Source organism: Benincasa hispida, chromosome 3 (genome assembly GCF_027475165.1).
Source record: "Benincasa hispida cultivar pf3 chromosome 3, pf3_genome.v1.1, whole genome shotgun sequence".
NCBI lineage: Eukaryota > Viridiplantae > Streptophyta > Magnoliopsida > Cucurbitales > Cucurbitaceae > Benincasa > Benincasa hispida.
Window position 1 is genome coordinate 6,259,160 of NC_143480.1, and position 70,921 is coordinate 6,330,080.

The following is a 70,921-nucleotide window of genomic DNA, read 5'->3' on the forward strand; positions in this document are numbered from 1 at the left end:
CGTGAGGAAGAAAAGGGGGTGGGGTTTGAATTTTTATATAAAAAAACAATAATAATAATAATAATAATAACAAAAAAGGAAATAAATATAATTACATTTAATTCCTTTCTGTTTTATACTATTAAATTCTTTTTTATTTCAAAAGAAGATTAATTTCTGCCATTAATTTCCAATTTGAATAATTTCACGCCAACAATTAAATTCCTGTACTTACACTTGAAATCCAAAATTTCAAAAATGCCCTCTAACTAATAACAATTACTGAAATTCCAAATAATAAAGTTACTGAAATTACATTATTACTAAAAAAATGTGCAAGGTGTTACAGTAACATTTGCAGCTGGTATATATGATTTAGTTACTTTCTTTGCATCTATAAATGCATCTGGTAACTGATTTGCTATATTTTACAAATAAATTATCTTCTGAACTTCAAGTTCATATTGATTTATACGATGATCTAAATGAGACAATGACGATGCATTTCATGTAATTTCTTTTTCTAACTTCTTAATTTCTCCCCAAAATTTGTCTCATAAAATGACAATCAGAAAATCGTGTAGTAAATACATCACCCCTCAGGGGTTCAAGATTTTTCATAATTGATGAGAATCATATCCAATATATATTTCTAACCTTCTTTGAGGACCCATTTTAGTACTGGAGCAATTGGAACATATACTGCACATCCAAAAATTCTCAGATGAGAAATATTTGGCTCATGGTCATAAGCTAATTGTAATGGCAAATACTTATGATAAGATACTGTCATAATGCATACAAGTGACGTTGCATGCAAAATAGCATGTACCCATATAGGTATAGATAACTTAGCTCTCATAAGCAATGATCTAACAATTAACTGCAAACGTTTATGAATGATTCTGCTAAACCATTTTGTGTATGAACATGAGCTACAGGATGTTCAACACTTATCTCAATTGACATACAATAATTATCAAAAGCTTGGGATGTAAATTCACCAACATTATCAAGATGAATAGTCTTAATTTATAATAAAAAAAATTATTTTCTTAACTTAATTATTTGAGCATGTAATCTTGTAAATATCTTGCAAATCTGCTGGATGCGCTTATTAATACCATAAAATATCACCATGAATTCATTTTAAAATGCAGGTGATTCAGCCCTCACTTTGACTAGTGATGGTCTAATGATTAATTTGTCTTGAGAGTAAGCATCACATGATAATTCATTAGATTGAAGAATCTTATGGCTCTTCAATGGATATGTCAATTTGAATTCTTAATAATTCTTCTCATCATTATAGATCCCAAATGACCCAATCGGTCATGTTAAATTGTAAATATGTTTGGATTCATGAACTTTAGGTTCATTGTTACATATGTTTCAATTACTCGTATATGAGTATAATATAATCCAGAAGATAAAGTAGACAACTCTTCCAGTATACGTTTTTCATATGAGACAGTAGATATGATATAAAGATACTTCATATTATTCTTTCTATCAGTCTTAGTATGATAACCATTGTAATGTATATCTTTAAAAGTAAGTAGATTTATCTTTGATTAACTAGAGAACAATGCATTGTCAATTGTAGACTTTGTTCCTCTACACAAAATAATATTTGCTTTTCCAACCATTCAATTAGGATTGCAGAACCTGATATTGTATTGACTTTTGCTTTTAGCATTGTCAGTTTGGGAAAATATTTTCTCCTTATAAGTATTGTAGGTGTAGTTGCACTATCTGCCAAACATAAATCTTCTTTACTCATTTTTTAGTCACCCTATATATGAAAATGATCTAGGATTCTTCATTAAAAGAAAATAATTACAAAAAGAAAAACAACATTTAGAATATACAAAGGTTAACATCTACTAAGAGGAAAAAAAACACGTAGATGAATAAAAAAAACAATAACATTAAGGCTAGATATTTTCAAAGTCAAAGGAAACACTTGATATTCCATCAATTTTGCCGATTTTCTCGTTGGGAGATTCAAAGAAGTCCACCACATCCAAATTTGTCATATAGGATGGGTCAAATATGTCATTAACCTGGTATGCAAAATTTGCTTCCACATTTTTTTTCTTTTTCCTTTAAGGATGCTTGATAGAGATCAACTAAGTATTTTGACGTACGACAGGTACGTGATCAATGACTAATCATTTCGCAGAAGCATTTATTTTCAACATTTTTTTAACTCTTATCTTGTGGAGCTTTTCCTTTGTAATCATCATTTTGTGTGGTTTTTTTTTAAAGTTGAATGATTAGAACGACCATCATGAAAATAATAATTATTTCTTCTTCTGCCACGGTCACGACCTCGATCACAACCACGACCTCGACCATGATTATTATTAAAATTCATAGCATTCACTTCAGGGAATGGTATCGTTCCGATTGGTCAAGATTCATGACTTTTCATCAAATAACTCGTTATTTTGTTCAACCACGAGAAGACATGAAATTAGCTTAGAATATTGTTTAAAACTTTTCTCTTGATATCGTTATTGCAGGAGCATATTTGAGACATGAAATGTAGAAAATGTCTTCTCTAACATATCAACATCAGTAATTTTCTCTCCGTATAACACCAACTTTGAACTAATATTAAATAATGCAGAATTGTAATCACTTAGGGGGTGTTTGATAAATGGGTATGAGTTGAGTTGAGTTGGGTGGGTATTTATTACCCATGTTTGTTAAGCCCATAAAGAAAACCTATGGGTTATTAAAATCCCTTTTTTACCCACTCAAAACTCTCCTTTTTTATCCCCTCAAAACTAGGACCTTTTATATTAATATGATTGTTTTCAAAACTTATTATATTAGAGAAATATTAGACCTTTTATATTAGAGAAATATTGTTGTTTTGCTAGAAGTCGAGGGTTGGGGATTGGATTAATGTAGAGGTAGAACGTTGAGAACTCGATAAACAAAGAAAAACTTGGAAACAATGTATATTAAGGTTGTCATAGGTTGAAGTTTCGACATAAATAACTCGACAAACAAAAAAAAAACTTGGAAACAATATGTATAAAGGGTTATACATAAGTCGAAACTTCAACCCTGTACAAGTGAAATCTCGTTAATTTTGTGATGAGGATCTCGCTCTAGAAGGAAATCTCGCTAGAAATGTCGACTGTTGAAATGTAGAGCACACACATGGGTAGACTTGCATTGTGGCAAAATGAGAAGTATGAGCTAAGAGTGAGATCATTGAGATCGAGACCAACGAGATCATTGAGAGTAAGATTTTGAGTGAGAAAGTAGGAGAGAGCGAGATTGGAGAGAGCAAAACCAACGAGAAAGTTGGAGAGAGCAAGACCAACGAGAAAGTTGGAGAGAGCGAGAGTGGAGAGAGCGAGATTTTCAGTGAGAAAGTGGGAGAGAGCGAGAGTAGCCTCATGAGCGAGATCCTCCTCATGAGTGAATCTCGCTAATTTTGTGATGAGGATCTCGCTTTAGAAGAAAATCTCGCTAGAAATGAGGATCTCGATCATGAAGATCCTCATGAGCGAGATCCTCATTGTTTTTTTTTTTTTTTATGGAAATATGTTATTTCTATTTACTTGACTTTACTATTTGTATTAACTTGGCTTTACTACCAACGTGTCTGCTACTTACTTTCAACTAACACTCAAATTAATTTCACTCTTTAATTAATGAGGTTAAATTAATTCCACTCTTTAATAAATGCACCCAACTCTCTCCAACAACCACTTCTTTCTCCCTCTTCTATTTATAGATGACTTCCCACTCATACATTTTATATTTCCACTGTCTTTCTCCACTATATTTCCACTGTCTTTTTCCACGTTTCATATTTCCACTGTCTTTCTCCACTAAAAAAGGTATGCTTTTGTTGGTTACTTTTTAGTTCAATTTATTTTTTTGTTGTTGGTTACTTCTTAGTTCAATTTATTTTATTCTATTTTTAATCTAACTATATTATTTTGTGTTTCTTGTGGGGTCTAAACTAATTGCACAAATCATTCCTAATTAGTTTGAGGAGGTTTGTTATTTTGAGGTTCAGAGTATCTCCCTTTTTTTAGGACTTATTTTTTTTATGGAAATATGTTATTTGTTAATTGTTTGTCACATTTTTTTGAAATACTAGTTCACAATTTTTTTTTTATTAATGGTTGGCGACATTATATTTTTTAATCTGATACTTCTCAATTTTTTTATGAATTATGGGTAAAATAGTACTATTGTGTAATTTTTTTTTATCTAATAATAAGTTCATTTCAATGGGTGAAAAACAATAAGGATCTCGCTAATGATGAGGATCTCGCTCATGAGGGGGATCTCGCTTATGAAGAGCGAGATCCTTCTCATGAGCGAGATCCTCATTAGGAAATAACACTATAAATCTAAATTATAACCCAATATGCCCAATACCGACGCTTGACATCGTTTGCTATTCTTTCTTAAGCATGAAACATAATCTGCCAAATACCTTACCCTTTCAGGAATAACTTGTGTATCCCTTTCCCTATAAAGATGGATACTGTTGAAGACCTCTTTTCGATCATGAGAATTATTTCGCATTCTCAAATACAATTGTTCATAACACTAACCACGTTATTGGACAACTACCGAAGGATAGAGAGACAACCGACATATGCTAGGCACTACATTAGGCAGTTGACCTTCTTTCGCCTAATTTACGAGAGTGACTTGGCATGTCGTGAAAGCACCCGAATGGATAGATGTACCTTTACGATTCTATGTAATATGCTACGGTCGACTGGTTGTTTGGAACGAACAAGATGTATGGACGTCGAAGAGATGGTTGTGATATTCCTATACATTCTTGCACACGATGTCAAGAATCAAGTGGTACGCATAAACTTTTCGAGGTCTGATGAGACAGTTTCGAGATATTTCAACACAGTTCTTAGGGCAGTCTTACAACTTCACACTGTTTTGTTAAGAAAACTAGAACCGATCACAAATACATGCACCGATGGAAGATGGAAGTGGTTTCAGGTACAAAAAGTACTCAGTTTTTTATATGAATACGCCATAAATATGCATGCAACGATAGATTTTTTTTTTTTTAATTCATTATGATCACTTGAGAGAAACATAATTGTCTAGGTGCGTTAGAGGGCACATACATTAAAGTGAATGTTAGTGTCGTCGATCACCTCGATATAGGATGAGAAAGGGAGAGATTGCCACAAACGTTCTTGCGGTGTGTGATCAAAGTGGGGAGTTCGTCTTCGTTTTGCCAGGGTGGGAAGGGTTCTGCAGCCGATTCAAGGGTTCTTAGGGATACGGTTTCGCGACCGTACGGATTAAGGGTTCTAAAGGGTATTATAATAGCCGTATACATTATTTAAACATGCGTACCTGCCACAACACATGTGAATGACATTTCGAAACGTGTACAGGATACTATTACCTATGTGATGTTGGATACCCCAACGCTGAAGGATTCTTGGTGTCGTACAGAGGGGAACGATACCATCTCTCTGATTGGCGTGGAGTAGGAAACGCACCGACAATTGCAAGAGAATTTTTCAACATGAAACATTTTTCAGCAAAGAACGTTATCGAGCGAGCGTTTGGGTTGCTAAAGGGGCGGTGGGCTATTCTTAGGGGAAAATCATTCTACCCAATACAAGTCCAATGTCGAATAATAACTGCATGTTGCCTTATTCACAACTTGATCACAAGGGAGATGGGAATCGGTGCAATGCTTGACGTGCTCGATGAGGAGAATTCTGCATCAGTTGGTCTTGATAGGGATCATATTGAATTTGTTGAATCATCAGAGGAATGGACCAAGTTCAGGGATGACTTAGCAGTTGAAATGTTTACTCAATGGCAAAGAGCCTGATTATTCAATGTTCATTGCTTACTTTTCTTTTACTACTGAATGGAATTTAATTATGGAACATTCCAAGTATGGCGTGAAAATTTTTTGTGCCAAGACTCTGTGTGAACAAGTTAAATTGGAACATATAATTTCAACAGTTTATCCTTTGTTTGTGCATTTGTTTAATTTATAGCATCTTTTCATTCAACAAACGTATGCATGCAGCATAATGGCAGGTAATGGTAAGAGGTCTAAACACATATGGTCGAAGGTGGAGGACGCTAAGTTGGTGGAAGCTCTATTGTATTTGGTGGAGACCAGTTTGAGGTCCGATAATGGGACGTTTCGACCAGGTTGCCTACAACACTTAGAGCGAATTCTGCATGAGAAAGTGCCTAGGTGCGCACTAAATCAAAACACCATTGAGTGCAAGGTGAGGAGTCTGAAGAAACAATACAACGCAGTATCAAAGATGTTAAGTCAGTCGGGGTTCGGCTGGAACGAGGAGTTCAAATGTGTCCAGGTCGAGAGGGAGATTTTCGATCTTTGGGTTCGGGTAAGATTCTAGAAAAAAAAATGTACGGATACGTGTTATAATATAAATATTAATAATGTATATGTGTATCAATGCAGAGTCATCTCAATGCGAAGGGGATGTGGAACAAGCCATTCCCACATTACGATGACCTCTCCACCATATTTGGGAAAAACAGAGCAGTAGGGCAATCAAGTGAGGACCCATACGTGATGGCGACAAATGCATTCAGAGAGTTTGAAGATGAGATTCGATTTGGATCACAGGACTGTCACATCCCTGAGGTTTGCCATACAGAATCACCATTAAATCAAGATGAAATAGATGAAGAGTCAGCAGAGCAATCTACAGGTAGAGCAAGTGTACCTACAAAGTCATCTCGAGGCAGTAAGAGGAAGAGGTCATCATTCCAAGCTGAAATGATCGACATCATGAGATCGACTGTTGAAATACAAAGCACACGCATGGGTAGACTTGCATCGTGGCAAAAGGAGAAGTATGAGCTGGAGTTCGGGCGTTGGAAGGAAGTAGTAAATGCCATATACAACATTGATGGCCTGGATAAGGATGATCAGGTCACCCTTATTGACCTCGTTGTCACAGACATTCAGAAGACAGATTGCTTCCTTGCAGTACCAGAACACGCACGGAAGAGGTACTGCCTCCGTCTACTAGGAAGAAACATGTAGACTGACCACACCCCTATATTTTATTTATAGTTCTTTTGGATAACAGCAAATGGACAATGGACTGTCATGTCGAAAAGAGTGATAACTTTTGCATACTTGAAAATATGTAATTTTTGTATTTGTAAATATAACTAATATTATAAGTATCGAAAAGAACATATATTTTGTGAATTTTTTTGGATATATATACATACAAACATTCAATATGAAGTATATATACCTTCAATATATATACATACAATATACCAATTAATTGAGCAGCAATATGAAATATATTTTGTTGGTATGTTTTATCGATTGAAGAGAATTAGAATTATTACAGTTTTTGAAAAGAATATATGAAAAATAATCTATTATGTTCTACAAATTGAGAAAAAAAATTGAGATCGTCCAGTTTTTGTCATAAATGATTTAAGAAAATACGTGTATATTTGAAAATTAATCAACAATAGCAAAGCATAAAACTAAAAAAATAAAAGAATGAAATAAAAAACAAACAGAAAAAAATAGAACTAATCTCATTCACAAAAAAACTGCATCAGATCCTCCAACTCAACTCAACTCAACTCTGCACAACAAACACAGACAATAATTACTACTCAACTCAACTCTGCATAACAAACATAGACAATTTAATTCCCCAAATAATTTAACTCTCCATATAATAATTACCAACTCAACTCAACTCAACTCTCTACTTTTATCACATACCAAACACACCCTTACTGATTTAAAATCTTGTAACCTTAAATGCATCCACTCATAACGAGCTTTAGAAAAAATAATTTTTTTTTTTTTATGATCATCTCTTTCTTTCAAATTTTTCTACAAGACAAATGGATTTTTTATTGTAAGATACTCCATTTTCAATCTCTCTTGGAGATGATGACGAAGGAAAATCACAGTTTTTGCTTGTTCTGATTGAATGTCGTATTTCCTTCTCTAATAGTCTCTCCAAGATTCATAGTATCCAAGTTGATTTCGGCATCAAACACCCATGACAAATAATTATTGTGGTCAATATCAAGGGCGACAAATTCTAATTTTGTGAGATTTATCATGACAACACTATCATAAAATATTGTATTTATATTAGAAATTTAATAGATATTAAATATGCAAAATAACATTAAATTTATTAATTATAACGAAGAGGGAAAAACCAACATGCCTTTAGGACTTACCTTTAGCGGGAAAAACAATAGGAGCTTATGCTGATAACGTGTTGTAAAATTGAGGAGCACAATGGTAATATGGATATGGAGATAATATAATATAATAAAATATAAATATAATAATAAATAAATAAACATATAAAATAAAATAAAACAACTAAAATTATGAAAATTGGATAATATAAAAACTGAGTGGAATTTTGAAGTGGATTTCTCACCACTTGTGTTATTTCAATATCCACCAAATGTTATTATTTATAGACAAAGTGACAAGTAGGATATGGTACACTTTGGACACTATGCATAACTGGTTGAATGACATATGGAAAAATGACATTTGGCATTGGACACTAAGCATAGGCATCTAACACTTATTTATAATAAATTATGAATTGTGTATCCATTTTAATTCAATATCTGCTAATTCACCTATTGATTCTAGCAGAAATTTAATTCAATGCCATTTTTCCAAAATTTTATCAATTTGGCATTAAAAACCATTGTTTTAGTTCCTAAAAGTATTTAGCAAAATAAAGGTGAAGTAAAATGCCAACAACCAGCCAAAATACTAAACAACCGAAATCTTGAATGCAAAATGACTTTTGAGTTTTATAGAAAATTGTTTTACCATCTAATTCAAAATTGAAACCCTACATTTTTTAGCGTGACTACTTATTTGGCAACTTAATCATCTAAAATTTCAAGTCATCTCATCATTTTGTTTAAGAGTTAACAAAATTTTAATAATATGGACCAAAGTATTAAAAGTTCAGTAACTAGAATAGACATTTTAAAAAGTTTAATAACCAAAATAGAATAAACTTCAAAGTTTAGAGACCAAAATAAGATTTAAACTTTTTATGACATTTGAAACGAGAACTAATTAGAGTGTTATAAGGGTACTTTCATTCTCAGAGCTCAAACTGACCATTGAAATTGCTCATTTTCTATAACAATAAGCTCCAATTGCATTATAGGTAAAAAGTAAAACTATCACGGACATATTTCAGCGGAACGTGTTTTATTCGATTAAAGTAGATAACTTTTAGATCTCTCTCTAAAGTTCTGTTTGGTGACTATTTGATTTTTCATTTTTTATTTTTAAAAATTAAGTCTATTTCCTCTCAATTTCTCCCAATTTTCATCTATTTTGTGTTAAAAGAGTTGAATTTTGAGTCAAATTCTAAAAACTAAAACAAGTTTTTTAAAATTAACTTTTAGTTTTCAAAATTTAGCTTGTTTTTTTAAAAACATTAGTAAAAAGTAGATAATAAAGCAAAAAAATTTAGAGGTAGAATTGATATTTATAAGATTACTTTTTTAAAAATTACAAACTAAAAATCAAATGGTTATCAAATGAGTAAAACTTCAAGTGATAATAACTTCTTATAAAATTATATGGAAATTGATGATGAAGTTTAGGAGTTAAAACCTTCAGTTAATACATTGGGTAGATTAAATATTGAGAGATCAATGAAATTGGCAAAGAATATAACTCCCTGCAAGGAAAAGCAAAAAATGAAAATAACTTTTATATGTGAAAAAGATGCATCAAATTTCCTCTGAAAGATGAGCCAAGCAAGAATGATTCACTTCCTCTTTCCAACCAATTCTGACCCCTTTTGGCAAGCAAAGAACCTGACATCTTCCATTAAAATGCTTTCAACAAAATCCCAACTCTCCACAGGATGAACATTAAACTCTAAAAACTCATTCTCCTCGAATTTCATCATCATCTCAAAAACCTTCTTCCATATAGACATGAAGGCGATTGCAGCACCGATTTTGTTCTTTAATTTCTGCATATGCATCGTCATTTTTGGAATCGGTGGCTGGGTGATGAATCACACTATGGATAATGGATTTGTTATTGGTTTGAACTTTAAATTCTCTCTCTGTTTTCTCATCTTTCTGCTGATCTTCTTTCAACTTTAGTGGTAATGGTAATGTTGTGCAAACTTTTCATTTATCAGGTGCAGGATTTGAAGTTCCTCAGTATTTTTCTCCAATTTTCTTCCAAATTGGGAACTCTGCCACTGGGTTCTTTGTTATTTTTGCTTTGATTGCTGCTGTTGCTGTTGTTGCATCTGCCATCTCTGGAAGCTTTTATTTTCGTTTTTCGGACTCCAGCAACCTGCCCCCCGCCGCTTCAACAGCACTCATCGCCTGCTTTCTAACTTTTCTCGCTATGGGGTATGCAAGTTTAAATCTTATTTTGACTCTAGAACTTGTGTATTTATTTCATCTTCATCGAAACTTGCATCTCTAGTCAATAATAAACTTCACATAACAAGCTATAAGTCGTACTCCTCAACATGGTACGAACAGTTGAAATACAGTTGTGTCAAAGGGGACATGGTCCAAACATCTGGGAACTGAAAACCTATATAAAAGTTTGAATCTTTTCAAAATGGATTATAACTAGAATGAATGTCACTGATGCAGGTTCGCTTGGAAAGAGATTGCCCTGACTGTCACCAGTGGCCATCTGGTGAGGAACCTAAAAGCTTCTGTTGTTTTCCTCTCTTTTCTTTTCCCTTTTAGCAAACCATGTTTCAGTTCTCCAAAGTGCTTCACAGAGTAATGGAAGCTACGAAGCCAATGTTGAGTATTTTTTGTGTTTTTCTTATGCAGATTGCGTTGGAGGCTTTCCTGATTATCCTTTCAGTTACGCAATTTGTTTATACCGCAATCATCGTGTGGACCTCAACCGGCTAGTAGATTCTAGAAATAGAGTTCGCTGAATGCTTAGTTTGTGGGTTTGTCTTCAATTTTCTTTTCATTCTTTTTTTTTTCTCAACCTCAAATCTTGGTTGCAATCATGTAAAATGGAAGAAACTTGCAATGCATTGGCAGATGAAGCAAAGAAGATAATATGAGAATTGGTGTGCAAAAAAAGAATAAAATTTCAATGACTTTGATGTCTTCATTTGCTCCATAATAGTTTCAACAGTATGCACACAAATTTTGCAAGTCTAAGTACCACTAAACTAACAGAAAATAGTGAAAAAGAGAAGAAAAAATATGTCAATATCAGTAGAAAACGAAGTTGCTGTGCAAGATTTCCACAGATGAATAAACCATGTATAAGTGATGGAAAAAGCATTGCATAAGTTGAGAGAATTCATTCGGCCAAGCAATAGCAGATGTCATATGAATATGAAAGTAAAAGGTGATAACTGCTTATCGACACAATCAAAGCATTTATGATAATATAATTGCAAAACGTCAGACTAATACAAAATCGAGAACATCATGCTCCAAAAAAAACTCACTGTAAGACAAAAAAAAAAACATGTAGTAAGGGAATGTCACCATGTTTGCTAGCTTCTAAATCCAAGAATATGATCTACCTTAGGCTGGGCTCATCAAGTTCGATGACTATCCTATCATGCGCTTGTAAAGACCCTTGCTGTTTAAACCTTCACCCCTCCTGTGAAGAATTTTCATTCCTGCCTCAACATAAAACACATTATCTGAGTGCCAATGCCAACCAGATTTTGGATTGTATTGTTCGAGAAAAGAAACCATTAATAGAGTGCGTATTTAAGTTGTTCAAATGGAAATTTGACATTGTAGGCATACTAGTCGATTCTAATATTGACTATAAAGCATTTGTCATAAAGGAACCACCAGTCTGGTAGATAATAATATCATCAAACCATAACAGGATGGAATGTGAAATATGAAATACTGAATCTCTTCCATTCAGCATTTATAAAGCTGAATCTCACACACCCCTTATACACAGATTAGTAAATGGAAATATTCTGTAGATTCCGGGATTTGACAAGATGTACACATTAGAACTTCTTTTCTTCCTTTCATAACAATTAAATTTTCAATCGTAAACAACTTCATGATATGAGCAGCGCTTATTAATGGACAAGGTAAAAGTTGATAAACAAAAAGTTTAGGTTCTAACCCTATATATAGAAACTGTAATTATCGGTCCGAGCTGGTAAATACATCACATAAACCACAGCAACTCAACCATGAGGTCCTTTGTGGCACTGGTGGCCTTGACCCAATCAACGGCTGCATGGAAATTGAAAAACAAAAGCCTCATTTCTCAAGGAAGAATAAACATATGATATGCAGCTATGTTAAGCAATAACATGAAATTGGAAAAAACCTGATCTTCAGATTCAGGTTTGGAATTTTTTGCACTTTCAGAATTTTTGGCATGTGCTGCAAAATTATTAGTTCCTGTCATACCAACAATGGCAGTAATACTTTCAGTCTAAATTTTCCAGATGCAAATTCAAAGGCATCAGAAGAAGAAGAGCCCTTATTAAACAGCTTCACCTGATAAGTGTAAATTTCTATCTTCATTTGGTTTTGATGATAGATCCCTTGGAGCTGTCACTAGCACATATGTAACTCCATCTGTTGTGGAGAAGGGGGTTGTCTCTAACTTTTTCGAAACAATCATATCAGGTGTGGCAGTATTTTCAACAGATGCACTTTCAGCAATGCTGATAGTTTCCTCAGATGCCGAGAGCTCTGGTGTAATCGAGTCAACAATAGAGGCAGCAGTTGGCACAACCAAATCATTGGTCTTCCCATCCAGTACCTATCCATCCACCTTGTAAATTTTTAGAGTTGCAAATTAATCTTGCTGACAAAAATATGTTGCAATTTAAACTTTAGAAACTGGATTACATACCTCAGGTTTCTTTGTTGGATCCACAGACTCATCATCTGAACTACTACTGCTATGATCGTCAGCACGTGATCCTTTCACAGACTCATTCTGAACATTACCATTTTTTCTCTCAGATACAAGTCCTACTTTCTGATTAGTCCCTACATTGCTCGAGACCCCAGCATCGGACGAGCTGCTCTCTTGTATTTCCTTACTCCCCTCACCAAATGGATTACTGTGGCTTGGGTGATTCTGAGAAGCTGGGGAATCAATCTCACCACTGTCACTTCCCTTATCATCTTGGTTCTTAGCATCCTCATTTCCTGACATGGAAAATTACAATCAGAAGAATTCAAAAGAGAATTATGTAAATCCCCAGGTGGAAAAAGCGTAAAGTTATCTCAAAGGGCTTTGTATGTATGATGTAAATTGAAATGAAACAACTCACTGTAATCAAGTTTAAGTCAAATCATACTATCCAAAACAATCAAAGAACTGAAGTTTAAAATACCCCAAGAGTCAGCTTGCTAAATAAATCAGTAACAGAAGTTCTCAAACCCAACAGTATAAAAATTAAAAATTTCAACCAAAAGCCATACCAAAGGGGAAAAAAGAATTAAAAATTGCGATTGATCAGACAGAGAAGCGAGATTAATTCATGAAGCGTCCCAAGAGGGGGAAAGTCAAATTAAAAAACAGAGTCATAATAAAGAATAGCTGAAATTTGAATCTACCGACAAAGGTAAATTGGTTTAAACAATAATAACAAGAAAGGATATGTGGGCAGATTCAAATTACAAGGGTTCAAATAAAAACCAAATGTAATCTAAACGAAATAAGATCTCAAAAGCAAAAGGAAGACATCACAGGAAAAACCCACTTCAGAAATTACATTACATTACATATACAAGGAGTGGAGGAGGGATTTGAATCGTCAGGAGAAGGAGAATGAAAAGATGGGGTTAAATTGGAAAATGATGAGGATTGTACCTTGAGAAGGATTGATATGAGCTTCCAATTCCTTCTTTTTCTTGGCAGCTTTTCGCTTCTTAGCGCCTGAGGGCATGATGAACAAAAGCAAAGGAAGGGAATAGAAACTTGGAGGCTCCGCAGCCTCAGAATGGATTTGAACGAGAGAAAACTTGTGAGGTGCGTTATAAAAAAAAAACAATGAAAAAGAAAAAGGATATGGCAGAGGAAAGGACAGGTGGGGATGACGATCTGGAGGTTCACTCACTCACTCACTCCCTAAATTTGCTGAAGCGCCAATTGAGATTCCCAATCCCTATGCCCTCTCATAATCTCTTCTCATTTCCCCCAATATTAAAAATCACACACAAAAAAAGAAAAAGAAAAAAATATTCGATTTTTATCCCTATGCTCTGGTTGGGTAGGTGAGCTTCAGGTGATTTAAATCAAATAAAAACAATAAAATGAAAAACATTAGTAGTACTCAATGTTTAAAATGCTCATGTCCACGAAAATATCAAAATCTTAATTTTATAAAAATTTCGATAAAATTATTGATCAAATTTCGATTCGATAGATATTTTTGAATTTTTTAAATAAATTTAAATTATAAAATAAATATTATATGATTATTAAACAAGTTAACATATCTATTATTTATATTACATTTACATTAGTGATATTTTGTTGCTTAATTATTATGTTTCATGGATTTTTCTAAGATATAATGAAAATATCAATTCACTCCTTATATCGATAAATATCGATGGAAATATTAAGATGTCGATGGAAATTTAATACTATGGTAGTACTAGTTGCATTCATCTTTGTATCAATTCTTTAAATTATGAAAGGTAAAATTAATTAATTTTTTTTTAAAGGAAAAAGTTTGTCACTTGACAACGTATATTGATTGGGCTATCGCACAAATTAGATGGGTGTAATTCGAAATGCACTCAGTTATTTTTCTAAAAAAGTTTTAAGAGATATCGTGTAATTGTGTTAGAGGATATTTATTCCATTAAGAATATATTTAAATTTATTTTTTTAAGTGTCTAAATCTTTTTAATTTAAAAATACTTAAATGTTAATCCAAATAAGTCTAACAGTTAGAGGATCAAATTCTTTATCCAACAAAGAAATAAAGAGAAACAACATTACATATTTATTGTCATTGGTCAAATGTTCCAATCATTACACTCACATTTGATCTGTTCTAGTAAAAGTTGGGAGTTTATTTAAAAGATGTTTGGGATATGAATTCAATATATTAAGATAGAGATTATTAAGTCGAATCGGTTCACCCTATTTTAGAAAAAATGTAATTATTTTTTTCTTTTCTTTAAAATAAATTATATGATAAAATAACGATTTAGGTAAAATATTGAATCTTATGAATTTATGTAAGCTGTCAAACTTGTCAAAGGTACAAGATATTATCTTCGACATAGCTCATATGATTAAGATATATATTTATAAGTAAAAGGCTAGAAATTTAGATGATCTAATCGTAATAATAAGTTCTAGAAAAAAAAACTTACAAAGTAGGTTTAAATTTAAGTCTTAAGCCAAACAAATCTATGTTTAAACTTTATAAAATTTGAAAAGTAATTTTAATAAGAAAAAGCAATTAAGATTAATATATTTTAGGAAGAAGAATGTGTGGATGTGGGGGAAGTTAGAATCTGTGTGGGACATTTTAAGAAATGAAGAAACATTATATTATGAAAAAAATATAATAAGTAGAGATATAAATACAATGAAATTTTGGTCCCCAATTTTAATGAAAGAAAAATCCAAGAAAAAAGGGGACGGATGTGAGTGATTGGGAATTTGCCATGTTCGAGTGTCACTATTTTTGTCATTATATAATCTCAAGGACACTATTTTTTGGAAAAAAGAAAAAAGAAAAAAAAAACCCCAAAAAATGTTATGAATTGTCTTTGTTACTAGATTTTGACATCATTTTACCGAGTTGTTTGTTTGGTAGGAATCCAAGATTCTGATAAAATGGGTTATTATATTTATTTTACGGTAATATAAAGATACAAAATTATCGAACATCCTAAGATGTCTTCGCGAATGATATCTCGAGAGTTTTGGATGTCTTTCTGAAATATAGTTTTATAGATTCTCATGGTGATGACATCCACTTTTTATTTTTTAACCTTTAAATATATATCATTCTTCTTTATTTTCATTTTATAATTGAAATAAAAATCGTGAGCTATATATTTCACTTTCTTTAGTTATATTATATTTTTTTAGTGTTGTTTTGGAAAGACATTCAAATTAATATTTATTTTTATAGAAAATTAAATTGTATTATTTTGTTAAGAAAAATAACAAATAAAATAATAAAAATAGATTAATTTTAAAAAATTCAAATTAATAAAAATAAATATGTTATATAAGTTCAAATTTTATTAAATTAATGACTAGTTATAAGAGCATTCTTGGAATATTATATAAATTCAAGATATTGACAAGTGGAAATCATACCAAACAGACACAGTTATCCAAATATTTTCAGATATCTTCAAAAATATTTCTACAAAATAAACATGGTTATTTAATGTCGAACATTTGTAATTCCAAATATCTATAATTTTGGACATCTAAAAATTCTAGTTATCTAGATTAAAAAAAAATAATTGATTCATAAATATAGTTTTCCATGTGAAAAAACTTTTATGATCTAATAATTAAAACAATAGTTTAAAAAACAAGTTACATAAATAGCAACTTGTCTAGTGAATTGTAAATTCATTATTTAAGTATGAAATTATAATTTTAGTTAAAAAAAAACTATCGAATTTGTGACCAATAAAATCCATAGATTTCAAGACTTATATTATAAAAGTGGATATTAGTTTTTATAAGAAACTTTTAACTTCTAAAATATATTAAACATAGATATAAAAATTTAGAAACTAACAATAATTTAACTTTTAAATATCATAGAAGTCTGATTTAGATGTATAGACATTTGAATTAATAGGAGAAAATAAAAATAAAAATATAATGATAAAATATATCATTACAAACAAGGAGCAATCATTACTTTGTGATATATAAAATATAACTTTGAATAATCATATTCTACTAATTAAAATAAAAGAAATCATCATAATGCTTCAAATATGAACTTTTTGAGTCCTCTAAGTACGAAGTACACAAGTCCATTTTTCTTTAAAAAAAACGTACACAAGTCCATTTCTCAAAACAGAAAAGAAGGAAAAAGAAAAAAAAAAAGAAAGAAAAGTACAAAAGTCCAACTAAGAGTTTGAATTGTAGAACCCTTAATTATTTTTTCTCATTAATTTTTATATGGTTTATTCTATTATATTATAAAAATTTAAACTTTACCGACATCTGTCAATGTCATGCATTATTCAAGTAACGGCTAAATGCTAGAGCCATAAATAAGTTTCAAAATAATTAAATTTAATTGCAAAATAATAATAATAGTAATTATTAATCACAAACAAATTACAGCTACGCAAATTTCTTTTTCTTCTTGTTTTTTTTTTAGAACACAGCCCAATTTGATTTAAAGTAAAGGTCTCCATCCACAGGCCACACACATCATAGTTGAATTTATTAGAAAAAAAATGTTTTTTTTTAAAAAAAGATATTTTTATTTTTATTCTTTAGATAAAAATTGTTTAATATATACTGTTACAAATGTTTTAATTTTTCAAAAAAAAAAAAAAAAATCAAAATTAAACATTTGAAAAGTTAAACCAAATACTAGTTATGAGAATTTTATCAAATTATTAGATTCTTTGATGGGATCCTATCAAATTGTAAGAACTAAATTCGGGCTAAATTCTAATTTTCCTTAAAACAACCATTTTCCCTCACATATATTATTATTCACTATCTCATCAATAAAAGTTGTTCCTAATTTTCAATATGAATAAAAATGCACATTCCAATATAATTTTTGAAATAATATTTAAATTATAACTTTTTCAAGCAAATTGTTGAATTGTTCATCATATTTGGTCAATCACAACTAAGAAAGCTCTATTATCCTACCTAAATAAGAGAAGGAATGTTAGAACACCAACACACGTTAATTACTTAATTCACCTTAGCTGCTACCTTTTTTCCTTTTTAATACAAAAATTGAGTGGAAGAATTTGATTGTTTAACTCTTTGTCAAGAATATATATTTAATATCAGTTGAAGTAATTTTGGAATCTTAAACTTACTTCGAATATATATATTTTAATTAAAAAATTAATGAATATATATTGTTAATCCAAAAAAAGAAAATACTAACACACATTAAATACTTAATTCACAATTTTTTTTTCTATTCAATACAATAATTTAGTGAAAGGATTCAATAATTTGACATATTGTTCAAGAGTATATATTTTATACCAATTCAATTAGCGATCCTGAAGTTATTGGGAAGATATATATTTTAATTAATTTTTTTATTAAAAAATATTATGTATATATTGTTAATCTTAAAAAAAAAAAAAACATAATTTTGCATTCTATACTAAATGAGTCAAAAAAATGATCAACAAGATAACCATAATTATTTTGTTGAGATTATTTTCTTCCTTTTGCTAAAGTTAAGAAGTAGTTGAATGAAGTGCTACCAAGGATGCATAAGCTCCATCACTAATCTTCATCAGCTCCTCATGGCTTCCCTTCTCTGCAATCACACCATTTTTCACCACAGCAATAATGTCAGCCCCTCTAATTGTGGCAAGCCGATGAGCAACAACAACGGTCGTTCTATTAACCATGACACTATCTAACGCATCTTGTACCACTCGCTCTGACTCGGCGTCCAACGCGCTCGTTGCTTCATCCAGCAAAAGAATTTTTGGGTCTTTTAGAATGGCTCTTGCAATGGCTATCCTCTGTTTTTGGCCTCCTGATAACTGAACTCCTCTTTCTCCTACTGAGGTTTCGTAGCCTCCAGGCAATGAAGAGATGAAGTTGTGGGCATTTGCTGCTTTTGCTGCTCCGATTATTTCTTCTTCACTTGCTGCAGCTTCTGGTTTTCCATAAGCTATGTTGGCTCGAATTGTTTCATTGAATAATATTGGCTCTTGACTCACTAACCCCATTTGTTGTCTCAGCCAACTCAGTTTCAACTTGTGAATTTCCACTCCGTCAAGAAGAGTTCGTCCGGAATCAGGGTCGTAAAATCTTTCTATCAGACTGATTACTGTTGATTTTCCACTGCCACTCTCTCCAACCAATGCCACTGTCTGCAGAGGAGAATGCAATCTCAATTTATGAGCAACAACATTTCAAAATGGTAAGTTTTGATCCTTTTTAACTTCCATGTGAGTAACAATTTAGTTCTTTAAATTTGTAATAATTTAGTTCCTAAATTTTAATAACGGTTTAGTCTCTATACTTTATAATTTGCAATGATTTAGCCCTATCATAAAAAAATATTAGTTTGACTTGATAAAAGACTAAGTTGTTATATAATAAAAATTGATACTTACTTTTGATAAAAAATTTTACGATGGAACTAAATCAGAGACAAAATTGTTACCGACTAAAGTTGATTAAATTTAACTTTCACCAAAAGTGTTAGTTGGAAGAAATATTTTTACCTTTCCAGATGGGATTCTTAAGCATAAATCTCGGAAAATTTGAATATCTGGTCTTGTTGGATACTTGAAACTAACATGATCAAACTCGATATTGCCAATTACAGAGGTGAGTGTCACACCTTCATTGCTACTTGAATCAATCTTAGGCTTGCTGTCGAGTATTTCAAATATAGAGGCTGCAGAATCCTTGGCTTTGCTGCTATCAGGAGCCAAGGCACTGGTTTGGGAAACCCCCATGGCAGAAATTGTAAGAGCAAAAAATACCTGTTGGCAACAATAAATAGAGAACATTATTTATTCATACTAGGATATCATAAAGTAAAAGCAAAACCTTGATGTTTCACAAGAATTAGAATTTTAATTAACCTTAAAGACTTCAGGAAATGTTGCCTTGCCATGTTTCACAAGAATGGATCCTATGTAGAAACAAAAGGCATTTGTGCAGAAGAGAGCAAAGAAAGAAAAGCCAAACCCTGCGCCACTGACGAGTCCTAAGCGAACTCCATTTTTGACAGGATCCTCACATTTCTTTCCATATAAATCCATCACCTTCTTCTCAGAGCAAAATGATGCAACAGTTCTGATGCTACCGACTGCATCGTTTGCTACCTGACTCGCCTCTTCATACATGACCTGTAGAGTTTGTGATATAAACCGCTAAAGGCTCAAAGTTATCATTTATATTTTCTTTAATAGTCTAAATGTAGTTTTATTGTATCCAATTTTATCCTTTTTAAAACATATTAAAATACTATTTTAGTTCTTTTACTAAGATCTATAATGTGACATACATTAGGATTTTGGAGGCTATCTAAAGCCTGAGCATTAGGTTGTACGAAATAGTTTTGTAGTTTTGAGTTTTTAGGTTTTTCTGAATGAAATTCTCTAGTAGATGACAGATCCTCATCACCCCTTTACAATTCTTGAGCTAGGGTTGTATGCCAAGAACGTTTAGGTAGGTCTGATAAACTTGGTTGTGGAGTGTTCGAACTTGGAGTGAGGAACTAGCTCTTCTTACTTATTGATCCTGGATCAAAAGGTAACCTAAATCTAACCATTCCCGTTCAATTGACGTCAAATTGATTTGGAGTTTTTAGAATTTGTTGTTAGGGGTTCAACTAAAGGATTCTTAATTTACAAATGGCAAGGCATTTCATATCAGTTTGCATTAGCTTAAGAAGACGCTGCATTTCATCAATTGGAGAAACAATTGGTAGAGAGTTAACAAACCTTGGCATCAGCACTGAACCCTTTTGTGAACTTGGTCTGGAGGTAACCTTGTATAAGCAGCAAAGGAGACACTGCTAGAATGACCAAAGCTAATATCCAGTTAGCTGAAAATGCTATGATTAGCCCTGCTGTGATGGTTGCAATGTTTTGGACTACTAAGGCTAAGGCATCTCCTACAAGCCCTCTAACTGTGGCAGCATCAGTGGACAACCTTGCTCCAATTGCACCACTGAAATATGGGAAGCAGTTTCAGCTTATAATTAAAGATGTTAATGCAACAAATCCAAATGCTTAAACTGACCTTGTGTTTGCAGGATCATCAAAATAACTAATTTGTTGGTGGACAATCTTTTCAAATGTCAAAGACCGAATCCGTTCAATTAACTTTCCGCCTGCAATTCCAAAAAAGTAATTCTGCATAGGCGCAGAACAGAATGAGAGACTTCCTAGACCGAGATAAACAAGTGCCCAAAACTTGGATTCTTTCTCAAGCTGGCTTGCAGGCTTATAAAACATTCCAATGGCACTTGAGAGTAAGAGGCCAAATATAGGAAAGACCATGCCACCCAAGACTGCTGCAATGCATCCAAGGAGCAAGACTGGAACTTCAGGCTTATTCAAAGTTGCTAATCGTTTCATTGAAACATTTTTAGGCTTTTCTGTATCCATTTCGTTTCTTTTTGGTCCCTCATCATCGATTTCTTCATCGTGGATATGAACTGAGCCTGGAATGGCATAGTTGATCGTGAATGAACGCCGACTACCTGATGAACCCCTACTTATGGATCTTATCACTGATATTCTCTTGCTACCAGAACTTCCCATTGTTTTGTCTAGATCAATGCCATCATTCATTGGTTTAGTTTCTGTTTCTATTCCTGTTGTTGTTCTTTCTTGCAGACGGATTAATTGAGAATAAGCTCCATCAGGATTTTTTATCAGCTCATCATGTGTTCCTAAATTTCAAATTATGTTTAGCTTACTAGATTGGTGCAATTCTGGAAAGGGAAATCTCAAATTACTTGATCCTACAACAAACCTTGCTCTAGAAGTTTCCCTTGATGCACCACTGCTATAGTATCAGCATTCCTTATAGTTGTCAAGCGATGAGCAACAACCACGGTCGTTCGATTCGCCATCACTCTTACAAGTGCTTCTTGAACAATTCGCTCTGATTCTGTATCTAAAGCACTAGTTGCTTCATCAAGGAGTAGAATTCTGGGATTTTTCAAAATAGCCCTTGAAATGGCTATTCTTTGCTTCTGTCCACCTGATAGCTGAGTCCCATGCTCGCCTACCATTGTATCAAGCCCCTTTGAAATAAAATGCAGACTTGAAACTTCAGTAACAAAGCTTTGAGATTGTTGTTGAAACTTGCAAACTCAAACATTGTTGCATAAAGAATAAAGTGCTAATTAGGGACTAGAGTTTTAAGTTTACCTTAGGCAGTTTGTCAATGAACTTTGCAGCATTAGCAAGCTCAGTTGCCGCTTTGAGCTCTTCTTCTGTTGCATTTTCTTTTCCGTACAGTATATTCTCCCTTATAGTAGTTGTAAAGAGTATAGGTTCTTGACTGACAAGACCAATTTTTTCTCTAATCCATCCAAGTTTAAAGTTCTTCAAATTCACTCCATCTATAAGTACTTCACCAGAGTCAGGATCATAAAATCGTTCTAGCAAACTGATAACGGTCGACTTCCCGCTTCCACTATGTCCAACGAGCGCAGTAGTTGTTCCTCTGGGAACAAACAACGAAAATCCTGAAAAAATCTGCACATCTGGCCTGGCAGGATATCTGAAGTAGACATCTTTAAGTTCAATATCACCTTGTATGTCGTCTGGCGTTACACCACTAGCATCATAGGAATCAATTTTTGGTTTTCTTTTGATCGTCTCGAACATCTTGTAGGCTGCAGCCTGCCCTGAAGCAAATGCATTCACCACAGGTGATGTCTGGCCCAGTGACCTATTGAACCAGAATCAAAATCTTAGTGAATTTCCCTTAGAAAATGTGGATCATGTGACATGAAAAATGAAATTTTGAACTTACATTCCACCAGTCATAATTGCAAATATAACATTGATAACTTGTCCACCATTGTACCCCTTCTGAATGATAAGCTTGGATCCATACCATACAGCAAGCCCATAAGTTCCAAAGACAATTAACAAGATAAGTCCAAGTCCTAAACCTGAGGCAAGTCCTTGTTGAACAGTGGACTTGTAGGCTATTTTCAGCTTGTCATTATACTTCTCAATCGCTTGTTTCTCCCCTGTGAAGGATGCTACCTTGAATCAATAAAAAGGACAAGTCAGTTACAGATGACAAAAAGACGGGTTTCGTTAACGATCCCAAATCAGAAAGATAAGGAGACCTGTCATTATCAAGAGCATATATAATGGTCTAAATCCAATCCTTACCGTTCTAATCGCTCCAACGGTTTGTTCGACTACGTTCCCTGCTTCTGCATAAGCAATCTGTCCACGGCTCGACATTCTAGACATGATGAGTGAAGTGGTGCCACCAGCAATTACAATTGCAGGAATACAGGAAAGCAGAACCACAGCAAGAAGCCATCCCCTCACAAAGGCAACAACAAAACCACCGAAGAAAGTTGATGTTAACTGTATGAACTTTCCCACCTATAACAGTTAAACAATCAAACAAACTATATGAGATATTCTACAAGCAAATGAAAAGATAAAAGCATCTCTCTCTCTCTCTCTATATATATATATACCTTTTCTCCCATGGCATCTTGAATAAGAATGGTATCACCAGACATTCGACCAATAACTTCTCCAGTTGTAGTTTCAGTGTCAAAGTAAGTAATGTCCTGTCTAAGTATTGTTTTCAAATACAATGCTCTAATACGTGCTGCCTGTCTTTCTCCTGTTACCATCCAACAAGCAACCTCTGCCGTGGATTATTCAAAAAGAGCTTAGTTTACTATTTGATTTTATACTCCTAAAAAAAGCCATAGAAATTATACTTAAGTTACATGATTAAATGAGTATTTAAAATTAAACGAGTAAGGGAATGTTTGACCCACTGACTTTATAAGTCGGTGTTAAATAACTCAGACTCCACCAACTCCTACCATGTGTATTATTGAAGTTTGCATATTTATCAAGAAACTTAATCTTTTCATCTTTTTCTCTCAATTCCAAACTAAACAACTTTGTCACCCAAACACAAAGTTCCTAATTCCAATATATTAAGTCCATAGCGTCCCAAACAATTTCAATCTCTGAGACATATAAAGCTTGAATATAGACTGGGGGTGAAAAGTTTCAGCGCAAGTCAAAAGGTAGGGGTTTGATATTGATGGTGAAAGTGATACATACCTGCAACAACGGTTTGCATTGAAAATTGAAAATAATATTACCAAATAATAATATACCACTTTAATAGTGAAAATAATGTGACATTTTTATTAATTTAATATAACATTGATACCTTAGATTAAAAGAGGAAACTAAGAATCCAATAATGAGGAAATATTTGTTGGGACTTACGTAGGAATGAAGCAATTCCAGTACCAATGCCCAGGTACACGAAGTCTATAGAAATCTGAGACCCAAACAAACAAGTTTAATTGAAAAATGTGTATATATACGTGTGTATATATGTATGTATATGGAGTTAACTTCAAGAAACAGTATACATAAGACCCCATAATAACGATTTTTTTTAGTTTCCAAATTTGTTACAATTCACGTTTCTTTGTATTTTTATCCCTAGTAAATAATACTTAAATCCGATTTTAATGTTAGATTGAAAAAAAAAAATGTTTTTGAAAACGACATTTTTCTTAGTCTTCAAAACTTGACTTTGGTTTTTGAAAAATATTAACAAAAAATTTTTAAAAAAATACTCGTAGAAATAATAAAATAAGTTTAGTTTTGGAAAATAAAAAGCGAGCTGAGATGATTATTCATCGGATATAAAACCTGAACTTCTGTTTTGTTGTGATTGGTTTCACCAAAAGAAGAAAAAGACGAGGAAAGTACTTTTTGACTTTGAGAAAAAAGAATCACGAAAGACATGAGTTTATGGTTAAAGTGAAAGAAATAAAATCTATTTTTTTTTCTTGGTTTGCAAAAAATAAAATCTATTTCTTTTTTCTTGATTTGCAAAGAAACTTAATTATTTGCAATTCTTTTACGAGATTAAACCATTGGTTTTAAAGTAAATCTAATCTCATATCATACCATTACAATTTTTTTTCATGCAAAAATAACAATAAAAAAAATGTTAGATCAAAGACCGAACATACATCCAATTTTTCAAGATTAAAGAAAAGAAAAGCCAAAGCTGCTAATTAATGAACAACGATTAAATTGAATTGAGGTGAAAATAAATTAATAAATACTAATTTTGTGTAGAAAAAAAATGATCAATAATCATGATATAAAATTAGAAAGTAATATTTTGAAAAGTTAAATACTACTACTAATAATAATGGAAAAAAGAAAAAAGAAAATGTAAGGGTAGATGAAAACCTTGGAAACTTGAGTAACGACATTGGACTGATCGGAGGAACCAAAGGAGTCGATCATTTTGCCGAAGATGAGCGTCATGATGGGCTGAGATAGGCCATTGGCGACGGCGCAGATGGTGCCGACGGCCATCAATATATTGTCAAATCGATCGGCGAATGTGAAGAGTTTATAGAAAGGGATTTTCTGATCGTCTTGTCCATTATTCGCCGGGGAGGGTGTGTCGCCGCCGTCCATGGCGGTGAGAGATTGGAAATAAAGAAAAAGCAAAAGAAAAAAAAAGAAAAGGGATTAGAGAGTGAAAGAAAGTATATAAGAAATTGAATTATAATTAAAGAGAAAAAGAGAGAGAGAGAGAGAGAGAGAGAGATTTAATGTGAACGAGAAAATGGGACGGAAAGAAAGGTTTTGATCTGGAAGGCATTTAAAAACAACGAATGCTTAGGGAACTAAAATTTCATGAACAGAAAATATATGATTCCACGTTGCCCTCCTTCTAGAAACTTTATTTTTAGTAAATACACTGGCAGACTGTTTCTTCTTCTTCTTTTCTTCCTTTTCTCTTCATATTTATAATCAAACCAATATTATTCAGTTAAGTTAAAAATACTATAGGTTCGTTTTTTATTTTTTTTATTTTTTTATTAAAATTAAGTCTATTTTCCTATTATTTCTTCTACTGTTTTCGTATTTCATAAGTAAAAGAGCTAAATTGTTAGCTAAGTTTCAAAAATAAAAAACAAGTTTTTTAATTTTTTTTTTTAGTTTTTAAAAATTGGATCGTTTTTTTGAAAACATTTGGTAGAAGAAAGATAACAAAGTAAAAGATTTAGAGGTGGAGGAATGCGTGTTTATGTAGGCTTAGTTTTGAAAAAACTAAAAAGAAAAAAATCAAATAGTTACCGGCAATTAAATGCAAACTTCAATTTTATATTTAATAAGTCAAATAATAAATTTGGTTTTTCAAATAAGTTTGGAAATTGTTAATATTTAAGAAAATTATTTTATTAAAAAAAATATCACGATCTAACAGTACATTCATAGATATCTATTAATATTTATCGTTGATAGTGACTAACTTTTTATTGTATTTATAAATATTTCAATTTATTTTTCTATATTCGAAAATAACACTAATATTTACAAATTTATTAAACACGGAGGTCTAAAGTCTTATTTGCATATGCAAAATTTAGTTTTATGTGATAGACCTAAAATATTTATTTATTTTTTAGGGATTAATATTAAAATTTATTGTTAATTTTTTTTGACAATATGCAACATTTAGTTTTATGTGACACCCTGTTTCTTCCCTTTTTTTCTCTTCATATATATAATTATAATCAAACGAATATTATTGAGTTTAGTTACAAATTCTATAGGTTTGTGTTAGAAATTTCTTTGATAGCTACTTGGTTTTTATTTCTTTTTATTAAAATTAAGTCTATTTTTTCCATATTAGCTAAATTTTAAAAATAAAAAACAAGTTTTTAGATTTTAATTTTTTAAAAATTAGATTGATTTTTTAAAATATTTGATAGAAGAGAAGTAATAAAGCAAGAAATTTAGAGGTGAAATGTATATTTATGTAGGCTTAATTTTCAAAAATTAAAAATTAAAAAAAATCAAATGATTACCGTCAATTAAATGCAAACTTTTAATAGATTAAATTATAAATTTAGTTTTTCAATAGGCTTGTGTCTAATAAGTGTAGACTTTTAAAGTGTTAATAATTAGGAAAGTTATTTTAGATGTCAAATTGTTTAATACATTTTCAAATATCACAGTTTATTAGTGTTACGTTCAGTGTCTATCACACTATATTTTGTTATATTTATAAATATTTCGATTCATTTTTCTATATTTGAAAATAATCCTAATATTTACAATTTTATTAAGTACGAAATTGAAGGTCGAAAATCTTATTTGCATGCAAATTTTAGTTTTAATTATGTGATAGGTCTAAAATATTTATTAATTTTTTAGGGACTAATATTATTTTTATTATTATTATTATTATTATTATTATTTTTTGACAGTAAGATCCACCATCAAACCTAGAGAATGATAATACAAATACCTACAAATATATATATATATATATATATATTATCATTGTTTTAAAACTTGAATTGATATAAACGGATTAAAAATAGAAGAATATTATTATTATTATTAGCGGACGAAATAATAATCACTGTGGGAATTTGAATTCATAAAAACAATGGCTTCTAGAAATACCGATTTTTAGTTCTTTTACCAGCCGATAAATTGTATATGGATGAAAAAAAAAAATAAAGAATAATAATAAGTTAGAATAGAAACAATTTAAATAAAGTTAAATTACACTATCTCAACTTATTTGGTTATTGAATTTTAAAAATATTTAATACATCTATAGTGTCAAAACTTTTTAATTTGGGTATAATAATTCTTTGATAAATTTAGAATTGTAGATACTAAATGATCTTCTTATAAAATTATAGATTCATGAATTTTAATAAGTTTCGAACAAATATCAATTTATATTCCTGGATTTTGAGTTGTATCCATTTAAAATCTAAATTAATAATTGTATCAATTAAAACCCTAAATTTTGAGAGTTGTATCAACTCAAATCTCAAACTAATAATTGTATCAATTTAAACCTGAACTTTTATATCAATTTAGATCTTAAACTTTCATAAGTATATTGATTTACACCTTCCGTTATGTTTTATTTGGACTTGTGAGATTTACAATTTTATCAATTAAATTTCTAAATTTATATAAGTGAATTAATTTAGACTCTCAGTTAAGATTTATTTTTCAAATTAAAATTTGAATGAAAGTGTAAATTTGATACACTTGTGAAAGTTTAGGATTTATATTGATAAACTTATGAAAGTTCAGAGCTTAAATTGATACGATTATTAGTTTGGAGGTTTAAAAATAATTGATACAACCGCCATTATTCAAGATTTAAATTGATACAATTATTAGTTTAAAGTTTAAATTGATACAACCTCCAAAGTTCAGGAGTATAAATTGATATTTGCCCTAATTTTTTTTAGAAGAAAACATATTTCATTAAATTGAAACAATCATTACCACGTTACAAGCAAGAACATAATGCTCAATCACATGCCTAAACCATATGGGTAAGTAAGTTAACCATCCATATTCCCCCTCGTATTAGAGATAGTCCACCCAGCTAACTTATGAACCTTGTATTTTGATTTTTCGATTTAAATGAAACAAAATCAACACATAAAATAGAACCAAATAGGAGATAAACATGTAATAAACCAACATGCTAATTGAAGAGTAGAAAAGGGGAAGAAGAAAATCGCATACCTTCATTGATTCTCAAACTCTTCACAATTTTCTCGTTATCTTCTCTGGAATGATTCTCCAACTAACAATGAACACCATCGTAATTGAGGCCTTTTTATTCTCTTAGGAATCCAATGGTAGAAGAGTTGTCTCTACTGTTGGGGTTGATGCCTTAAATCTTATGGATCATGTAGTTTGTAATGTAATATACAAAAAAATTATTTATTTAATAAAATCTGAAGTATTTTATTCGATATTTAGTAGTATTAACCCACAAAACCAATAAATAACATCCAAGGTTATCTTCTGTAGCATAAACATGCATGTAGAGACATACAGGTAAATCATGTTTAAGTGATAACCTAAATAGTCTGTAGTAGATGAATAAGGCTAGGTACCTTATCCTGGTGATACTACGAATACGAACCACTTTGTAGATATTACAATTATTGTGAAGTTTTACAAATGATTGAATCTTGATCATTCATGTAGAAACATGTGAGCGGGGGTGTTCTATACAAAAGGGAGAGTTTATATAAGACCAAACCACAAAATGATTAGTCTCATTATATAATGCCGTTAATAATAGAGATTTGCATTTTACCAGGATGACCATAGGTGACATGACCTGAATCCTGAGTCAGTTGTAAACTTCTGCCTATGAAGGCGATCCTTTGATTTGCATGGATGAGATTAGTGTTGGGGTTCATACCTAAATCTCGTAGGGTCCTATAGTTTGTAAACATTGTATGAATAGACTTTTATGTGATTAATAATATATGATATTTTGTTCACTTTGTCTATAAAATATGTGATATTTTCGTTGCATTAACCACAAACCAATAAACTAATATCCAAGGTTATCATTGTAACTTAAACATGTATGTGGAGACATACAGGTGGATCATATTTAAGTGATAACCTAAATGGTCTGTAGTATATGGATAAGGCTAGGTACCTTATCTTGGTGACACTACGAGTATGATCCACTTTGTAGGTGTTACAATTGCTGTAAAGTGCTATAAATGATCAGATCCTGATCATTCATGTATTAGACATACGAGCGGAGATATTCTATACAAAGGAGTTTGTATAAGACCGGACCACGAAATGTTTAGTCTCATTATATAACACCGTTCATAATAGAGACTTTCATTTTACCAAGATGACCATAGGTAACATGACCTTAATCTTGAGTGAGTTGTGAACTCCTGCATATGAGGGCGGTCCTTTAATTTGTTTGGGTGAGCATGGCCAGATCGCCGACTCAACAAGCCTACCATTTTGGAGATTCGTCTGATTGGGGAGCTGGGAACACAATTACACAAGATGGAATTCACTCCTTCCCTGAAGTAAGGGTAAGTAGATAAATTGCTCCCTTAAGATCTGATTCTGAATCTTGAACAATGCGACGCCACACTCTTTTCTGACCCGAGAGGGTTTTAGTCATAGTGGGACTATAATGTATTGTTCATCAGAGGGATTAATAATATTTAAGAAGTTAGATGTAACTACATGGGCAAAATGGTAATTTAGTCCAGCTGTATTTACGAGCAATTTGTGAAGAGTCATCGTATTGTTGATTGATTATATCCAATAGACACAGAAATATATCTATAGCACGAAGAGTGTAGCTGTCAATCATTAATGGAGTGCCCGACAGTTAATGGATGGTGGATAATGTAGTTAAAGAGTTTAATTAATTTTTCATATACTGTTGGAGCTTCAAGCTACAGGTCCATAAGGTCCCCTTAGTAGCTCAAAAGGATTTAGTTGAGAATCAGTTTTTAGATTAATTTGAATTGTTCAAATTAACAAGAAGGATTTGATTCTATATGATATAATTAAATTATTTTAATTATATATGATATAATTATTATAATGTATTTGATACATTATGATTTAATTGGAGGAAATAAATATTTGAATGAGATTCAAATATATTTTCTATGAATGAGATTCATAGTTGTGAAATTTAATATAAATATGGTTTATATTAAATGTCATAAAATAGAGAAAAGAAACTATAATTTATATTGTATATGATACAATATTAAAACTATAGGTTATATGTTATATTTGATATAACATATAGTTTAATATAAATATAATATGATAAGTTAGTTATCATATTTATTTATATTATTTTATTATTTTGAATAATAACTTCCTCTTTTCCCTCCAGCCACCTTAGTGGATGGTTATTCAATTTTGTGGCAAAAGGAATAAAAGAAAATAGTTTTCTCTTCTTCCTCTAGACGATTGACACTTCTACTGAATGATTGAGAATTTTTGCAGAAACATTCTATGCGTTCTCTTAATCTTCTTCCTCCAAACTCAAACAATCCCTCCTAACCAAAATAGTCAGAGCCCACCACTCCTGGGTTCTTATCCCGAGAATACCAAAGGCTCGTTGTAGTTGTGTCTCTATTTGATTCGAGAAGTTCTTGAAGAAGATCTTCAAGAAGTTGCTGAGTTCGAAGTTTGCGATTGTTCGAGAGGGAGTTACGTGAGAAAAGGTCTTCAAAGGTAATGTATCTTGAATCCCTTTTTCTTGAAAAAGAATGTTGTAATTTATATTAAATGCATATCTTGTATGTTTACTGTAAATTTAACTTTCAATAAAAATGGAATTTGGATAATCCGCTTTCGTTCAAGGATCTCCTTCAAAACGAGTTCCTTCAAGTGGCTAGTACGCCGACTCAATATGCCTACCATTTTGGAGATTCGTCTAATTGGGGAGTTGGAAACACAGCTACACAAGACAAAATTCACTCATTTCCTAATGTGAGGATAAGTAGATAAATTGTTCTCTTAAGGGTTGATTTTGGGGCTTGAACAATGTGGCGCCACACCATCTCTTAGCTCGAGAGAGGTTTGATCATAGTTGGACTATGACTTGTTGTTCATTAAAGGAATCAGTGGTACTTAAGAAGTTAGATTTAACTATAGGGGCAAAATGGTAATTTTGGCCCACTGTACTTACGAGCAATTTGTGAAAGGTCATCAAGCTGCTAACCTATTATATTCAATGGACACAAAAATATATCTGTAGTGCGAAGAGTGCAACTATTGGTCTTTAGTAGAGTGGCCGGTAGTTAACGGACGTTGGATAATTAATTAAAATAATTTAATTAAAGAAATTTAATTAATTATCCATGAATCATTAGAGATTCAATCTACATGTGCATAAGGTCCCATTGATAGTTCAATTGGGATAATTAAGAATCAAATTAATTTTGAGTTAATTTGAATTGTTCAAATTAATTTAAATTTAATTATATATGTTATAGTTAGTATAATGTATTTGATATACTATATAATATAAGGTTTATTTTTAGAGTAAATAAATATCTGAATATGATTCAAATATTAATTGTATGGATTAGATTCATATAATTAATTTTAACATAAATTTGATTTATATTAAATACCGTAAATGATTGAGAGAATTCAAACTATAGGTAATATTGTATTTGATACAATATAAAAACTATAGGTTATGTGTCATATTCGATATAACATATAGTTTAATATATACTATATGATAAGTTAGTTATCTCTCACGCACACATACACACATATATATTAATTCTTTTCATTAATTCATTTTTTGAATTTAATTAAAGAGGGAGTTATAACTTCTTCCTCTTGTTTCTCTCTTATAAAAAACGTGTGAGTGGGTTGGTTTTAGGGAGATATCTTCTTCTTCCTCAAAAATCACAAAAACTCTCTCCCTCTCTTCCCAAATATTAAAACAGAGCCCACAAAACTCCTGTGGATCCTCAACCAAAGGAGAATACCAATGTTCCGTTGTAGTGGTGTCCAAAGTTTATTTTTTCGGTTCTTGGGTATTGTTTTTGTTCATGTTCTAAGGTGGGTTCATGACCAATCGAGAAGGAAATCGTGAAGATTTGTTTGGCTTCAAAGGTAGGTGTGCCTAATCCTAAAATTTCCTCTGTTATTTATGATGCATGATGTAAAATCTTGTTATATTACATAATGTAGTTCTCTGAAACTTTAATTCTTTGTGAAATTGAAAATTGAGACTGATAACGCTTCCGCATCGGACCTTTCAGTCTTTCCATTGGAACTCGGATGAGGAAGAAGAATAGAGAATATAGATAAAAGAAATTTTGAGAGGAGATTAATTTGGAGGCTAGGGTTTCATTTCACTAAATGAATTCCTTTGCTCTAATTTGGGCAAAATAACAAATTTATATGGAGACCTTTTCCATAATTTTCCAAAATTACCTTTAAGGCTAATTTAATTAAATAATCATTATTTAATTAATTAGTCCATTAATTAAATAACCATATTAAATTCATTTTAATATATATTTAATTAATTAATAAACATCATATGTTTATTTGCCTCCACCTCTCAAAATCAATTAATTAATTCTTTATGAATCAAATTCATAAGAATTTAATACTTGAATCTTATTCAAATATTTCTCTCTTAACTATAAATTAGGTCTAAAATTTAACCATATCATGTTAATCTCATTAATATATTATTCCATCAATTGATTTGAACAATTCAAATCATTCATCTTTTCCTTTAGTGAGCTAACAAGGGGACCATATGAACTTATAGATTAGAAGCTCCAACGATATGAGATTAATTAATTACACTCTTTAATTAAATTAATCAATATTCATTAACTACCCGAACTCCACTAAAGACCAATAGCGGAACTCTTCGCACTGTAAATATATTTCTATGTCCACGATATAGACCAATAATTATAAGTTAGTCCTTTACGAGTGTTCGTAACGCCAACTGGGCAAAATTACCATTTTACTCTTGGGTTACCTCTGACTTCTTAAGTACCAGTGCTCCTCTAATGAACAACATGTTTATGGTCTAACCAACAAACAGAAACCCTTTTGGGTCAATGAGAGGGTAGGGCCCTTTGTTCAAGTCCCAGAAACGCGATTTAAGGGAACACTCATCTACTTACCCTGAAGTCGGGAAAGAGTGAATTCCATCTTGTATTATTATGTTCCCAGCTCTCCACTCGGTTTTGTCCACAAAATGGTAGGCATGTTGAATTAGGGAACTGACTACTCTCATCCATACAAATCAAAGGATAATTCCTCATGAATAGAAGTTCATAATACATTCAAGATTAAAACTAAGTTGCCTTGGTCTTCTAATTGAAATAGGAACCTAACTAGTTAACGATGTTACATCTATTGGTTACTATTTCACGATCTGGTCTTATGCAAACTTATTGTATAGGATGCCCCCACTCGCGTGTCACCTATACGAACACATTGGATCATTGTGTTTGCATCAAATTCAAAGTGGGTCGTATCCACAATGTCACCAGGATAAGGTATTCAACCTTATCTCTATATTATAGACCATTTAGGTTGTATCTTGAACATTGATCCCTAGATGTCTCCACATCAATTCAAGACTCATAAGGCAACCTTGGATGTTAGTTTATTAGATTTAGGGTTATTGAGACAAAATAGAATACAACACAATCAATAACATTTATTGAATTAACATTGGTAACTCTTTATTGATGACGGTCAATTAATAATATTTACTATCTACGAGTTTTAGGGCATAAAGCCCAACAATTCTGATACTAAATTCTTCTTCATTCTAGGCACATAAAATACGTTCTCTAGTTCTACTTGATTGGAATTGGAGTGAGGCATTATCATAGTTTTGCCAACATGGGCTATTGGCAACTTCAAGTTGTTTGCAGAACTCGACTTCCTTTGTACTCAGATGTGTTTTGCAGCTTCCTCTTATCTATTGTGATGTGGTTAGAGCAACCTGAATCGATAATCCAATCATTTTCATCATTTACTTCTTTTGCATGGAGAGCCAACACTTCGTTCTCCACCACATTGGATGTAGAATGGGGGATGGGATCTACTATCGCAAAGCATGCCTTTGCATCCCACTCTTCTTCACCGATGCTCTCAACCTAAGAGGTGATTGCATTGCTTTCTGCTACCTTTTTCTTTCAACGCCAATCTTTGGCATAGTGGCCTATCTTTCTATAATTATAACATTCACCATTTTTTCTATGCTCGTGATTTTAATTAGTTTTACTAGCTCCCCCTACTTGAAAGCATTTTGGAGTTTCTTCATCCCTTTTTTATCCTATTTTCTTTTGATATTTATATTGACCTTTTTTTTAGCCATTAAAGAGTGTTTTTTCGTTATTGCTCTTTATTATGACCTCCGACATTTGCTTAACCAATGCTTCTTGACTGACAAGCATATTTTCTAGGTCAATTAGAGAAGGTTGGACTGCCCAACCTTGAATAGCAATAATAAAGCTTATGTATTCAGGTTTAAGTCCATGAATAATAATTATTGGCATCCTCGATTTTGAAATAGCAAAAGTAGGATCTAATTAAGAGATTTCACGATATACAGTTCTCACCTTAGTGAAGTATTGGTTGATAGTCATCTCCCTTTGAGCAACTGATAGGAACTCGTTCTCTAGAAACTGCAATTTCACATCATTTTTCATCGAGAAAAGTAAGGTAAACGTGTCACATGCTACATTTGGCATCTTCGATGTATTGATATGCTCTAACATTTCTTCATCAACTGTAATTTTGATTGCAAACATGGCCTTACTTGCCTTGATATTCCATTTCTTCAAAGCAGCAACATCCTTAGGTGGACCGACTTCAGTGCCGTCAACAACATCCCATAAGTTTTGGCCTTGGAGATACGACGTCATACATGTGGACCATGTTTTGTAGTTCTGAGTGTTGAGCTTCTTGATTCCTCCAAACAACTTGAAGGTCTCCCATCATCTTGTAGTGATGAATGCACTCCACAAGTAGCTGTGTCCCAGACAACAAGCTTCACAGTCCCATACTGTACTCAATCTTCAGAAACTCCACAACAACAAGGTATGCTTGCTTGACTCTGATACCACTTGTTGAAGAAATTGGCACAAAAGGAAGAGAAACAGTCTCTTTTGAAAAAATAAACTTTTGTTTAGAAATACATAAGGATAAACACTTAGAAATTACTCTTTCACTCTCAAGACATTCACCCACTTTTCTACCATAGCTCTCTAGCTTTTCTTGGTTCACATATGGGGTCAAACCTCCTATTTATAGGCATGAGATCCTTTGAGCCCAATTAAAAAAAAAAAAAAAAAAAAAAATCTAGGCTATTCTTGGATCCTACAAACATTATAGATATTTATCTAAAGGAATTCTAGAATTCCTTGAATCTAAGAAAAATCTAGAATATTTTTAGATGTTTTCTTTTGAGATATTTATTTTACATATAACATGCGTCTAGAAAATAATGTAATTTTATATTTGATGTCATATATTAAATACTTTACTAAATAGTATTGCTATATATATTTTAACAACATGTCGACACCACTAAAGCATCAACATTTAGTTTAAGCATCAACATCGAAGTATTGCTGCTCCACATGCTCCTGAACATATTCAGAACTTGACTTCGCTTGTAGCTCCACCTTTCCCACTGCTTGACCCTGATTTGAAGAGTTTCGATCCATCCATAACGTCCAACACCCCACGCAAATATGAGAGCACTCCAATTTGGACATATTTCTTTGCCACTAAGACATAATGAATTCATAAACAATTTTTTTTTTTTAAGAATTCGACGCTCGTAGTTAGGGTTAGGATGGGAAATCCCCGATCGTCAAACCGAGGACCTCTTTAGGGTCCTCAAATCGGGGATGGGGAGGGTATCCCGTCCCGTCCCCAACCCCGACACGATTAGATTATATATATATATATATATATATTACATTTAGCATAGTTTTTAATTTAACCCAATTTAAGCCTAACTAAAATGTCCAAGCTCAAACCAAAGAAAATTTTTAGAAATTTTTTTTTTAAAAAAAAGTTCCCAACAAAGGGAAAACGGAGAATGGGTCCCTGTGAGGACCCATTTCCGAGATAGGGAATCCTCGCCCCCGTCCCTACCTTCAAAGAACCCTCGTTGGCAACTCTACTCGGAATACACCAATATTATGGGATTTGGTTGATTTTATTATTTTATTTTATTTTTCTTTTTCCCTTCCTCCTCCTTTCTCTCCTTCTATGAAGATTTTTTTATGAAAAGAAAATTTCAAATTTTATTAATGAATCATACCTTGAACTAAAATCATTGTTAACTTTTTGTTAGATTTCAGTTCCAAAAAACTTGAAAATGTTAATCAATTAAAATCACTTCGTCAATAGTGCACTAAAAAATGTCAATACAAAGATAACTCGACTAATATAAAATATATATACAAACAATTAAGATGTCAAAGATTCAAATTTTTTCTCCGTATATTGTTAAATTCAAAAAAAAAAATGTGTATAAAATTTAAAACAACTACTCTTTAAAAACCGTAGTTAGGCAATCTAATTGGAAGTCAACTAATTATGTCACATTAAACTCCAATTTTTATAATTATGTTATATGGACTAAAATCATTATTAACTTTAGTGTATCAATTCCAAAAATGTTTAAAATATTTTGTAATTAAAATTATCTCTATATTTAAAAAGGCTAACATAAGCACAATTCAACTATAACATAAAACATATATAATCACCTAAAAAGTTAGAAGTTTGAATCCCCCATCTCACATGTTGTTGAATTAAAAAACAAGTATTTAAAAGTTAAACCGTTATTCTTTAAAAGTCATAATTTGCTAATCTAACCCAAAGTCAACTAATTAAGTCACATGTCGTCAAACATACGAGGTCAAATGTTCGAATATTTTGGTTTCTATATTCTTAGTTAAACTAAGAAATAATGGTTGTAGCTCAACAATATACTTAGTTTGAGAGCTATATTCCTTTGGTTAACTACGACTTATCTCAATTTCAATATTTATTCATTACGTACTAATAGATCAAAAGATATTTTGAGAAAGTTGTGGCCAAATTTTCATAAGCTTAGTAAAAGTTTCATCTATTTAAATTGTGAATAATTGCAAACGAATATTTCAAAATTCTAATTTTGGTGTCTAGTTTTTTTTTTTTTTTTTTCATTTCTGGAATTATTATGGTATGAGGTTGAAATAAAAGATGATGAAATTTTCAAGAACTGCTAAAAATAGAAAAGGAAATGAAAAAATAAAAGAAAAAAAGAAAGGAAGAAAAGAAAAAAGTAGAATGAAGAAGCAAGAATAAAGATATGGCTTTGGGGTATAAAAATAGTTGATTTTTTTTCAATAATATATGCATCTAAATTTCTAAATTTTTAATAATATTTATTCATAGTCTCCATAAATAAAGTGGCGTAATATGATAATCAATTAAATATATGACATCATAAATTCCATTCTGGATAACTATTTAGTTTTTAAAATTAAATTTATAAATTTATTCTACCCTTTTCTATATTTTGTTATCTCCTTTTTATTAATATTTTAAAAAACAAAATCAGTCAAAATTATATAAAAATAATAATTTTTTTAAGTATATATTTTTTTTAAGAATTTAGTAGAATACAATCAAGATTTTTTTTAACAACTATGAAAGTAAAAAATTGAGAAGAATTTTTTTCAAAAAGAAAAAAAGTAATTAAAACTAAATGTAATTTGTAAATCAGATTGTAGAATAATGGACATGGTACATACTGCATACATCCTTCTCTTCCTCCAACTTATTAAAATATGTTCAAGTACAATTAATTGATTTAGATCATTTCAAAATAATAATAATAATAATAATAATAGATTTAAATAACAAATGCCAAATGAGAACCAGATTCTTCTAACTTTTTTGTTAAATGTGGTTTACCATTTTTGATAAAGTGAAATAGGAAGATATTTGTTTTTTTAATTTGAAATAATAATAGTCATTTAAAAAGAAAATTTCACACTAATCACTTATCAAAAAGCACTTGGGAATCACTTTCCAAGTGCTTGGTTGAAAATCACTTAAATTGAATATCTCAGTGTAACATCATCATTTTAAAAATTAAAATAGAAGTGATTATAGATATAACAAAATATCTCAAATAGGTTCTAAACACATTTAAATTATTAATTTCTTTAAAAATACTAACACAAAAGATGTTTTTTTTTATAAGTATGAAAGTTATTCCAAACACCCTTCATTTTGGATCCCTTATAAGATCAAGACATGACTTTGAGAATTTAAAGTAATAGAATCCTATAAAGAAATATTAAGTCTAAAAGTAATTTCCAACTATGTCCCTTTTTTAAGATAAGGCAACTCACTCACTTTTTAATGGAGTAAAGATGAAGATAAATTATATATCTAATTATTCAAAAAAAAAAAAAAACATTATTTAATGACATTATTGAAATTATGGCAAAATATATTTTGGTAGTTGATGTTTGAGATTAGTATTTAGGGTTTTAGAGAACACTTAAATAGAGGAAATTATTTTAACCAATTTTATACTCATGAAAATAAATTAGAAATAAAATCAAAAGACATTGTGAGATGAGAACTACTAGTTGCATTGGCTTTGGATGCTAATCAATGGAGACTATAAAAGCCTGGCATAATATTTGAAACCAGGGGTGTTCATGATTCAGATTGGATTGGATTAAAAAACTTTTTAGACTCAACCTAATTGTTCAGATTGTAAATTTTGTTATTAAAAAATGAATCAAACCCAACCTGACCATGAAATATTTGGGTTGGATTGGTTCGGGTTAATCGGATCATTTATTTAAAATTTTGTTCTAAAAAGACAAAACGTAAATATGTAAAAATCTAATTTAATTATTTTCATATATTAAATTGAGATTAACAATTCAATTTTAATTTTAGTAAAACTTTTCTTTCTAAAGTACAAAGAAACTACTTTTAGGAGTTGTTGACGAATAAATTATTCAAAAAATATTGAAATTAAATAAAATTAAAATCAATATGGATATAAATACTTGTATTATAAGTATTAAAAAATATATCTTAAAGTTAATAATAAATTCGGATTGATTTGGATTATATTAAGTGAACCCATGAACCAACCTATAAACCAACCCAAACACATAAAATTTTATTGAACCCAACCCAACCCAAATGAGATGATAACTCAATCCAAAGTATACCGATTGGATTGAGTTGATCGATTTTTTTATGTTATTGAGTTTTTTTTAACAACCCTTTTTGAAACAGTTTTTCAATTTCAACCTTTGAGTCCTCGACTGAAAAAAGTATTTTTCATGAGTTATGATAAAAATTGGACCTGAAAGGGTTTGCAATTTATAAAATTGCTAAATTGACCTTCGTTCTTTGAGACAGATGGGTGCACAAAAAAATAAAAATAAAATTGAAAATTTAGAATCTTCAATGTCAATTCCGATTGACATACACGTTAGTATGATATTGTCAACTTTAGGTATAAGCATAATTTTATTTTTTCATTTCACTAAAAAGGTGTCACATACCAAAAAAATAAAATTATCTTCTATTATATTTCATGAATCTCTTTTTTCCCTTAACTATTGTGGGACTTTTGTTTGATTTCCTAACAATTCTCTCATAAAACAAAGTATCATACTTGAATTCGAGGTTGCCTTTAATTTTATATACGAACAAGAATCAAGATACGATATCTACCCTCACAATACAATTACTAAAGCTATTCTAATTATCTATATAACTTGAGCCCACATTACTCACACAAAATAATTCCACACAGACTCATTCCATGTATAAACATTGACCATTAGATACCTATTAGAGTCTTGTTTCGAACAAATTCATCCACGTGAGAACTTGATTCTCTTTCATCCTGGGTCAATATTATTCAAATAAAGCTGGAGTACATATCACATTTGCTCTTATCAAAGCAAGTAGGAAACACCAAGATAGAGTACGACCTCTTATCAAGGCGAGTGGAAAACACTCAAATAGGAACATAACTTGAAGTAAACTAATTTTCTTCCTTTGAAATTTGAGAATTTCCTCTAATACATGGCCAGGTTTAGACTATGATATCTATATTGATAAGGACAACAAAATCTCTACCTCATTTTTATATAGCATGATATTTTGTTTACTTTGAACGTAAACTCACATGATTTAGTTTCTATTTCATCATCTAGATTTTGAATGAATGACGATTAGTTCCAAAATTTTAAGTAGGATATTAAACTGGAACCAAACGGACTTCCTAAGAAGTCGAACCGCTCAAACCGATGTATCAAAGAAAACTTCCTCACCAACAACCTGACCAAATATCTTTTTTGAAAGGTTAGATGACATTATTTTTTATATTTAACGGTCGGCTCAGATTTTTTAATCCATTTTTATGTTAAACCCGAAACCGACCAATAATTTTTGGTTTTTCGAATTTTCAACCCCAACCGACAAAACGGTTTCGATTGGTTTAAGCGGTTCTATCGATTTTTCGGTTTTTTTTTTCACTCCTGACTGAGACAGTTAAACACCCACTTATCCACTTAATTTTTCTTCAAAAACTGAACTGGGTTTTGATCAAAACAGGAAAACACCAACTCGTATTGGGGTTTGCATTTGATGAAAACGGTAGAGAACTCCACTCACCCACTTGAATTTGCGAACAACTAGGTGTTGAAACGTTAAGTAATAAAATGTCGACAACGTTTTATTTCTGACAATTATCCAAATCTAACGGATCAACTAATAACTTGACAAGAGAATTGACCTATGCGATCTGAAAATCAACAAGCAAGCACCTGTTTTAATTAGTCTTATTCCTTCTGGATCCTCAAAACATCAAGATATGACCTCCCATTCAGTTCCCTTTTGAAGAATCCACCGAGGAAATCTGCAACTCCAATTCTTTTGAACAAAGCAGGTCTTTCTGAAGTGACCAAGCTTGGGGCAGGCCCTATCTCCCCATCCAACCTTGGACTGAAAAACATGGCCACTGAAAGCCTCTCCTTCGTTGAGTTCACTGTGGCCCGATGCTCGATGCTGCGATATATTCCATTTGTGAAGATCTGAAAGTTCGTATTCAATGTCAAAGCCCAGTCAGTTTTATGGGGTTGATTCAACATATGTAGAGAGGAAAATGGAAGTTTTTACCTCCAAAACATCTCCAATATTGACAACAAACGCATTTGAGAGAGGCTTAACAGGAATCCACTTCCCATCTTTCCTTATCTGAAGGCCTTCCACTTCATTGACTTGAAGAAGAATGGTAATGGCTGAAGCATCAGAATGGTTATTGAGTCCCATGACAAGTTCTGGTTGAGGACATGGAGGATAGTAATTCATTCTTGTTGACTGCATTCCTTCCTCATACAGCTCTCTCATTTCGCTACTGTCCATTTTCAGAGCTTTTGCCATTAAGTCAAACAGTTCCGTGCCTAGATTTTTCATCTCCAGTGTATAAGCATCCAAATCATCTCTAAAAGAAGAAGGGAGGAAAAATGAAGAATCCTTTAACCAATTTTTTTAATATCAAATGGTTAAAACAAACCCATCATACACATCAAGTCAAGCTTGTCTTACATGTTTTATGATAGAATTTGATTTTAAATACATATTCCTGGAAAATGGAGGAAATAGTACCTGAATGGAAGAGGGAGGTTGGGGAACAAGTGAGGTTTCCTCAAATAAGTTGGGAGGAGAAACATTCCAAAGAGATCTCCCCAATTAAGCTTCTGGTCCTCAGAGACAACAAAGGTCTGTCCGAATCCTTCAACATCTCCTGGTCTTTGCCACAACTTCCTCTTCTCTACCATAGGAAGATTAAAGAGAGCTTGAATGCCTGATTTCACATTCTCTACCAATATATCACTCACTCCATGATTTATCACCTGATCATAAAGAAAACGAATCAACAGAATGATATTAATGAAAAGTTTAAAGATAGATGGAACTGGAAGTACCTGAAAGAAACCCCAATCCTTGCAAGCATGATGGAGCTTATCAAGTTCAGAATCCTCAAAATTGTTGGAGAACAACAACTTGTGCATGTCAATAACAGGAACTTCAGCTGAAGTGTCAGTGAACTCGAAAGGAGGATCTTGATCGGGGCGAACATATCGAAAGGGAACCGTCGACAGTGAGCTTTTGGCTAACTCTTGAACGCAAGGCACCGGAAGAGAGTCTGCCAGCTGCAGTTTTGTTACTAATGTCTCCATCTCCCTACAAAGTTCCTCTAAACACACATATACTACCAGTAAATGTTACATCTAATATGCATAAATAACAAAGCTGAATTGCCCATGCAACTGTTAAGACAAACAAGACAAAGGTCAAGACAGAGTGTTCAGTTGGGCAACCTGGGCGTACCTTTGATCTTTCCGCCAATCTTGAATCCGTCAGCAAAGGATTATTGGAGATGGATAAGCTCTAATTCTAAATCAAATAACCAATTTTCCCCAAGTTGGATTTTTCTTAATTCATCCAAGGAGACATTTTGTTTCTTTGTGGAAACAATGACGTACAGGAACACAATAGCTCTGTTTCAACCTCACAAAAAATTGAAACCTATCTTGATAACTTCCCACCACGATATTTTTTATTTATAAAGCCAATGATGTTTTGTTTCTTGTGGGATCATCGAGGCACATAATAGTTTTATTCCAACATTCCAAACATTGAAACTAATTGAAAATATATTAAGAAAATTGTCACGAATATCACCTCCTTAGTTTTACTTTTCAAAACTAACATTTTTCTTTTTAATTTGTTAAACTAATTTGTCTCCATCCATCTCGGTCGGAATTGACCACCGATATTTAGTTAAAAAATGATTTTTTTCCTTCTTTATTTAATCCAAGATTCTACTAATTTTTTTCAAATATTATTTAATCTTTCTAAATCTTATATCTTTTCAAAATTTCTTTAATTTTTATCAAATCTTAAGTAATTCTCCAAACCTTTCACACAATTTCTATTTCCAATTATCTAAAATTTTCAACTGCATTTTAGATGATTGTATTGTGATTTTTAAATTTTTGAAAAGAGCAAATTTTATGAAAATTGGGTAACATTTGAAAAATATAAAAAAATCTCGATATTAATCTGCCCAAAATTTCAACAAGAAGCCCAAATAACACTGAAATTCTTTATATTTTCTAAATCTTTTTTTGGGCAAAATTTGATATTTAGGCAAAAGATTTTGAAATTAGGTCAGATTTAATATCAAATTTGAAAATATTATATAATATTTGAAAAAATTAGCTGTGAGAGATTTCAAAAGTTAATTTTTTTAACTAAATGGTCTCTCTTGACCGGAACCAAAAATAATTATTTTAACAGAATTTTAAAAAAATGTGAAGTTTTGAAGGATGGAAACGTGAGAAGGTTATTTATCACAATTTCCCAATATATTAAAGGGATCAAATTTACCCTAACCTATCTTTACCATTGGTTAATTCTAATTTTACTTTCCAAGCACTTGCTGGATCAGGGGGCAGCCCAAAAAGCCTAGAACAATCAATCTCTTAGGTCCAAGATTCAAATCATAACAGTGGAAAGAATACAGAATTATGATGAGAAATTTGTTTTTATCCTACAAATGCTACTACGATTGTGAAGGTCAGGAAATTAATGGTTAAGAATGTAAGGTCAACCTGTACCAATTTTATCCCTCATTTCACTGTTTCTGATATGGATATATGATTTCTTCCACTTGCACCTGTGCGAGACAAGCATACGCCTGATATTCTTTCTCTTTCCTTTCGGTAACCAAATTTCAACAAACATGGTCGCCCTCATTCTCTATTCTCATATGCTCAAGGTATGATTTTCCTTCTAGTTTACGAGCAAAGAAGTCTTTGAAATACTTCTCCAACATAACTCTTCGAAAAACTGCTGGGTTATGCGGTCCAACGAGGCTTTTGGCTGGACCCAACTCCGAGTTTAGATTTGAACTATAGAATGTTGCAACTGAAAGCCTTTCCTTGGAACAGTTCAATGAAACTCTATGCTCGATGCTCTTGTATACTCCATTGCTTACTATCTGCAGCAAAGGTAGAGAGACAGGCCAAGGATAGTAAGTTGCTAACAAAGTTATTCACAAGAATCAGAAGAAGTTCAATGCACAGAAATCATGAATCACCTCCATGATGTCTCCAATGTTGACTACAAATGCATTTGGAAGTGGTTTAACAGCAACCCATCTCCCACCTTTTCGAATTTGCAATCCTTCGGCTTCATTGAGCTGATAGAGAATTGTCAAAGCATCAGCATCTGAGTGAGCGGAGAATCCAATGGCCTTATCAGGCTCAGGGCATGGAGGATAGTAATTCATCCTCACTGACTGAACACCATCTCTAAATAGCTCTCTCATTTCCTCAACATCCATCTTCAGAGCTCCAGCCAAATGGTCCAAGATGACAATTGCCAACTTCTTGATTTCAATTGAGTAAGCTTCCAATGTCTCTCTGCAACATGTAAGTCAATTAGAAATCGGAAACATACCATTCAATTGGAGCTTCAAGACGTGGCTAAAGACCTGAGTTTTGGTGGAAGCTTATGAAAAAGATGAGGATTCCTTAGACTAAGAGGGAGAGTAGTTATTTTGAACATGTCTGACCAATCAAGCTTCTGCTCATCCGATACCACAAAAAGCTGCCCAAATCCTTCTTGACTCTCTGAGTTTTGCCAAAGCAACTTCTTTTCATCGTAGGGAAGATTGAAGAAACTTTCAATTTCCCTTCTGAATTCGTCCAGCAATGAGGTTGGAACTCCATGGTTTATAATCTGCCAACAACAATTAATTCAGTCTTTTGAGCCAACCACAAACCACCAAGTGCCAGATTTCACAAAATCAAGAAGAAACTGCTTAGTAATCAATTCCTATACTTCTTTCATACAGAGTTTCTTCTTCATAACAATAGAACCCTTCCTCCTTCCTAGCTCCCTCTATTCATAACAAATCACCATAACTTCTCTAATCAATGCCTAATGGTACCCCTATCATACTTTAATCTTTCTGGTTTTCCTGCTAATCTTTTTTTTTATTCTTCATCTTTTTGTTTTTCCTAAGACCCTAATTCAAGATGTCTATGGTAATGGGTAATTTTAGGTTGGATTGGAAAGATTCGGAATGTTTTGCAGTAGATTTCTTTAACTCAAATAACCATGGTTGGATTATAAAGGTTTTTGAATCATTTATTTCAAAATTAAAGAATTACAACAATAGTTCTTTTCAAATTTTCGGAGAATACAAGGATATAAAGAAGTAGAATTACAAGATTAGGGCAGAATTAGCAAAGGGTTACATTACATTTAGATACCTGGAAGAATCCCCATTCCTTACACGCAGAATGCAACTTGTCAATTTCGGGAGAAGCAGAATCTCCGATGGCCAGTCGGCGAAGATCAACGACCGGTACCGGCGGCCCAGATTCTCCGCCGGGAACGATGGGGGGGTCCTGATCGGCACGTTGATAGCGAAGAGGGATTTTAGGGATGGACTGCTTTGCCAGCTCCAGAACACTGGGTACTATGATGGATTTTCCGAAGTTGACCATTTTAGTATTCGATTCCATGGACTTCCCAGACCGTCGACTTACTAATAAGTTGATCGGTATGAATGATATAAATCTATCGCAACCATCACTCATTTTACTATTTTTTAGAATATTTTAAGTAGTTTTATCATTAACAATTATCCTATTTATATCTCCAATGTATTATTTATAAAAACATAAAATAAATATCTACTTAGACTAATATGAATAGAAATTGTGAAATCTGGATCTCAATTTCCCTACTTAAGCAGGTAAATAAGGAAATTAACTAAGTATAAGTTAAATACTATGTTGAAGAGAAGAAAAATTTCTAAGTATTGAATAGATTTTCCTTGAGTAGCTCTGAGTAGCATTAGCTAGTAAAAAGTTGGCTAAGGGTAAAGTCGAAAGGAACCATGCGTGTGGTGTTAGGAAACATTAATGCATGAAGTTAAGTTGGTAGAAGTTAAAAGGAGCTAAGCATTGAAGCCAAAGACAACCATGCGTTGAGCTTGTGAGGTTGGACGCATTGGCAAGAGGTATTGCCAAGAGTTGCTCATGCGTTGAAGCGATGTGAATAAGAGCGAGAGAAGCTTGAGCGCAAGGCGTTGGACAGACGATCATATAGCTATGTGTACGGGCGTTGAGTGATGCGTTAGATTATCGTGGAGCTGCAGGTGGCGCTAAATCATGTGAAGTGATGCACTAGACGATAGAGCTACACAATAGGCGATGAGCACTATATGATCAGTGTAAGCGCTAGACGATAAACGTGAAAGCTAAACGATAGCGCTAGACGATAGCACTAAACAATGAGCGAGTGCTAGACGATAAGCTTAGTGCTAGGTGATGCATTAGGTGTGGGCATTGGGCGATAGACACAAGCGTTACATGATAAACGGATACGTTAGACGATGGGTGTGATGCGTTAGACGATAGGCGTCAGTGTTACACGATGGAGCTAAATGATAGGCACATGAGCTATGCGATAGGCTATGTGCTATGCGTTGAACGTCAACAAGATTGTTATCAGCGAGAGATACGCGAGAGATCACTAAATGATTGAGCTATGCGATGGGATGCAGGCACTAGAAGATTGGCAACAGTGAGAGGGCTGGATGTTAAGCGACAGTGAGAGATTCATTAGACGATGAGGTTGTGCGATGAAGTGCAAAAGCTGCACGATGGACTAAACGATGAGGCATGTATTTAAGCAGTGTTGAGGCTTGCGTTACTGATAACTTGTAGAAATACAAGTTATTTATGCTGTTTTATTTAGATTATGTGGCAAAAAGAAGGAAAAGTTGCGTCGATAGTATAAGAATTAGCTGAGAAATACGAAAATTATAAAGTGTCGTGAACACACCCACTAACCCTATTGCAATGGCGAAATGGAATGTCCAAGTCTTTGTTTTGCAGGAAATAGGTCACCGCATGCGTTAATTGCTCGAGGACAAAATGTACAATGCATCAACACAACATGCACCAATCGATCAAGAATGAAGAAAGATCAATGCAATTGCAGCGCATGCGGCGATCGATCATGGATTCTAGCGATCAACGCATTTCCACCGCATGCAGTAATCAAAACAACTACACCGCATGCAGCGATCAATCAAAGATGTGAAAAGTAACGCATTCGCGGGCGATTCTGACAAGTGTACAACTTTTCTGTTGTACGATTTTGACAAATTGATCGTGGAGTAGAGAGAACTTTTCCATTACGCCATGGCAGGAATTATCAGAATCACAGTGGGACCATTAATACAGAGAGCCAAGGTCTTGTCTATAAATAGCTTCTTTGAATTTATTGCAAAGGAGGATGGTCTGAAGAGACTTTACAGAGAAAATCCGGGAGAACGACGAGACAAGACTGAAAGGTGAATCTCTGAGCAAGAAATTCTTCCTATTCCCAAAACAGAAGCTCTGTGCAAGAGGTCACTTCGATCTGGAAAGCAAGCTTGAGAGGGAAGCTTTGCACTCCATCTCATCACACGCTGGCAAGCACAACGTCTCCGATCAGGATCTGTGTCAAGACATTGACACTCTTTCTGTATTTGTTTCTATTCTTTCATTCATTTACTGTGTTCATCTTCTTTAATCTTTCATTCACAAATCATGTATCAAATGTTGATCTTTAGATTTAAATATTATTACCGTCATCATTATCATCTCTCTGTTCCTTTCCACACATTTATCATCGATTTTCTCCATCATGTGTTCTTAATCCCCTGGGTAAAGGGGCAGGATTAAGTGAGTGAATTAATCCTTGTTAAGGTAATCGGCTAAGTTTAGCTAAAGCATGCTCGATGACATCTTCACCTGTGAGAGCAGAAGTGAAGATGTTATTCCGCCTATCGAGAAAAGGTTGGAAGAATGCGTTAACTAAAGCGAGAAGTATTTCTAGAGATGGAAACAACCTTGCGTTCATTACGTTCATCTTTGTTTCACCATAGACATATGGGAATGCGACTAATCACTGAAAGGTGTACGCCAAGGGAAAGCGGAACCGAGTTGCGTCCTTAACAAGATTGACGAACTTGCGATGTCTTTTCCCTTAACTCATTCTTTTTCTGATTCATTCAAAGACTTGCCACCGCATTCATTAGATTCTTTTGTACAACTTCACAGCCAGTCCTCACCCTGTATCATTAGTAGTTTAGACATTTATTTTATCAACACAATTTTACTTTCATCGCAATTTACATTTTCTGTACAAACCAATTCTTTATTCTTTATGATAAGTAGTCGCATTTACCACATTAGTATCGCATCTAAACAACAACAATCCCCGTGTTCGACCTCAGGTCATTCTAAGAAACTTGTGTTGGAATTATACTTGGTTCCAATGCAAGAAAACTTGTGACACGCACTACATCATCGCATACTACGAAGCATATGATCATCAATGCATACACCTAGAACGTAGTATTGCAATAATATCTTTATCGCAAAGCACTTGAGCGTATAGAGCCATCAACATTCATTCATTCATTTTTATATTCAACAAGTTTTTGGCGATAAGACATAAAACTACAATATAGATATAGATTATAAATTTAATATTACAGTTATGCAAGGTTGATGAGCTCACCTGGACAAATGGCTATACCGAGAGAAGGTTGGACTAGAGTTAGTAAGAGCTGGACGAATAGAGTTTCAAACAGGTGTGTGGCATGAGAGTAGGTGAATGGCAAGGAAGAAGGTGGTGGCAAAACATGGTGCAAACACTCCAAAGTAGGAGGTGTCTGGCATTGAGGCTTAGTAAAGATGAGAATGATTGGTTTCTTTGGCCTATAAATACCACCACAAGATGTCTCTCCAATTCATAACCTGAATCCTCTTCAAAGAATGTAAGGAAGAATGCTAGAAGATATATTTGGAGGAGACTATGTGTTGATCATGAAGGCCATGCGTTGGTAGCAAGACTATGCATTGATCAAGAAGTTCCAAGAGGAGGAGATGCTGTCGGACAGTAAAGTCTGGAAGTAGCATCAACTTGGGACAAGGAGTTCTCTCAGAATACTCGTGCGTTTTAAGTAATTCCAAAGCCAATTGAAAGCTGAGAGAGTCTAGTTTTCAAGATAGCGTTGCCGGAGAAGAAGCTCCAAGGAATCAGGCTGGAGAGTAAAGAAAAGGCAGAATGGTTGAGCTATCAGGTAAGCTTGAGCTAGTCTTGATGTTTTGAGAATTCCAGCCAAACCATGAGGAGTTATGAGCTAAGATTTTAAGGTAAGCTTGAGCCAGTCTTGATGTTTTGAGAATTTCAGCCAAACCACGAGGAGTTATGAGCTAAGATTTTAAGATAAGCTTCCTGAGACATTTTAGAGCATGTTTGTAGAAGGAAATATCTCGAAATAAGGCTTGGAACTATGAGTAATCTAAGCTTTAAGTTAAATATGGAATTTATGGTTCAAAAGGGAGTCCAAGGAAACCAATGAACTTCTAAGAAAGAAAGGTTCCTACTTGACTAAGGTGAGTGGAATTTTCTTTAAGTCTGAAAACATATCTTTAGATTTTATGTATATGCTTATGTTATGAATGAGTAAATAGCATAAGAATGAGATTATGTGATCGGGATGGTCGGGGGGGGAGGGAGGGTCATTAGACCTAGTTCCTGAGCCCAGAAGTAGAACCTCACAGGATGGTCAGGGGACCGAGAGGTCTAGTTTCTGAGCCTGTGGGAGGAACCTCGTGTGGGATGGTCAGAGGGTCGGCAGGCCTAGCTTTTGAGCACATAAGTAGGGAGCTATGTGCACATAGAAGACATAGGAAACATAAAGAACGCAAGAGAGTAAGCATTTATGACTTGTATCAATTTAACTATCTACCGTGTGTGTAGGTAAAGTTTGAAAATAGACTCATTCTGATTGGTATCAGTTAACTATCTACCGTGTATGTAGGTAGAGTTTGAGATCAGACTCATTCAAGGCTGGGGTTTGAGTATTAACCTTGTATTTGTGATATGCTTGTATTATTTAAGAGTTGAAATAGACTCTAGAAGTTGTTTACCACTCACTGAGTTTTGTGAAGCTCATTCTTTTCTTTCATGTTTTTCTTCCTAGGTAGCGAAAGGTAAGGAGTTACAAGGTGCTGCTAAGGTCAAGGTCTGTCACAAGCCATAGTCACACTTCCGGGGTTTTAAAGTTATTGGTGTAAACTTTGTAGTTAAGTCTTGGAGTTGTATAAACATTACACTGTTATAATAAAATGAGCTTAATCAATCAATTGTTGTTTATTTCCTTGACTTAAAGTTTCCTGAGAGTTAAGAGATTCAGATGGGTTATAGATATCACAAAAGGGTGGTATTTGTGGTCTTTCACGCCTCCCCTCGGGCTCAGGAGGCGGGCTCGAGGCAGTGTGTGACAGAAATACTATAAACAATATTCATAGCTCAATTTATTATATTTGGCAAGAGAGAAATCATCAATTGCATGGCAGGCGCCTGAGAATGGCGTTTACTTTGTTACAGCTGATTGTATCTATGGTCCGTGTGTGTGTTGTCTCTTGGCGGATTGATCTTCATGGCCTTCTCTAACTTGTTTGTTTTTCGTTGTCTTTTGCTTCCTCCTAGATACTTTGGTTCTTGGGTTGTCCTTGGTTTGGTTTGGTTTGGTTTTTTTTTTTTTTTTTTTTTTTTTTTTTTTGTAATTATGTTTACTTTTTGCTTATGGTTGTTTTGTTCATATCACTTTTTATGGGTTGTTCTGGTATTGGGTTGTTATGCTTTATCAGTTTGTGCGTTGTTTATGTAGATGTTTTGTTTTTTGTGGTGCCTTGATCCCGTGTTGTGGGATCCCTCTTATTATTATATAATAATATTGCCTATTCATATATATGTGTGTGTATTCATAACTCAATTGACATCAAGTATATAATACCAATTTTAAATTCAATTTTTTGATTCCTTACCCTACAAATTTTCAAAAAGAAAAGAAAAAAAAAATCATACCTTAGTTTGGGAAGAAAGGTAACAGAATTATTAATCTAAATAATTACCTAAGTAGTTGTTAATTTCAATATTATCTGTAGAATTGAAATTTTGATATCAACATTGGCATGTTATTTTAATGCTTGTGAGCAATTTATGTTTGTTCTATATTTTTTTATTTTGTATCAAATAGATAAATATATTTAATTTTTTAATCTATTATATATAAAAATATATATTGTTCAATTTTAGATTAAATAGATATGTGAATTTGAAAAAATATATGTTGAATGAGTTGACAAAAAAACTGAAAGTTTAAATATTTTAAAGTTTAAGGATGACTATTGGTTGAGTTTTAAATTTATTATTGCATTATAATGCAACCTCCTCTTTTAACCTATAGTTTTAATATGAATCAGATTCATATTAAATATTAATCTACAATATAAAATCCATTTAAAATGTTTGAATCACATTAAATATTGCTCTCTAACATATTATATAGTTTTAATTATAAATCATAATCATAGTTAATTATATGTTATAATGCATCGTTATACATCATAAATTATATTAGTCGTATTAATGTAATTAATCACTCAAATTCCTATAAATAGTTTGAACAATTTAAAGTATTCCAAAAAAATTAATCATTGTTTCTATCCTTAGTGAACTAATAAGGGGGCTTCAATGACTCGAGATTAACCAACTATAACTCTAGTCGCTCCATAAAAGATCAACAGTTACACTCCTGTAGATATATTTTTGTCCATTGAGTATAACCAATTAACAGTAAGTTGACCTTCTCAAATTGCTCGTAACTACAGATCAGTCAAAATTACTGTTTTACCCTTGTAGTTACATCTAACTTCTTAAATGCCAACAAATAACTTATAGTCTAACTATAAACTAACCTCTCTCGAGCCAATGAGAGGGTGAGGCCTCATTGTTCAAAACTTAGAATCAGCTACTAAGGAAGCAATTTATCTATTTTTGCTTTTAACGAGAAGAAGTGAATTCCATCTTGTGTAATTGTGTTCTCAGCTCCCAATTCGCCAAAATGGTAGGCATATTGAGTCGGCGAAAAAGCCACTCTCACCCATACAAATCAAAGGTTTGCACTGCAACCTTCACTTCTGAAGCTTCACGAACAACTCAAAACCAGAACAAATACAAACTCGATTGCAAGAATTAATGCCAAAAACGTAGGGGCCCTTACAAATTAACTTTTGTAACTTAAACATAAAGCCAAAATAGAGATAACTATCTCGTAAACATCCATCAACAACCATCAATATACATTTAACGATTAAACGCAATGCAGAAAATAAAAACCACAAAAAACTCTAAATGATTTCAATATAGAAATGGAATTTGGAATCAGAATTTCAACTTGGCTCTGATACCAATTGAAGAAACTCGATTTACAAGAGCTCCATGAGTGGAAGCGAATCGTCCAAATTGCATTTAGATTGAAAACATAAATTTACAGTAAACATCAACAGATTATGCATTTTAACAAAAATTACAACATGCTTTTTGAACAAGAAAAACAGTTAAGAGATTATACCATTGAAGAACACTTCTTTCCGTAAATCCCTCGAACTTTCATAAACTCCTTAAATAGTCACGAACTCCTCGAAGAACAACAAGACTCGAACCAAAAGGTGAAGACATTACTACTCAGTATCCTCGGTATTTTTAGGGTGAGAACCCAAGAGTGGTGGGCTCTGACTATTTTGATTAGGAGGGAGTTTGAGAGTTTGGAAGAGGAAGACGATTGAAGAAGAACACACTATCATATAGGAATTGCTTCAATAATTTAGACAATGAACCTATCGTATATGCTCTGTGTGAATCGTGTAGATCACTTACAAGTCGTGTAACTTGGATATGGAATAATAAAATCATATTTTATTTATTCCATTTGCCATAAAAAACTGTTTAACCATCCACTAAGTTGGTTAGAGAGAAAAATGGTTTATTATTCAAAATAATAAATAAAATTAATAAATATGATAACCAACTTATCATATTATACTTATTACGTATAGTTTTAATATTGCATCATAAGCAATATAAACTATAGTTCTTTTTCTCTATTTTATAACATTTAATATAAATCACATTTATGTTAAATTTAATAACTATAAATCTCATTCATAGATTTATTTCCTCCAATTAAACTACGATGTATCAAATACATTAGGTCAATTATATCATATACAATCGAATCAATTTAATTATATCATATATAACTAAATTCCTTCTTATTAATTTGAACAATTCAAATTAACCAAAAAACTGATTCTTAACTAAATCCCTTTGAGCTACCAAGAGGACCTTATGGACCGGTAGCTTGAAGTTCCAACCGTACGTGAATAATTAATTAAACTCTTTAATTACATTATCTACCATCCTTAACTATCGGGTACTCCACTAAAGACCGACAACTGCACTTTCACACTACAGATATGGAATCAGCCCTTAAGGGAGCAATTTATCTACTTATCCTACTATGACTAAACCTTTCTCGGAATCAGCACTAATTCCTCTAATAAACAATAGATCATAATCCTACTATGACTAAACCTTTCTCGGACCAAGAGAGGGTGTGGCGCCACATTGTTCCAGACCTGGAATCAGCCCTTAAGGGAGTAATTTATCTACTTATCCTGCATCGGGGAAAGAGTGAATTCCATCTTGTGTAATTCCCAACTTCCCAATTAGACGAATCCCAAAATGATAGGCTTATTGAATCAGCGATCTAGTCACTCTCACCCATACAAATCAAAGGATCGCCCTCATAGACAGGAGTTCACAACTCACTAAGGATTAATCATAGTGAAATGAAAGTCTCTATTATGAACGATGTTATATAATGAGACTAAACATTTTGTGATCCGATCTTATACAAATTCTTTTATATAAAACATCCCCACTCGCATGTCTAATACTTGAATAATCAGGATCGGATCATTTGTAGCACTTTACACTATTTATAACATCTACAAAGTAGATCATACTTGTAGTGTCACCAGGATAATGTACCCAATCTTATCCATATACTACAGACCATTTATATTTTCCAAATCTTATTTATTTATTTATTTTTTTTTTTTGTAAAATTTGATATTTGGAATGAGTAATTTCTACCAGAGATTTCAAAAGTTAATTTTTTAACTAAATGGTCTATCTCAACCAAAACCAAAAAAAAAATATTTTAACAATTTTTTTTTTAAATGTGAAGTTTTGAAGGATGAAAACTTGAGAAAGTTATTTATGACAATTTCCCAATATATTAAAGGATCAAATTTACCCTAACCTATCTTTACTATTGGTTAATTCTAATTTTACTTTCCAAGCACTTGCTGGATCGGGGGCAGCCCATAAAGCCTAGAACAATCAATCCTCTTAGGTCCAACATTCAAATCATAACAGTGGAAAGAATACAGAATTATGATGAGAAATTTGCTTTTATCCTACAAATTCTACTACGATTGTGAAGGTCAGGAAATTAATGGTTAAGAATGTAAGGTCAACCTGTACCAATTTATTCCTCATTTCACTGTTTCTGATATGGATATATGATTTCTTCCACTTGCACCTGTGCGAGACAAGCATACGCCTGATATTCCTTCTCTTTCCTTTCGGTAACCAACTTTCAACAAACATGGTCGCCCTCATTCTCTATTCTCATATGCTCAAGGTATGATTTTCCTTCTAGTTTACGAGCAAAGAAGTCTTTGAAATACTTCTCCAACATAACTCTTCGAAAAACTGCTGGGTTATGCGGTCCAACGAGGCTTTTGGCTGGACCCAACTCCGAGTTTAGATTTGAACTATAGAATGTTGCAACTGAAAGCCTTTCCTTGGAACAGTTCAATGAAACTCTATGCTCGATGCTCTTGTATACTCCATTGCTTACTATCTGCAGCAAAGGTAGAGAGACAGGCCAAGGATAGTAAGTTGCTAACAAAGTTATTCACAAGAATCAGAAGAAGTTCAATGCACAGAAATCATGAATCACCTCCATGATGTCTCCAATGTTGACTACAAATGCATTTGGAAGTGGTTTAACAGCAACCCATCTCCCACCTTTTCGAATTTGCAATCCTTCGGCTTCATTGAGCTGATAGAGAATTGTCAAAGCATCAGCATCTGAGTGAGCGGAGAATCCAATGGCCTTATCAGGCTCAGGGCATGGAGGATAGTAATTCATCCTCACTGACTGAACACCATCTCTAAATAGCTCTCTCATTTCCTCAACATCCATCTTCAGAGCTCCAGCCAAATGGTCCAAGATGACAATTGCCAACTTCTTGACTTCAATTGAGTAAGCTTCCAAAGTCTCTCTGCAACATGTAAGTCAATTAGAAATCGTAAACATACCATTCAATTGGAGCTTCAAGACGTGGCTAAAGACCTGAGTTCTGGTGGAAGCTTATGAAAAAGATGAGGCTTCCTCAGACTAAGAGGGAGAGTAGTTATGTAGAACATGTCTGACCAATCAAGCTTCTGCTCATCCGATACCACAAAAAGCTGCCCAAATCCTTCTTGACTCTCTGAATTTTGCCAAAGCAACTTCTTTTCATCGTAGGGAAGATTGAAGAAACTTTCAATTTCCCGTCTGAATTCGTCCAGCAATGAGGTTGGAACTCCATGGTTTATAATCTGCCAACAACAATTAATTCAGTCTTTTTGAGCCAACCACAAACCACCAAGTGCCAGATTTCACAAAATCAAGAAGAAACTGCTTAGTAATTAATTCCTAGACTTCTTTCATACAGAGTTTCTTCTTCATAACAATAGAACCCTTCCTCCTTCCTAGCTCCCTCTATTCATAACAAATCACCACAACTTCTCTAATCAATGCCTAATAGTACCCTATCATACTTTAATCTTTCTAGTTTTCCTGTTAATCTTTTCTTTATTCTTCATCTTTTTGTTTTTCCCAATACCCTAATTCAAGATGTCTATGGTAATGGGTAATTTTAGGTTGGACTGGAAAGATTCTGAATGTTTTGCAGTAGATTTCTTTAACTCAAATAACCATGGTTGGATTATAAAGGTTTTTGAATAATTTATTTCAAATTAAAGAATTACAACAATAGTTCTTTTCAAATTTTTGGAGAATACAAGGATATAAAGAAGTAGAATTACAAGATTAGGGCAGAATTAGCAAAGCGTTTACATTACATTTAGATACCTGGAAGAATCCCCATTCCTTACAAGCAGAATGCAACTTGTCAATTTCGGGAGAAGTAGAATCTCCGATGGCTAGTCGGCGAAGATTAACCACCGGTACCGACGGCCCAGATTCTCCGCCGGGAACGATGGGGGGGTCCTGATCGGCACGTTGATAGCGAAGAGGGATTTTAGGGATGGACTGCTTTGCCAGCTCCAGAACACTGGGTACTATGATGGATTTTCCGAAGTCGACCATTTCAGTATTCGATTCCATGGATTTCCCAAAGCGTTGACTTATTAATAAGTTGCTACGAGAAGTCCTCCATTTCCATGGATGTCTCACTGACTCTTAAATTTCAGACATTGTTTGGAAAATTGGGAAAAATGGCTTAGTGAAAGTTTGATATTGTATTTTTTATTTTTTTTTAAAAAAAGTTTTTTTTTGATCTCTTGTTGATGAAAATGTTGATGAAAATGATGTAAGAAATATTTGTTGTACAAATGCTCCTTATTAAATTCACACTTTCAATTTCAACCATTAAACTACCAAATTAATTCACATTCTCCACTTAAATTTATTCTCAAAAAAATTAATTTATCCAAAAAGCATTAACAAAAAAATTATTCATTCAAAAAATTCCAATTACTCTTCTGCCCTTATTAAATTCCCACTTCAAATTTCAACAAGCAACCTATTAAATTATTTCATAAAAAATTATTCACATAAATTTATTCACAAAAAATTAATTTATCCAAAAACTATTAACAAAAAAATATTCACACAAAAAATTCTCCACAACTAAATTTGATTTGTTTACAACCCCACAAAAAGTTCTATTCACCAAATTATTCCAGAAAGAAATTCATGAAGTCCAAAACTTATATTTCACAAAGTTGTAATTTTGTAAACTCCGTAAGAAGGTATATATTAATAGTTCGATAATTTCTAGAAAAATTGACAAAAATAAACGACCTTTTTGGAGTTGATTTATTCTTGCTTTGTTGATTGTTTATTTTCTTTTCATAATGCCTTGCATTTGATATTTATAAATTAAAAAAAAAACGAAAAAAACAGCCATTTTTTTTTACGATACCCGACCAGGCTTTCACCAGGTAGGAAGCAAATGAGTTGAAATTACCCGGTCGGGCTTCACCGGGTCGTCATCGGGTAGAAAACAAATGAGTTGAAATTACCCGACTGGGCTTCACGGGTACAAAATAATTGTTGGAATAAATTTGATTCCCGATCGAGCTTCATTGGAACTTCACTGGGTATGAAATTAATTGATTGACCCGATCTTCCCGGGTACGGGATAGAAACCGGGCTGGAACTGGTCTGGGGCCCGGTAGAGTTTAATCTAGCCTGGCCGAGCGTACAAAAAACTAAGCATTTTGTTTTTTGGTCCGATGTTCTACCCGACAGGGTGGATGACCAGGCCAATTTGTCTTTAGTTTTTTTTTTTTTTTTTTTTTTGCTTTTTCTTTAACTACATTACATTAATACATTTTTTTTTTATAAATTGTAGGAAAATACCTCGTGTTTGGATTTATTCGGTGGCGTTTCGAATGAAAGGGAAAAGGATTACGATGGATGAGAGTTGTGGGGGTGTGACATTGAGGTCGGCATGACCTATAATGAATTCTTAACTGAAGTTTATAGGATAAGTGGTATAATGTCAGATGAGTATAATCTTGTTATAAGATGACTTCAATTGAAATCTAAAACCCCTGCATTTGTAATTCAGAATGATGAAGATCTACACACATTCCTCATATGGGAAGAGGTTTCAGTAATACCTCTATACATATCCATGCTTCCAAAGTGTTCAAGTAATCAAGGATTTCATACCTAGAAGATATTGGTCTTGAGTAGTGGGCTAGGGTGTACCAATGTAACATAAGTTACAATTAAACGACGACAAACCTCGTTGAGTGCATAAACGAAGTATTAAAAGATGCACGACAACTACCAATCACGTCATTTCTAGATCATTTAGAGGTTGGTTACAGGACTTGTATTACAGACGTCGAACAAATGCATCAAACAGCACATCAAGACTGTCAGACTATGCAATGGCAATAATTCGTGACATGACAGACAAAGCAAACAGACATGAAGTTAAGTCAATTGACCAACATGAGTTCAAGGTGATAGATGGAGGTTTAGGAGGCCATGTAAATATTCGTGCAAGTTAAGAAACTCTATTTACAGAGAACCTTTAAGCGGAAGCGGATCATCTAAATCCCATTGTGATTGAACACATACATTTACAGTCATACAAGAACAGATTATGCATAAAACTTAAATTACAACATACTTTCAAAATAAAAACAATGGATCAAGAGACTATACCTTTGAATAACCGTTCTTCAAGTAATCCCTTGATCTAACTCGTTCATGAACTCATCGAACAACTCAAACACTCCTCGAACAAGCAGCAAGTAGCAACTCGATCCTCGAACCAAACAGGACACTACCACTTGGTGACCTTGGTATTCTCGGTGTAAAAATCCAGGAGTGATGGGCTCTGGCTAATTTTGGTTAGAGGGAAGTTTAGAGTTGAAGGAACTCTTAAACAAGAGCATCCATGAGCGTGTTCGGATCTTTCCTATTTCATTGTGACCGAATTACCACACACACATTCTAACAAACAGGTATGCATTTTAACACTAATTATAGGATGCTTTAACAATTAAATAACAATAGATTGAGTAAACATACCAATTGAAGGCTATCATCACTCAAACTCAATCCAGCGGAAGCGACTCCTCTACGGTCCAAATTGCCCAGCAATCAGTCGCCTAACAACATGATCGTTTACATGAACGACAACACACGAACAAGCAGCAACCGGGGACGACACCACCACTTGAAGCCTTTGGTATTCTCGGAGTGAGAATCCAAAGAGTGGACTTTGATAGAATTGGTAGAAGAAGGGGGAAAGGACGATCGTGTAGAACGACAAGTAAGTGGGAGATAGTAGGTGACTATCGTATAGTCGGGTGCTTATCGTTTAGAGAAAGGTACACAATTGTGTAGGTTTTACTAAGTGATCATTTAGTAAAGAGTAAGCGATCGTTTAGAAAACTCAGTATGCTAAGCGATCATTTAGTGAAGGTGAGCGATTGTTTAAAGAATGCGTGTGATCGTTTAGTACGCTAGTGTTCGATCATTTAGGCGATGGACACTATCGTATAGGCTCTCAACTAAGCGATCGTGATGTTTCCACACCTTGAGCAATTTTTTTGAACTTTTTACAAAATGAAAAAAATTTTCATTTTATTCTTCGGTTACAATAACTGACTTCGGATTCTCCCACAACGCATAACCGAGGAGAGGTTTTCAGCCAATTATCATATAATTAACCAATTTAATAATTAATGAATATAATCATATTATATTCTTACCTTATAGTTTGATATCACATATCTACTACAGTAATTTCTTCTCCACTTGATATAAATCATATTTATATCTAATTTCCTCCAAAATTAATATATCTCATACATTTAGCCAATTATATCATATATAATTAACCAGTTCAATTATATCATATATAATCGAACTCCCTCTTGTCAATTTGAACATTTAAAATTGACCCAAACATTTATTCTCGACTTTATCCAAGCTATCTAGGGGACCTAATGAACCTATGGCTTGAAGCTCCAATGGTCTGTGAATAGCTGACTAAACTCTTTAGCCACGAGATCCACCATCCGTTAACTACCAGACATTCCACTAAAGACCAACAACTGAACTCTTCTTACTACAAATATATTTCTGTGTCCATCAGATATAATCAATTATGAGTACGCTGACCCTTCACAGATGCTCGTAAGTACAGTTGGACTAATTTACTGTTTTGCCTCTGTAGTTATATCTCACTCCTTAAGTACCACCAATTCTTCTAATGAACAATACAATATAGTCCAACTATGTGTGAACACTTCTCGGGCTAAGATAAGGTGTGTGGCGCCACATCGTTCAAGCTCTAGAATTAGCCCTTAAGGGAGCTATCTATCTACTTACCTCTGCCTCGAGGAAGGAGTGAATTCCATCTTGTGTAGCTGAGTTTCTAGCTTTCAAATAAGACAAATCCTCAAATGGTAGGTTTGAATCCTGGCCACTTGCACCCATACAAATCAAAGGACCACCCCCAATGGCAGAAGTTCCCAACTCACTCAGGATTGAGGTCATGTTACCTATGGTCATCCTAGTGAAGTGAAGTCTCTGTCATGAACGGTGTTATATAATGAAACGTTAACACTTCATGGTCAAGTCTTATACAAACTCTTTGTATAGGACGCCCCCGCTAGCATGTCCCCTACACGAATGATCAGGATCAGATCATCTGTGACAAGTTACAACACTTGTGACCATTCCACAAAGCGGGCCACATCTGTAGCATTACCAGGATAAGGTTTCCCTCCTATATCCATATACTGTAGACCATTTTGATTATCACTCAAGACATGATCCACTTGTATGTCACCATATACATGCTTAAGTTACATACAGATAACCAGGGATTTTATGTTTATTGGTTTGTGGTAAAGCAAATAAAACAAACAATTGAGCAAAATCAAGAAGTGAAGTAAAATATCAAATATTATGCATCACAAGTGTTTATACAAACTATTTACAAATTACAGGATACGAGACTTTAGGACATCAACACCAACAAGAGTTTCGAAGAGGAAGACGATCGAGTAGGCACAAGGCTATTGTATAGCAAAAACATTCTATCATTTAGAGAAAATGAGACTATCGCATAGGCTTTCAACTCCAATCGTGTAGATACTTGATCGTGTATACTCGTTTGTCTTTGGAATTGTGAAATCAAATTTCATTTATCTGTTTTTGCCACAAAAACTAAATAACTTCCCACTGAGGGGTGATTATAGAGAAAAAAGAATTAATTATCAAATAATTAATAAATCATAAATAGATATGATAACTAACTTATCATATTATATTTATAATCTATAGTTTTAATATCGTATCATATACAATATATAAACCATAGTTTTTTCCCTTTATTTTATGGTATTTAATATAAATCATATTTATATTAAATTTAACAACTATGAATCTTATTCATAGAAAATATATTTGAATCATATTCAAATATTAGTTGCTTCAATCAAACAATAATGTATCAAATACATGATATCAATTATATCACATATAATTGAATTAATTGAATTATATCATATATAATCAATTTCTCTCTTATTAATTTAAACATTTCAAATTAACCCAAAAACTGATTCTCAACTTAAATCTATTGAGTTACCAAGGGGACTTTATGGACCTGTAGCTTGAAGCTCTAACGGTACGTGAATAATTGATTAAACTCTTTAATCATATTATCCATCATCCGTTAACGGTCGGGCACTCCACTAAAGACCGACAACTGCACTCTTTGCACTACAGATATATTTCTGTGTCCATTGGATATAACCAATCAACAGTACGACAACCCTTCAAAAATTGCTCGTAAGTACAATTGGGCCAAATTACTATTTTGCCCCTATAGTTACATCTAACTCCTTAAGTACCACTAATCCCTCTAATGAACAATAGATCATAGTCCCACTATGACTAAACCCCTTTCGGGCCAAGAGAGGGTGTGGTGCCACATTGTTCAAGACTCAGAATAAGTCATCAAGGGAGCAATTTATCTACTTACCCCTGCTTCGGGGAAGAAGTTAATTCCATCTTGTGTAGCTGAGTTCCTAGCTCCCCAATCAGATGAATCCCCAAAATGGTAGGCTTGTTGAGTCGGCGATCTGGCCACTCTCACCCATGCAAATCAAAGGACCGCCCTTATAGGCAGGAGTTCACAACTCACTCAGGATTAAGATCATGTTACCTATGGTTATCCTAGTGAAATGAAAGTCTCAATTATGAACGACGTTATATAACGTGACTAAATATTTCGTAGTTCGGTCTTATACAAACTCCTTTGTATAGAATATCCATGCTCACATGTCTAATACATGAATGATCAGGAACAGATCATTTGTAGTACTTTACAACATTTGTAATACCTACAAAGTGGGCCATACTCGTAGTGTCACCAGGATAAGGTACCTATCCTTATCCATATACTCAAACCATTTAGGTTATCACTTAAACACGATCCACTTGTATGTCTCCACATACATGTTTAAGTTACAATGATAACCATGGATCTTAGTTTATTGATTTGTGGTTAATGCAACTAAAATATCATATATTTCATAGAAAAAGGTGAATAAAATATCATATATTATAAATCACTGAAATGTTTGTTCATACATGGTTTACAAACTACAGGACCCTACGAGATTTAGGGCATCGACCCCAACAGCAAGAACATGTACTTGTCGCAAGTTTGATTATTGTGAAATCCCTTATTCACACTGAAGGAACTCTTAATGAAGAGCATCCATGAGTGCATTCGGATCTTTCCGATTTCATTGTGACCAAAATACAACATACACATTCTAACAGAAAGTTATGCAAATAAACACTAATTAATGGTATGCTTTGAACAATAAAACATAAGGGAAAGAGTTCTCATACCAATTGAAGACTCTCTTCAAACGTGAAACTCAGAAGTAGCAGAAGAACCTCTACTCGAACTCTATCGCCCAGCAAAACAGTCGGCTGTGGTAGAACGATCGTCTACACAAACGACGACAACTCGAACAAGCACGAACAAATGAACAGCAGGGATGACACCACCAGTTGGAGACCTTGGTATTCTCGAAGTGAGAATCCAAAGTGTGGTCTTTGGTGAATTTGGTAGAGGTAGGAGAAAAGACAGATCGTGTAGCTGATAAGTAAGTGGGAGAGAAGAAGTTATCGTATAACAAGGATGCTTATCGTTTAGATGAAGCTACATGATCTTGTAGGTTTTACTAAGCGATCGTTTAATAAAAGGTATACGATCGTTTAGAAAATGTGACATGCTATACGATCGTTTAGGAAAGCTAAGCGATCGTTTAGGGACAGGCGTGCGATCGTTTAGGCACTGGTGTGCGATCGTTTAGACAATGAACTACTATCGTATAGGCTCTCAAGCTAAGCGATCGTTATGTTTTGACACCGATTGTGAAATTTTTGAACTTTTTGCAAAATGAAACAAATTTTCATTTTATTCTTCAGTTACAATAACCGACTTCGGATTCTCCCACTAACGCACAACCGAGGAGAGGTTTTCAGTCAATTATCATATAATTAACCAATTTAATAATTAATGAATATAATCATATTATATTCTTACCTTATAGTTTGATATCACATATCTACTATAGTAATTTCTCCCCCACTTGATATAAATCATATTTGTATCTAATTTCCTCCAAAATTAATATATCTCATACATTTAGTCAATTATATCATATATAATTAACCAGTTCAATTATATGAACTGCCTCTTATCAATTTGAACATTTAAAATTGACCCAAACACTGATTCTCGTCTTTATCCAAGCTACCCAAGGGACTTAATGAACCTGTGGCTCGAAGCTCCAACGATCTGTGAATAGCTGACTAAACTTTTTAGCCACGAGATCCACCATTCGTTAACTACCAGGCATTCCACTACAGACCATCAACTGAACTCTTCTTACCACAGATATATTTCTGTGTCCATCAGATATAATCAATCATCAGTACGATGACCCTTCACAGATGCTCGTAAGTAAAGTTGGGCTAATTTATCGTTTTGCCCCTATAGTTACATCTCACTCTTTAAGTACCACTAATTCCTCTAATGAACAATACAACATAGTCCAACTATGTGTGAACACCTCTCGGGCCAAGAGAAGGTATGTGGCGCCACATCGTTCAAGCTCTGGAATTAGCCCTTAAGGGAGCTATCTATCTACTTACCCATGCCTCGAGGAAGGAGTGAATTCCATCTTGTGTAGCTAAGTTTCCAGCTCCCAAATAAGACGAATCCCCAAAATGGTAGGTTTGAATCGACGACCTGGCCACTTGCATCCATACAAATCAAAGGACCGTTCTCAATGGCAGGAGTTTCCAACTCACTCAGGATTGAGGTCATGTTACCTATGGTCATCCTAGTGAAGTGAAGTCTCTGTCATGAACGGTGTTATATAATGAGACGTTAACACTTTGTGGTCAGGTCTTATACAAACTTTTTGAATAAGATGCCTCCGCTCGCATGTCCCCTACACGAATGATCAGGATCAGACCATCTGTGACAAGTCACGACACTTGTGACCATTCCACAAAGCGAGCCACATCTGTAGCGTTACCAGGATGAGGTTTCCCTCTTATATCCATATACTACAGACCATTTTGGTTATCACTCAAGACATGATCCACTTGTATGTCACCATATACATGCTTAAGTTACATACAGATAACCAAGGATTTTATGTTTATTGGTTTGTGGTAAAGCAAATAAAACATACTACTGAGCAAAAATAAGATGTGAAGTAAATATCATATATTATACAACACAAGTGTTCGTACAAACTGTTTACAAACTACAAGACATGAGACTTTAGGGTATCAACCCCAATACACACGCGATTGCTGTATGCAGGGCTCGGTATATTGATCCTCTCTCTCTTTGTTCATGGGTATACTCTGTTGAATCAGTGTTGGCTGCATATGCTGAACCTATACGACCACTTGGACACTTTTCGGAGTGGAAGTAATCATCGAAATTCGTCGATGTGGAAACATTGCCTCCAAAAAGAGTTCCAAGAGTAGGTCGCCCACAAACAACAAAATTTCCTTCTGCAGGTGAATTTCGTTAAGTCCACATGTGTTCTAGATGTGGGCAAAGGATCACAACAAAACGACATGCAATCAACCTTTCAATACCGCCGAGTGATTTATGGATTCTTTATTACTAATTATATTGCACATCTTTATGAATTTTTGTGCATTTGAATGATTTTTGTATGATTTTTTACATGAGCGGTGGGCCGAGAATTAGTATTATTTTATGATTTTTGCATGAGCCCGACCAGGAATTAGCGTCTATTTGCATGGGCCCAGTCGGGAATTGGTATTGTAGGGTCATTCAATCTATTTACAACGCGACCGAATAATGACGAAATCGTTTCGTATGCCCATACCTATATGAAATGTAAGTGTGTATTAGTGGTGTAATTCAATGAATATTCATTAAATCAAATTAACTAAATTACCTGAAAAGCATGGGAAAACCCATAAAGACTGTACGTCTGATGTTTTCCATCTGCATTGCCCTTATACGTACTGCTTTATCTTTCAGTCCTTATTTAAATCGTTTGATTGTATTTTCATAAATTTTCTTGCTCTAGTCCTCATTACAAAATCTATTCTAACCATCTATGATCGCTAAATTTTCAAATTTTGTTTGCTGTCTACCCATCATAGCAAACTCAATAAAATGAAACAATGCAATTTTCATTGCATCAACATCGTTTTCAAGCTCAAGTTTTGGAAAAATAGAGTCCAACTCATATGCCTTCATACCCTCATTGTCATTTAGATACTTAGCTCTGAGTCTGACAAAAGATTTTCTCCTCTCATAGTTCTAGTTTGATGTTTTAGTCCTGTAATAAGGTCAAACACCATTTGGCTGAATGATACCTTATTCCTCATAAGATTAAAACTAATAACATCTCTTTTAGGTTCCTCTACCTCTCGAAGAAAAATATAATGGATAGGTGGTCCATTGAAGATGATATTTGTATCAAGGAGATGACCAAAACATGTTTGTCTAAACATGACTAATTGTATGGGAGTTAGTATTTTCTTAATTTTAGGGATAGCCTTTTCTATATGGGAATAACATGAAAGGGCTGCAAGAAAATGATCATTAGGATGAACCTTCCTTTCTAGTTCTATTATAACCTACATTTTTCATCAAATAGATAAATTAGAAGTCCACATGACACAGCAATGCGTCAGAATATTTAAAAATTAAAAAAAAAAGCTACTGGTTTTTGGCCCAGCCAAATACCCGGTCGGGCCCCGGACCAGGGCAAAAACCAGTAGCTGTTTGAAGATTGCCCAGCTCGATCCCTTCCTTGTTCCCTAGTCACCTGATTCAAAAAATAAGCTACTGGATGTTGGCCAGGCCTTGGGCCCGATCGGGCCAAGGACAGGGCCAAAATCCAGTACTTATTTTCGGGAAGCTCGCCTCTTCACCCCTTCACCCCTTCACGCTCGGTCCCACCCTGTTTCCCAAGTCGCCCGGCCCCAGCCAGCCCCGAGACTAGGCCACACCCATACCCAACCATCTCTCCCCCTTCTCGCCTTGGTCCCACCCCGTTTCCCAAGTCGCCCGACCCCATACCTGGCCGGTCCGAGACCGGAACACACCCATACCCGACCGTCTCTCCCTCTTCTTGCCCCATTTCCCTTCTTGCCCGACCTGTCCCCTCTTCCCGGTCAAGCCTTCCCCCGCACAATCACAATTTCCCCCCGTCTGGTCAATATCTAAAAGCCCGTCCGGGGTTCATCAAATTTGAGATGCTCAAAGTTAAAAAAATCAGAGTTTAAAGCAAAAAATATGGTTTCTAATGTACAAATCAACTCATAAACCTCCAATAGGCCTTAAAATCATTCTAAAATGCAACATTTTTTAACAAATAAATCAAAACAATTATGAAACCCCATGAAAACCCATAAAATCAAAATGCCAAAAAATCCAAATCCAAAACCCTCTAAAATGTGCATAAATACTTGCTTAATGAAGATGAACTAATGAACTTGAAGATGATGAACCAAAATATTAAAGAAAAATTGAAAGAATGTGAGGAGTTGTGAGGAGTTTTGAAAGGAATTTTAATGGTTGCAAGAAAATGGTCATGGAGGGAGGGAAGGTTTTGAATCTTTTTCCTAAAAAAAAAGGGTATAATGGTCTTTTCCTACCTATAAGGGGTTAAAAATGCATTCTTTTTAAAAAGGGTCCCTGTTTCCAAAATAAATGTAAGACCCTAAATCTAAAGTGGAAAGGTTAATTAGAGAAGAACAAAACCCTAAGTAAGGATAGTGGAGCAAAGGGTGAAAAACATTAAAATTATCCAAAAAAAAAAAGTGACCAAAAGATCAAACGCATATGGAAGGCTTAAACATGTTAAACGCAAGAGTGCATGGAGAATGGAAGCAAGAATACTTGAAAAAGGACTAAAGGCTTGCATACAACCAATGCAAATGCATACATGAGCCATGCAGACACGGACATGAGGCTTACGTCGAGTGAGCATGCTAGGCGAAAAGGCCATGCATCAAGGCCAAGCGCACAGGCCATGCGCCAAGCGCCTAACCCATGCATCGAATAGGTATGCCTATGCGTTGAGCGAACAAGACATCCTATGCATCGAGTGCTGTCGAGTCTGTCGAGCAGCCATGCGTCGATGCGCTATGCTAAGTGCATGCCTATGCGACAAGGCGCTCCTATGCGATCGAGCACGTCTATACGGCCAAGCGCGCAAGCGCCTAGGCAGCACGCCCATGCGTCGATGGTCAGTGTCGTGCGTCCATGCTTAGTAGGCCGAGCAAGCATACCTAGCAAGCCATGCGTTGAGGGTGAGCAACCACCCTATGCGTTGGTGATGGCTGACTCATGTGATGGCTAAATGGGACTTTGACGAAGGAAGGGTGAGTTGTTATGCGTTAAGGACAAAAGGTAAGGCTAATTGATGGAAAAACTCCAAAGGAAGATGCCAATAGTTATACGAACATAAGTCTTAAACAATTTAAGTAGAGAAATATGTTTAAGTATTTAAGTGATTTAGGTGGCAAAAGGAGGTTCACACAAAGTTCTAGCAGGAGGTGGACAAAGGAGATTTCATGCAATGGAAATCTTATCACCCTAAGCAGGAGGTGGGTGAAGGAGATTTCATGCAAAAAAGGAAATTTTGGCTGGCAAGCTGAGATGAGAACAACTCAAGGCTAGGTTGGGTAGGCTAAGTATTGGCAGCTCCAAAGTGAGACAAATGGGGGTTGAGTTGTCACAAGGGGGTGAGTTTGGAAGAGCTATAAATAGAGGGGTTGGGCGAGAGGAATTTATTCATACCATCACCAAAATCTTGTGTTGAGAGCATATTTAGAGTGTTATGTTCAAGTTATTAGACTGCCAAGATAAGTGAAGTTCAAAAGAAACAAAGGTTGCGTTGGTGAAAGCATTGAGCCATCTCGGACGCACAAGTCAGTCAGCGCATCCGGCACCTTATGCGCACGCCTTACAGCGCTGCGTCCGTCCGCGCGTTAGCTCAGCGCAGCAGCCCCACCATGTGACGCATCACGCCTAGCGCAACAGGCCACCGTGCAACGCGCACCCAATGCGTCAGCCCCTTGTGCGGCATAACACGCCCACCCTGCCTATGGCTAAACGTCCAGCTGCCTACCACGGTCCAAATAACCTCTAAAGAGGCTAATTTTAGGATTTTGGCTAAATTAGAGTAGGGTAAGCTGGTATTTTCAATATATAATGGTGTTTTGGAAATTTTGACATTATTATTGATATAACAAGTATTAATTGAGGAATTTTCATTGATATGGAGAAATTCTCAAGAAGGTATTCTCAAGGTGATTTTAGTGGAAAAACTTGCTTGCGGTGAGTATTTACTTAGTTTTATGCATTGATATATGGATAAATGCATATATAAGTGCAAGATGCATGCTTATGATGTTATGTTGTTGCCATGATATTGTTTGTGAAATTTCTATGGAAACTGAGATTATACCCAGACTACATAAGTTAGCATGCTTAATAAAAGGTGCTTGGTGGGAAACTATAGTCGGCCTCAGTCGGCGAGAAATAATAGTCGGTGACGACCGGCGGGAAATATAGTCAAGTTACCTAAGCATGACTAGCAGGAAAAGAATTGTCGATGTGCACATTAGCAGGAAAAGAGGGTTATAGGAAAGTTTCCATAAAAAGTTGTTATGATTGATAGCATGAACATGCCGAGTATAGCATGGAATTGGGGGATGATGATTGCATGAATTTACTCATGATCATGCATAAATTATACTGGAATTGTGATTATGTGATTGACTTCCCAAAAATATGTTTTGCAAAGTAATTATTATTTTAAAAGCACCACTCACTGGGCTTAGTAGCTCACACTCTTTCAAGTGTTTTCTTCTATCCCCCCCCCCCATCCCAAGTAGCAAAGTAGAGCGTTCAGGAAGGAGTCTATAAACCACCAAAACACCAGGACTTGGTAAATTCTCAGGGCACGGCTCGGATCATGTGATAAAAGAATATAGGAAATTGAACTATGTGTATGAAAATTAGATAGATTATTGTAATCATGTCACAGTCTTTAATAGATACAGGGGGAAATGTTAAATTAAAATATTGTCTGGAAATACTACTGGTGTACCCTCATGCTCCCTTCCAAGTCTTGGGGCTAAGGCTAGGGAGGGGGTGTGACAATAAAGTCTCCAATAGGCCATTTTCCCCAATTGTCCACATTATTTAAGTGTAGCAGCCCTCCATCGTCTCAAAATAGCCCATTTTTTTTTATATAGGTAGGAAAATAAGTTAATTTATTTACAAATGTAGCAAAATTTTACTATCTATTAGTGATAGACTGTGATAGACATCTATCAGTATGAATGATATAAATCTATCGCAGCCTATCACTCATTTTGTTATACTTGAAAATATTTTCAGTAGTTTTACCATTTAAAACAGTTATCCTATTTATATCTTCAATGTATTATTTGTAAAAACATAAAAAAAATATCATCTACTTAGTCTAATATGAATAGAAATACTATAAACAATACTCATAGCTCGATTAACATCAAGTATATATTACCAACTTTAAATTAAGATATTTGATTCATCACCCTACAATTTTTTTAAAAGAAAAAAGAAGAAAAGAAAAAAAAAGAAAAAAAATTATACCTTGGTTTGGGAAGAAAAGCAACAAAATTATCAATCTAGAACAAACTATGCTTGAGACAAGACTAGTGTTTTGTTCTTACGATCCCTAATGATTTGGATCCCTGAACAAAATGTGCTTCACCCAAATCTTTCATTTGGAATTGAACAGTTAGCCATTTCTTAATGTTAGTTAGAAAGCCTATATCATTCCTAATAAGTAGGATATCATCCACATATAAACCAAGAAAGTTACTGAATTGTTGATGATCTTCTTGTAAACACAAGGTGTTGGGGTTGATGCCTGTTAGCTCTAAAAAAGAGCTATTATTCCTAGCTCAATTCGGGCTCGTTATTGAATTTTACGTGTTTATTTCCCTATTTTTTAGGTATTGAACAATCAAGAGGTAGAATTAATCATTTGGTGAAAAATCGGGTTAGTTTGAAGCAATTTGGAGTTAAGTTGAGCATCCGGGCTTCAAAAAAATCAAAATGATCAAAATGCCCCTACCGGAGCGTCACAACGCTCATAATTGGCC

General features: G+C 33.7%; 8 protein-coding genes across 10 annotated transcripts; 3 read left to right on the forward strand and 5 right to left on the reverse strand.

The window, feature by feature from the left end:
- The first annotated feature begins 4,785 nt into the window (after window positions 1-4,785).
- On the forward strand, window positions 4,786-5,842 carry LOC150036984 (uncharacterized). Its single transcript, XM_090311836.1, has 3 exons — window positions 4,786-4,986; window positions 5,235-5,313; window positions 5,394-5,842. Exons 1-3 carry the CDS (start codon window positions 4,786-4,788, stop codon window positions 5,840-5,842), a joined length of 729 nt encoding a protein of 242 aa, XP_090167962.1.
- Window positions 5,843-6,050: 208 nt separating this feature from the next.
- LOC150036985 (uncharacterized) lies at window positions 6,051-7,045 on the forward strand. The gene is made up of 2 exons (XM_090311837.1): window positions 6,051-6,377; window positions 6,455-7,045. Exons 1-2 carry the CDS (start codon window positions 6,051-6,053, stop codon window positions 7,043-7,045), a joined length of 918 nt encoding a protein of 305 aa, XP_090167963.1.
- A 2,806-nt stretch (window positions 7,046-9,851) lies between these two features.
- On the forward strand, window positions 9,852-11,145 carry LOC120073380 (membrane protein PM19L-like). Its single transcript, XM_039026205.2, has 4 exons — window positions 9,852-10,093; window positions 10,194-10,413; window positions 10,666-10,711; window positions 10,855-11,145. Exons 1-4 carry the CDS (start codon window positions 9,982-9,984, stop codon window positions 10,936-10,938), a joined length of 462 nt encoding a protein of 153 aa, XP_038882133.1. The 5' UTR covers window positions 9,852-9,981; the 3' UTR covers window positions 10,939-11,145.
- A 258-nt stretch (window positions 11,146-11,403) lies between these two features.
- On the reverse strand, window positions 11,404-14,302 carry LOC120073379 (uncharacterized). Its single transcript, XM_039026203.2, has 6 exons — window positions 13,859-14,302; window positions 12,890-13,191; window positions 12,529-12,796; window positions 12,356-12,429; window positions 12,146-12,258; window positions 11,404-11,672 (listed from the first exon to the last, which is right to left on the reverse strand). The coding sequence occupies exons 1-5, from the start codon at window positions 13,932-13,934 to the stop codon at window positions 12,166-12,168; spliced, it is 813 nt and encodes a 270-aa protein (XP_038882131.1). The 5' UTR covers window positions 13,935-14,302; the 3' UTR covers window positions 11,404-11,672; window positions 12,146-12,165.
- A 3,969-nt stretch (window positions 14,303-18,271) lies between these two features.
- LOC120074175 (ABC transporter B family member 9-like) lies at window positions 18,272-25,567 on the reverse strand. Its single transcript, XM_039027203.2, has 12 exons — window positions 25,174-25,567; window positions 24,187-24,241; window positions 23,409-23,584; window positions 23,089-23,310; window positions 22,718-22,956; window positions 22,108-22,633; window positions 21,707-21,980; window positions 20,969-21,623; window positions 20,668-20,896; window positions 19,804-20,070; window positions 19,438-19,701; window positions 18,272-19,080 (listed from the first exon to the last, which is right to left on the reverse strand). Exons 1-12 carry the CDS (start codon window positions 25,405-25,407, stop codon window positions 18,433-18,435), a joined length of 3,789 nt encoding a protein of 1,262 aa, XP_038883131.1. The 5' UTR covers window positions 25,408-25,567; the 3' UTR covers window positions 18,272-18,432.
- Window positions 25,568-41,050: 15,483 nt separating this feature from the next.
- On the reverse strand, window positions 41,051-43,094 carry LOC120074177 (oxoglutarate-dependent flavonoid 7-O-demethylase 1-like). 3 transcript variants are annotated; one of them, XM_039027207.2, is made up of 5 exons: window positions 42,730-43,094; window positions 42,324-42,595; window positions 42,004-42,251; window positions 41,515-41,839; window positions 41,051-41,429 (listed from the first exon to the last, which is right to left on the reverse strand). In XM_039027207.2, exons 2-5 carry the CDS (start codon window positions 42,576-42,578, stop codon window positions 41,178-41,180), a joined length of 1,080 nt encoding a protein of 359 aa, XP_038883135.1. In that variant the 5' UTR covers window positions 42,579-42,595; window positions 42,730-43,094; the 3' UTR covers window positions 41,051-41,177. The 3 variants fall into 3 exon arrangements, with proteins under 3 accessions (XP_038883135.1, XP_090167935.1, XP_090167934.1); XM_090311809.1 differs by having other exon boundaries at window positions 42,720-42,937; XM_090311808.1 differs by lacking the exon at window positions 42,730-43,094 and having other exon boundaries at window positions 42,324-42,719.
- A 772-nt stretch (window positions 43,095-43,866) lies between these two features.
- Window positions 43,867-46,035, reverse strand: LOC120074176 (protein SRG1-like). Its single transcript, XM_039027204.2, has 4 exons — window positions 45,684-46,035; window positions 44,900-45,147; window positions 44,504-44,828; window positions 43,867-44,404 (listed from the first exon to the last, which is right to left on the reverse strand). Exons 1-4 carry the CDS (start codon window positions 46,011-46,013, stop codon window positions 44,138-44,140), a joined length of 1,170 nt encoding a protein of 389 aa, XP_038883132.2. The 5' UTR covers window positions 46,014-46,035; the 3' UTR covers window positions 43,867-44,137.
- An 8,687-nt stretch (window positions 46,036-54,722) lies between these two features.
- LOC120074178 (protein SRG1-like) lies at window positions 54,723-56,923 on the reverse strand. The gene is made up of 4 exons (XM_039027208.2): window positions 56,540-56,923; window positions 55,757-56,004; window positions 55,361-55,685; window positions 54,723-55,261 (listed from the first exon to the last, which is right to left on the reverse strand). Exons 1-4 carry the CDS (start codon window positions 56,792-56,794, stop codon window positions 54,995-54,997), a joined length of 1,095 nt encoding a protein of 364 aa, XP_038883136.2. The 5' UTR covers window positions 56,795-56,923; the 3' UTR covers window positions 54,723-54,994.
- Window positions 56,924-70,921: the final 13,998 nt, after the last annotated feature.

Coding starts and splice junctions, on each gene's coding strand:
- LOC120074175 (XM_039027203.2), bottom strand. CDS start 25,407: ATGGACGGCGGCGACACACCCTCCCCGGCGAATAATGGACAAGACGAT. Junction 24,242..25,173: donor TCGTTACTCAAGTTTCCAAG/GTTTTCATCTAC, acceptor TTTGGGTCTCAG/ATTTCTATAGACTTCGTGTA. Junction 19,702..19,803: donor CATTTCCTGAAGTCTTTAAG/GTTAATTAAAAT, acceptor TGTTGCCAACAG/GTATTTTTTGCTCTTACAAT.
- LOC120074177 (XM_039027207.2), bottom strand. CDS start 42,578: ATGGAGACATTAGTAACAAAACTGCAGCTGGCAGACTCTCTTCCGGTG. Junction 42,252..42,323: donor AGGATTGGGGTTTCTTTCAG/GTACTTCCAGTT, acceptor CTTTATGATCAG/GTGATAAATCATGGAGTGAG. Junction 41,430..41,514: donor ATATTGGAGATGTTTTGGAG/GTAAAAACTTCC, acceptor ACGAACTTTCAG/ATCTTCACAAATGGAATATA.
- LOC150036984 (XM_090311836.1), top strand. CDS start 4,786: ATGGTTGTGATATTCCTATACATTCTTGCACACGATGTCAAGAATCAA. Junction 4,987..5,234: donor GAAGATGGAAGTGGTTTCAG/GTACAAAAAGTA, acceptor TCGTTTTGCCAG/GGTGGGAAGGGTTCTGCAGC. Junction 5,314..5,393: donor CGGATTAAGGGTTCTAAAGG/GTATTATAATAG, acceptor AAACGTGTACAG/GATACTATTACCTATGTGAT.
- LOC120073379 (XM_039026203.2), bottom strand. CDS start 13,934: ATGCCCTCAGGCGCTAAGAAGCGAAAAGCTGCCAAGAAAAAGAAGGAA. Junction 12,430..12,528: donor TAGAAATTTACACTTATCAG/GTGAAGCTGTTT, acceptor TTGGTATGACAG/GAACTAATAATTTTGCAGCA. Junction 12,259..12,355: donor AACCTGAATCTGAAGATCAG/GTTTTTTCCAAT, acceptor ATTTCCATGCAG/CCGTTGATTGGGTCAAGGCC.
- LOC150036985 (XM_090311837.1), top strand. CDS start 6,051: ATGGCAGGTAATGGTAAGAGGTCTAAACACATATGGTCGAAGGTGGAG. Junction 6,378..6,454: donor TTTTCGATCTTTGGGTTCGG/GTAAGATTCTAG, acceptor GTATCAATGCAG/AGTCATCTCAATGCGAAGGG.
- LOC120074176 (XM_039027204.2), bottom strand. CDS start 46,013: ATGAGTGATGGTTGCGATAGATTTATATCATTCATACCGATCAACTTA. Junction 45,148..45,683: donor AGGAATGGGGATTCTTCCAG/GTATCTAAATGT, acceptor TGTTGTTGGCAG/ATTATAAACCATGGAGTTCC. Junction 44,405..44,503: donor ACATTGGAGACATCATGGAG/GTGATTCATGAT, acceptor CCTTTGCTGCAG/ATAGTAAGCAATGGAGTATA.
- LOC120074178 (XM_039027208.2), bottom strand. CDS start 56,794: ATGGAATCGAATACTGAAATGGTCGACTTCGGAAAATCCATCATAGTA. Junction 55,686..55,756: donor AAGCTTCCACCAGAACTCAG/GTCTTTAGCCAC, acceptor TACATGTTGCAG/AGAGACTTTGGAAGCTTACT. Junction 55,262..55,360: donor ACATTGGAGACATCATGGAG/GTGATTCATGAT, acceptor CCTTTGCTGCAG/ATAGTAAGCAATGGAGTATA.
- LOC120073380 (XM_039026205.2), top strand. CDS start 9,982: ATGAAGGCGATTGCAGCACCGATTTTGTTCTTTAATTTCTGCATATGC. Junction 10,094..10,193: donor GGATAATGGATTTGTTATTG/GTTTGAACTTTA, acceptor TTCATTTATCAG/GTGCAGGATTTGAAGTTCCT. Junction 10,712..10,854: donor CTGTCACCAGTGGCCATCTG/GTGAGGAACCTA, acceptor TTTCTTATGCAG/ATTGCGTTGGAGGCTTTCCT.